Source organism: Biomphalaria glabrata, chromosome 15 (assembly GCF_947242115.1).
Source record: "Biomphalaria glabrata chromosome 15, xgBioGlab47.1, whole genome shotgun sequence".
In the NCBI taxonomy this organism is placed as follows: Eukaryota; Metazoa; Mollusca; class Gastropoda; family Planorbidae; genus Biomphalaria; species Biomphalaria glabrata.
In genome coordinates, this window is record NC_074725.1 from 6,607,600 (window position 1) to 6,679,688 (window position 72,089).

General features: G+C 37.2%; 1 protein-coding gene across 4 annotated transcripts; it reads left to right on the forward strand.

The window, feature by feature from the left end:
* Window positions 1–1,921: 1,921 nt before the first annotated feature.
* On the forward strand, window positions 1,922–36,992 carry LOC106058882 (organic anion transporter 3-like). 4 transcript variants are annotated; one of them, XM_056012442.1, is made up of 11 exons: window positions 1,922–2,760; window positions 10,871–11,524; window positions 12,613–12,818; window positions 17,398–17,613; window positions 18,737–18,869; window positions 22,815–22,927; window positions 25,247–25,381; window positions 27,287–27,363; window positions 27,557–27,683; window positions 32,441–32,513; window positions 33,122–36,992. In XM_056012442.1, exons 2-11 carry the CDS (start codon window positions 11,213–11,215, stop codon window positions 33,785–33,787), a joined length of 2,058 nt encoding a protein of 685 aa, XP_055868417.1. In that variant the 5' UTR covers window positions 1,922–2,760; window positions 10,871–11,212; the 3' UTR covers window positions 33,788–36,992. The 4 variants fall into 4 exon arrangements, with proteins under 4 accessions (XP_055868417.1, XP_055868419.1, XP_055868418.1 ...); XM_056012444.1 differs by lacking the exon at window positions 1,922–2,760 and adding an exon at window positions 8,526–8,644; XM_056012443.1 differs by lacking the exon at window positions 1,922–2,760 and adding an exon at window positions 8,608–8,694.
* The last annotated feature ends 35,097 nt before the right edge of the window (window positions 36,993–72,089 follow it).

Genomic DNA, 72,089 nt, shown 5'->3' on the forward strand with positions numbered 1-72,089 from the left:
AGGTAGGGCATAGCCAGGCGCCGTTGCTTTTTCAACCCTTCTTTCTGTCACTGTTGTGTATGACATCTGCAATTCGAGACCCTTCCTTTATGCTCTCTCTCCATGTGGATCTGTCCAGTGCCACTTTTTTTCCCAGCTGCTAGTGTCAATTTTGAAGAGCTTCATGTCGCGTTTGCATACATCCGTATACCGTAAAAGTGGGCGACCAGCGGCTCTCCTGCCTTCTGTTAGATCGCCAAACAAGATGTCTTGTGGAAGTCGACCTACTGGCATTCTATGAACGTGACCGAGCCAGCAAGTCGTCTGCTGCTGATAACAGAGCGGATGTCCTGGCAGTCTGCTCTTCGTAGCACTTCCTCATTGGTTATCTTATCTAGCCACCTTATTTTAAAGATCCGCCTTAGGCATCGGAGGTGGAAAACATTCAGCTTTTTTTCCTGCCATGAGTAGATTGACCATGCTTCACTTCCCTATAGCAAAGTGCTCATCACACAGGTCCGGTAGACTACAGCTTTAGTATTGTTAGTCAGCAATATGTTGTCCTGTATTCTTTTCTGCAACCGTGACACGGTGTCCATTACTTTGTCTATCCTGTTGTTAAATGTGAATAGTGTGTATCCAGTGGATGAAGTCGAGTATTGTTGAATATTGTTACAAATGAACAGTGATAGGTAGAGGTCAACGTATGACCCCGGCGAGATGACACAGCAGCTAGTGTTCCCTGGAATCTACATGTACAAACAAAGACAGGATGTGACATGTCCACACGTGTTGTTCCAGGGGACGAACAGATCTAAGTAGGGGGACAGTTACTAATGAACAGTGACAGATAAAGGTCACTACGTGTGACCCCGACTTGATGACACTGCAGCGAGTGTTTTCTGGAATCTACGTGTATAAATAAAGACAGGATGTGACGTTTCCTGACATGTTATTCCAGAGGATACTAGGAGTGTTTGTGCAACTTTGGAGAAGCGATTAGGGACTCTATATAAGCCTGAAAGTTAATGTGAAAGTCAGTCGTATGGAGTCGTGAGTGAGCCGTTACAGTCGATACAGACTATGTAAGACGTGTGCGGCTCTGTGGAAGAGAAATGTGTACGACTCGATGCAAGTTAACTAGGGTAGAGTTAACTGGAGTGGACTACTGTCGTTAAAGTCTATACAGCGAACTACAGTGGACTTGAGCCGTTACAGTCGATACAGTCGATGTAAGACGTGTGCGGCTCTGATTCGGTAGACTTGAGTACGACTTGGTTCAGCTTTGGGAGACCTGGAGCGACACTGGGAAGTGTGTCGTTGGTCTGTTCTGTGGAATACGGCTCGAGCAAAGTTGAGAAGAGATGAATTGCAACGAAGTGAAGAGATGAATTGCAACGAAGTATAGCTAACTGTAAACTGACAGATATTGTACAGTCTTCTACGCTACATGTTACAGTAACGAATTGTTAGAGTTAATAGTCATTAAAGTTATATGAAACTGAAAGTTTAGTCGTCAAGTTCTTTGCTGTGTTTTTATTTGTGTGCCAACTAATACATCTAGCTAGAAAATTCAGAAATACGTAACAATATGATGGAGCCAAGATAGCAAAATGGTCAACAATTTCTAATGGTTGGCCATTAATGGTTATAAACTGATATAAGCCTTTCTAAAGCTTTTTTTTTATACATTCATTTTTGAAAACATTTTTTTTTCTGCGTTTTGTTTTGCCAGCTAAAGATATATATCCCTTTTTTTCAGTTATGTAATCCAGAAAAAGTAAAATAAAATCATGTGATCAGTTCTCTCCCCATTTATGTAACAAGCTAAAAATATCTCACAAGTAAGCGCTAGCAAAAAGAAAAATGTTTCGGAAAGAGAAAGAAGAAAAACGAAAGAAAGGGGGGGGGGGAGTATGATCATGTGACTTTATTCATACGATAAGTTTATTAATGGTGCACATACTATTATATACGGGTCACGGATCAACAAATCGTTACATTGAAACAGCATTGCAAGAAACAGACTGTGGTGATGTGTATATAGAGTTGCTTTTGTCAGCGAGGAACTTTTTTATTCATATTGTTTCGTGAGTGAAATGCTGTGTAGCCTCCAGGCGTACATCTCGGGACGTAGGTGTGTCGCAGTCGGCCTATGTGTGTATGGGTAGTGGGGGGGCAACCATCGAACATCAGCACACGTGCACTGTGTTTGCGTAACTCTGCCACTGCACTCGCGTGTGGACGTCAACACACACCACTACACTCCTTCATTTACTACTCTACGATAAAGTAGTCGCGCTGTGTCATAGCCCACTGTGTCAGCGATATATCAAGAAGTTTCATACACTGATTATTTGTGACAGAGTCATTCTTATTGACATTGGCTTCGTGTCAATGAACTGTCTTTGATCCTAGCCTATATATATATGTATGTGTGTGTGTGTATACTACAGTGGCTAAGAGTCAGGGCAGATGACGTCAGCTTGTTTACATACGTCTTCAGCACGAGACTAACCCACATTGTCTGCGTGTACTTGTGCCATTCTCGTGAACTGTTTGGGTTCAACGCCTAACTGCTTACACGGTCATACTAACTTAAAAGACCTGCTCCCGTTAATCTTATCCGATAAAACTTACAAAAGAAAAAAAAAACAAAAAACAACTTAGCCTTCACTTTGTTTTATACCTAGATATTGACGCAGTTTGATTTATTGATTGGGCACAGTGTCAGTTCATTACATGTATGGATACAGCGGATGTTCAATATCATATCAAAAGGTAACTTTTATTTACTTTTATGTCTACAGAATGCTAAGATCTTGCACGCTCACCAGACAGTATCCGGGACATAGATCTGGAGACTTACTACTTTTGGTGTATAGGGGCCTACGTCTGGGGTGTGTGTGTGGGGGGGGGGGAGGGGGGAAAGCAGGGAATCACTCAATTACAAAAATGCAATTTTTGAAAATCTTTTCTTATTAAAAATAATTTTGTGCCTGACTACATAATGTTATTGATTGCATCTTTTCAAAGGCTTTTGTGTTATTCACATCTAATAGATGAGGACATTAGTTTTAAAGTACATCTAGATAATGAGGACAGTTTGGCATGCTCTGTAAACATCTTGACCCAAAACCCTAGTTATGATATGGACCCTACCTTATAAATAATAATGTAAATACAAATGAGACCTATCTATAGTTAAGATTATGTGTTCCTTATTTGTATATATAAGATCCACTAAGGTCAATTATATTTCAGTATTATATAGTGAGAGCTTTGTTATTGTTACACAATTAGTCTTAACTCACAGCCACTGTCTTAGAAACGTTAATCACTTTTTAACTTCACGGGGTGCATCCAATTTTGTATTAACCGAATCCAACATGGCATGGGATTTTTGTGTATGATTGAATAACTTCTTCCGAACATACAGGGCCTTATATCATTTTTCATAGATCCATGTCTGTTGTAGATCTGTTTCCAGACCCCTGTATGTCGTAGATCTGTCCCCAGAACCCTGTGTGTCGTAGATCTTTTCCCAGAACCCCGTGTGTCGTAGATCAGAGTTTCGTTCTACGTCTTGCACCAAATTGTCTTTCACCAATTCCTGATTGTGACTGTATCAGCCTGCCCATGTCTATCTACACTTTATGTCTTCATATGCTCCGTCCTTCTAATCAGGGCCGGCCTTAGATAGTTGGAGGTCCTTGGCGAAGTGAATTTGGTGAACCCCCAAATGAAATAGAAAAATAAAAAATAAACATCGAAAAAATAAAATTACGGAATTTATTGACATCCTAGTTTACATCCATCCATAACGTTGGACACAATAGGAGGCCCTAGACAGCTGCCTAGTTTGCCTATGGCTAAGACCGGCCATGTTCTAATCTTTCATCTAGAGATGTAAGCCATTTAGTTTTTTAGACTTTGTTGTTTCAAACAGCATTCAACCCTCCGACTTTCACCCATCTGTCCATGTATGTTTTGAGAATCTCGAGTAAAAGTATTTCTTGGACACAAGTTCAGTATCTTTCGATTAGAATCTCGTATTCTCTTTAATAATATTGGAATATTGAAACATGAAAATAACTTAAATAGAAATATATCGTAACTGTAGTCCAAGCATTTTGTTTAAAACATCACCATACAGTATACACTCTTAGTTTTCAAGCTTTGCTAATAAATAACTCACAATAAACAAATGAAATCTCTTATCATATTCACGATAAACAAATGAAATCTCTATTCATATTCACGATAAACAAATGAAATCTCTATTCATATTCACGATAAACAATGGATTCAGATTAATTTAACAATAAATAGATCTAAAAATTCATTCATAAAACTGCATTTTTCTGGCCTTCTACGTAGCAAAGTCAGAAACCAGCTCTGTGTCATAGAAATTCTTATGTTTTGATCAATTTCGAGAATTGCCGGATGAACTATCAAGTCTACTCTGCAGTTTGATATTTATTTTTCACACTAGTTAGTGGTAGGCTCACCAAATTGCCTTTTAACTTTCCGCAACCGTGTAGAGCAAAAAAACTGGATCACACTACGAGATCGAGCTACTTAAAAAGCCTCATTTTTACACTCTCGAAGTCATTCTTTCTAGATCTTCTCCAGTTGAATTTCTGCTTTTATTTCGATCTTGTTGCTCACTTTCCGAAATTTTATGAATTAACGTTGATTGCTTTTATAATTTTGTACTCGACAATACGCAGAACAACAGAAATGAATATTTCTAATTTTCCCATAAGTGCCTCAGCTTCCTGGCTTTGTTTTTTCTTTGAGGAACACAAAGTAGTTTGTCTTAGCATCTTTCTTTAGTACATCACAATATCTAAATCTCAATCCTTGATGCCACATTGTGGGTACAATTTAGTAAGTGTCGTATAAACTATGCTCTTCCAATTGGATGCAAAAGGCGCCCTGTGAGCTTAAAAGGCATACACATACCATGTCATAGAAATCTGCAATGTCTTGAACACAGCAGACGGGAACACAAGACGTCGTGGTTTGATAACCAGGGTCTGAAGCGTAATAGCAACTGTGTATCAAGGATTAACCTCTTTAGTCATTTAAGAAGTTGCAAAGAAAAAGATCGGCCCCCGAGACGTAAAATGCCAAAGTCCAGACCGTTAGATACTTTGATTACAGTTAAACACGTAGGTGCCACAGTCGAGTCTCTGTCCATCATAAGATGTTGTCATCTTAAATTCCGAACGCCAACTGAATAGTACTAACATAAACAAGCCAGCCCCCCCCCCCCCCCCAAACCGTGACGTTACTAAATATGCGTTCAAAGTCCGTCAACAGGCAACAGGGACAGAAAATCAACTGCGAATAATTTATTGAACTTCTGTACACACATTTAACTATTACACAAAAAATAACTTTATAAAATAGACACTAAGGAAAACATATGTAGTTCCAATGAATATGGCAAACATAAACAATATTGTTAAGTCTTGTAATAAATTTGAATAAAGACGGGTATTTATGCTAGTCTCTATTCAAAATTAAATATTTTAAAACATGGACATGCCTTAAAGTAACAATTTCTTTATTAGTAAATACTTGTGGCCCTATGCTCCCCTGGGATTGCACAGAATTAAATCAAGTATCTCAAGTCAAATACTTCAAAAATAACATTAAAAAAAAAAAAGAAAAGGGCCACGTAAATCTGTAGATCAATTGCCGCCAGACCTTCTTTTAGCGCGGGAGTACTCTTTGCCTGACTGACCTAAAAAAAAACAACCTCTGATTATTGGGACTAATTGCTGGAATGTAATTACTATGCTGTTTCGCGTTGACTGATCTACCCAGCGTCAGTACACACAGAGAAAGGAAGTACTGTTTATGAAAGCAGGTTCCAATATATGTTGGTTATAGTACATCGGAATTATTAACGCCATAAATATATAAGCTTGCAATAAGGTATATTAAACTTATGTCTGTCTGTCTGTCTGTAAATCCTATCCCTACATACCACCTATCCTCAAATGATCATTCATCTATTATATATGCATATAGTGATATATATAGATAGATATAAATAGATAGATAGATAGAAAGATTATAGATATATTGTAAAAAAATATAAACAAACAAATCAAATACTATTGAAGTATAAATTTGAAGAAAATGACCCCCGACCCCGTGTTAGGTCATAATAGAATCTTACTCTCTACATTGTCCCCCTAAATATTTCATCTATTTACAAATGTGCATACCTATGTAAAAGTCTGAAGCCAAGAAAAAGTGCGCTTCCCGAAGACCAAAAGCTTAAGCCGTCATTGTATCTGCTAGAGGCAGTAAGGATAAATAGCGATGATATTGGGTTGTTGAGACATGAATGTAACAGACTATAGACAGATAAATCAAACAGAATGAGGCTCTCTTCTTAGCAAAAAAACGGCTCCGTCAAAATAAAGTTGGCAACATTTGGACACACTCACACACGCGCGCGCTTTTAAACACACACACACACACGCACTCAAACACACAAGTCAATAGATGTTTCAATATACATGTCTATCAAATTGGCCGTTCAGTCATGTGACCAGTGGGCCATTGACTAATGCTATAGTACTACTTGAAGGTAGTAGCGCTCGGGCATTGATATCGTATCCCAGCTGCGGCCCACAGATGGCTTACTTTGAAAGTTCAACATATTTGCTCATGCTGTTAATGGTATCATCGTGTTGTAAAGACCTGTTGTTTCTTGAGTGAGTAGTTGACTCCCTTTTATAATGAGCACACCGAGACATCTATATTTGAAAGAAGGCGAGCACTGGAATGTTTTGACCGAGATGAGTTACCCAAAAAATTTGTTGGTTTCTTTTGTTATATATTTATTTTAGTACCTGTTTCAAAAATGGTTTATTTAATGTGCATAAATGTGCATACTTACAATAAAAAGCCGAAATGAGCCATTTCAGCACGAATAAGGGGCTTGAGTGAATCGGCTTTGATTTTGATAGTGCAACAGTCGGATAGAGGAATTGACGTGTTAATACAGTGAAACAGCATAAAGACAATAGTTCATTTTCTATACGGGGCTGCTAAAAAAAAAAGCAACAAACATTCAGACAAGCTCATGTTTCAACGTCTAAGTGGAGACTTGCGCTGATTCAAGTAATGTGTATGTATGGATAACTAATCAAAATAAAGTTCTCCTTTCAGACCATGGGGTTTATAGGGTAGCTAAAAGATATACATATATATTAGTTGAACTATGTTGGTACAATAGATACTTTGGCCATATCCTGCCCTCCTGCCTTATCCTGCTATACGGCGGTGCTATACGGACCTCGACGCGGTGCTATACGGACCTCGACGCGGTGCTATACGGACCTCGACGCGGTGCTATACGCCCGTCGAAACGTCGAAGGACATTGCAAAAAATGGAAAAAAAAAACGGATTTTTTTTATATTTCTTCAATGACACAATGACACAATGAAGTGGTAGTTAAATGACACTGGACACATCTCAAAGGCACATTGTGCTCACCAGACACCCAGTAAGCGACTGACACAGTTAAATGACATTGGACACACTCAAAGACACATTGTACTCGCCAGACATCCAATAAGCGAATGACACAGTTAAATGACATTGGACACACTCAAAGACACATTGTACTCGCCAGACATCCAATAAGCAAATGACACAGTTAAATGACATTGGACACACTCAAAGACACATTGTATTCGCCAGACACCCAATAAGCGATTGACACAGTTAAATGAAATTGGACACACTCAAAGACACATTGTACTCACCAGACACCCAATAAGCAAATGACACAGTTAAATGACATTGGACACACTCAAAAACACATTGTACTCGCCAGACACCCAATAAGCGAATGACACAGTTAAATGACATTGGTCATATCTCAAAGACACATTGTACTTGACAGACACCCAATAAGCGATTGACACAGTTAAATGACATTGGACACATCTCAAAGACACAGTGTACTCGCCAGACACCCAATAAGCGAATGACACAGTTAAATGACATTGGTCATATCTCAAAGACACATTGTACTTGACAGACACCCAATAAGCGATTGACACAGTTAAATGACTTTGGACACATCTCAAAGACACAGTGTACTCGCCAGACACCCAATAAGCGAATGACACACTACACTCAGGAACACATTATAAATTATAGACGCTAGATCCTATACGGGACAGACACACGATGCGCGGCATGGACATTTTATAATTTTGATTGATGCACTAATTCACCATATCCTCAATATACTCTATTTCTAAATGTACCAACAGCCTGTTCTCCTGATCAATAAAATAATAGCTTTTATTTGCCGCCATATTAGTCATCATAACAGTTGCTTTAATTATCAAAGGGAACATTAGCAATTCCTATTACTTTTCACGCGGCTTTACTCATACTTGCGCATGCGTGGAAAATCTCTTACCATTGAACACACACACACACACAAAAGTGTATTGTAATCAATATAGATATGAGAAAAGATTGAGATAGTCACAGGCTACAGTCAATCTTCGGTCTCTTTAAACGTGTTGACGTCCTTCGACTTCCGGGTCACGTGGGCTTAACTTCTGCTTCCAAGATAATGAAAAATTATAAACAAAAATTTCACGGAGTCAACAGACGGTAGGACTGACTACTGATTTCCTCAGATTCGTAGTTTAAACAATTGTTTGGTAAATAAAGGAGGTTCTGATTCCGTATGTAGTAAACGCTGTGTCTAATACTAGTCACATCTTGTGGCACTTACATAAATGTAATTTGTATTTTTAAAAATACTTGGACAGACCGAATAGACCGAAATTCTAGAGATCAAATTATAAACTCTCAATAGATGAAAAGATCTACATTTATGATGAAATATTATAGTAAGAAAACATGTCTTATTTCATATGCAAGGACGAATTCGTGCAAGTCCTCTTTCTTCCCTAGTGCCTGTAGAGCATGGAACGGGTTACCCGAATCATCCAGAACAATGACTTAGCAGAGTTTGTCTCACATGTATGACGTAGATTAACACATGGGTATGCGTATGACGTAGTTATCTTCTCTTTTGAAGGAACGTCTGCAATTTATAAGATAAGATAAGATGTTCACGCGCTTTGGACTGACGTAGTATAGCCATATTATTTAAGAAAAATAGTTTAGATTTTTTAGTTAGTATCAGAACTTGAAGTATTTTGTTGTGAGACTCAAGCCATGGTTTATTTTGTTTTGTTTTCAAAAGATTAGACTGTCTCTAGATAAGCGATAGTGTAGGGTCATACTTTAGAACTAAACAGTTGATTTACTACAGATTAGTCACAACAGATACATCTATGCATTTCATCGTTGTGTGTAATTGTGATTTTGCTTTGGTTCGTAGAGCACGCCTCAGACAAGAAATGCTAATGTTATGTTAATTTGAACACCAATCATTATGTTCATTACTGGGCCATTGCAACGGATGTATTTGGTTAGAAGCGGCGGGGTTACAAAGTAGTATCGGAATGAAATCAGTTGTTCATTGTTATAGTCATCAGAAAACAAAAATGTTTACTATTGTTGCTAAACAATGTGGAAGATTTCATATTTTTTAAACAAAGTGCTGATTTAGATTCTTCCTTCATGCCTTAATTTTCTCCATTCCTCCTGAAGGTTCTCCCTCAATCTTGTCATTTTCTAATTTAATCTTTTCAATTCTCATTTAATCTTTTGATTTCTCCTTTAATCTTCTCCTTTTGTCTTTAATCTTTTTCATTCTCCTTTAATCTTTTCATTTCTCCTTGAATCTTTTTCATTCTCATTTAATCTTTTCATTTCTCCTTTAATCTTCTCTTTTCTTCCTTAATCTTTTTTATTCTCCTTTAATCTTTTCATTTCTCCTTGAATCTTTTCATTTCTCCTTGAATCTTTTCTTTTCTTTCTTAATCTTTTTCATTCTCCGTTTTTTTTCATTCTCCCTTAATCATTTCCCTTCTCTCTTAATCTTTTTCGTTCAGCATTTAATATTCTCCCTTCGCCCTTAATCTTTACCCCCTCCCCTCTTCTCCACCAGAAGGTTTTAGAAAAGTTATAGAAAAGTTATAGAAAAGTTATTGAAAAGTTATAGAAAAGTTATAGAAAAGTTTTCTTCAGTTATGATCTAATATTATTATGCACACTCTAATATATTACAAATAAACGAGCAACCACAAGCGTTAAAAAAACTTTCCCAGGCACAACTTGATCATGATCGAGTACCAATGGACTGAAAAGAAGCCGCCACTCTCCTCCCCGCTCCCCAATCTCCCACATTGATCTGTCCTCATGTTAATCGCTGAGCTCCATGTAGTGATCTGCAGATTTGATATTTTACCTGCACTTTTTTGTCTAAAGAATAGAAGGACACTGTGCTGTTGTCAGTTAAAAAAAATCAAAGTCAATGAAATCATTATATTAAACTGAATAAAATGTTTGAAAATGCTAAATACATAGATCTGGATTTTTTTTCTACCTTTCTAACTGCGGAATTAGTTTCCAGAAAAACACGAGACTTGCTCACTTTTTTTTCTCGAACTCTCTATACTTATAACGAATGGCTGTTATCGCTTCTTTTTGCTAATAGCCATCTTGTATATTCTCATTGGATGCTTGTATCCCAAGCTTTTAATAAGATCTTAAACACCCCACTCCTAAATTTACACACCGATGACAAATTTTAAATTGAATTGTGAAATGTTTGTAACACGTTTTATATGTTTTGGATGTTCCTTCAGAGTTGAAGACTATTTGCTTCCTGCCTGTGGGCTGGATATGAACCCGGGACCATTGAGACAACTGAACGACATGGCACACCTAATTACTTTTATTTATTTCTTTTTTTTTTAACAGGTGTGAATTTGAAATGATCTGAAACTTGAGTGCAAAAGTTTTTTGTGAATATTTAAAGTTTCAATATTTCACCTGGGATTTAAATTACGCTGATTGTGCAACGTGTTCTGACAATGTAACAATTGTGCTCGTAGCCGCCTGATGGAACTCTTCTGAGAAAGATTGGGAGTAAACACCAAAAACAAATGACTTCAGATGTAGAGCTCCGTTCTCTGCTATGTTTTTCTGAGTGATATTTTCAACTATATTGCTGAAAAGTTCAATAAATTCACATCCATACCATCGAGTAGCCGGACCCTAGATCCTGTCCTGTTGCCCTAGATCCATGACCCAGCCAAGACCATGAATCTCTCAGACATCCTCAGAGAGGTGGGCAACGAGGGGCTGTTCCAGATCCTCACCCTCGTGGCGCTGACCATGCCCAAAATGCCCATTCAGTGGTCGATGACCATGATGTCTTTCGCCTCCTACGTCCCTCCGTGGTGTTGCGTGCCGGACGACGTGGTGGTGGACGGAAAATGCGTGACGTTTTCCCCGGACAACGCCTCCAGCATCGACTATTCCTCCTCTTACCAGCAATGCGACCTAAATGCTACAGTCTGCAGCCACAGGATCTACCTGGATCCCGACGGGGCGTCTACAGCAGTGACGGAGGTAAACGTTCTTCTAATATATAAATTTTGATGCAATCAATAAGAATCATTTATGTTTAAATAATACAAATTTACTAAAACAAAATAACAACTTTTTAATTTCGTGTTATGTAGTTTACAACATTAGTTGCAGTTGTATTAGTAGAAGAATCAAAATGTAAGCCCTAAAATCACGTATGAAAAGGGCGTTAACCGGTGTACTTGCTATAGAATTTCTGTCTCTGAATATCTTAGGTGCCTTTTAGAAATCAATCATCCGCCTAACTTAGTGATAGATGTTGAAAGAAAGGAATTATTTAATAGCCGCGGCAGGGCTTTTGCCAGAGAATGTTGGAGCCTCTTGGGCCTTCCCTCTAATTGAGTTTGATAATGTTGATTAACCTGAAAGACGCTGATTGTTTAATCTACCGGTCTCAAAAGACAATCCTATATTATTAATCAGCAGAAGATTATTGTGTACAAAGACTTTTTAATTTGAGACTAACTTTAAGACTGTCACAGCTGGCTAGAAGAAGTCTCATACTTGTTATCCAATGTAAAATCAAATATCTATTTATGCTTGCATTAAGTAACTTTTATTTATTTATTCGCCCACAGTGTTCTTTTAATTAAGATGTCCTTGACATTGTCTAGAATCTAAAATGTATTAAGAAATCCTCAATTAGACTCTACTCCGGTCATCTCGTCAATCATTCCAACTTACCTATATAAACTATTAAACATACACTTTCTCCCGTGACATAGCCATTTTTGATTTGCTTTTGTATAGCCTGCCTTACATGTGGCAAAATATGTAGGTCGCAGTTGGTGCTGCGTAGCCACGGGAAATACTGCATTCCTCATTAATCTTCGGACTCGAAGACAGCCCTTATTATTATTATTGTTGTAAGCGCAATTTGCATTTGCAAAATATGATTTGAGCCTCTTAAGTCTTCTCTTAAATGATTGTAATGATGATGCTTTTCATTGGGTCACTTTAATGCATATAGCATGCTCAGAGCGCAAAAGCAAATAAATGTTCTTTATCCTTCCATTTATATTTTAGAAATGTACAACTAATCTGAATACGTATTTACATATTTTTTTCAGTGGGATCTAGTCTGTGATAATAATTGGATCGTCTCGGGTCTGTCCTCGTTACAAATGGGCGGAGTCATGATTGGATCTTTGATCAGTGGGTATTTGTCAGAGCTCTTCGGACGGAAGAAGGTTCACTTCGCCTCCATCTTGGTTCATGCCTTGCTGAATGTGGGCGCTGGCTTCTCCAACTCGTGGATACTTTTCGCTGTCTTCAGGTTTGTATCTTTTAGAAAACATATCCGTGTTCGTGTTTGCTCGATGTGTTTGTGTGTACATGTGTATCTGATTGTGTGTGTGGGAAGCGAGGTCGAGAGGCTAAGTGCGTTTGAACTTGGATTGGCTACCTAGAAGGGGGCTCGAGGTTCGACACCCGACTCGAGCAGAGTTGTGTTTACTGAGCGCCTACAGGCAGCACGGAAAACCAACTCCTAGATACCCCCTCCCCTCCCCCCCCCCAACTGGTCTAGAAATGAGTTTTAAGCATGAAAGTAGCGCTATATAGAAGCTATAATAATAATAATGTGTGTGTGTGTTTAGTTGTATGTATAATAATGATTCTGTCTCTCAGGGTGTAATTATTTATTTAGTGTAATTATTCATAAAGATGTGCAGGGAAAATAGTTTGTTAATTAAACGAATGAATTTCACCAGATTTTAATTTCCAAAGTTTTCTATTGAATTACTTATAAACCACGTGGCCTTCAGTTTGAATTCCGCTTAAGACGCCGCTGAGTCCACATAACTTTAATGGGTACCTAACATATGTTGGGGGGATTTACGTTGGTGGTTCTGCTGGCCACGTGACATCCTCGTTAACCGTCTGTAATAGAAACAGGTGAGTTGAACATCATCCTTCCCCATAGATCGCTAGGTCTGAAAGGACACTAAATAAACTAACAAGCTTAACCCTAGTTCATCTCTCTATGTTTATTAAATGGCTTAATTGAAAAACTTGAAAAAAGAAAGGTCTGAACTATTTTGTTTTAATAATTTTAGTTTCATTCACATTGTCCTTTTATCATTGCATAAAAAGATTGGACTACTTGTAGACTTGATAAGCATTAATATTAATTGAGCTTGAATCAACATGACTGGGTGTGCTGTGTACGCTTGGAGCCGGCTTTAAGTTTGCTATTTTGTGGCATCGACCTGCACAGTCATAATACTCATGGTAACAGTACGAGATACATTACATATTCCTAATGATAATTTGATGTTTATATGCGACTTAATATGTGACAGCTGGAGGTCACTCACGAAGGTCGTGGGATACACATTTGAGACCAAAAGAAAATCGCTGCGAAAAGAAATTTAAATCGACCACCTGCGGACAATGGTTATGCTTGTCCTGGAGGTGGCTAAATATGTAGGTCACAGCTGGGGCTGCGCAGTCACGGGAAATACTGCACTCCTCACTAATCTTCGGACTCGACGACAAGCCTTATTAATATGTGCCAGTTCTGGAAAGGCAGAGGTTCTCAATTTTTTTTTTATCCCTGAACCCTTTAAATAGTTAAAACTTGCCCACGGACCCCTAAGTGTAAAAGCTACATAGATGTATACCAAAATAAATGACAAATGTGAAAAAAAAGAACAACAACAACAACATAAACAAAAGCGTATTCTTTGTGTAGCGTTTATTTAAATTTAAAATTTAATTTGGAATAAAAAAATTTGAATGCGGTAGATGAGATTTTATGAGTGTTTTTTTTTGTGAAGCTCAATGTTTGTGAGTAGAAACCGTACATTTCCACGAGCACACGTGTCTAGTCGGTTTCTTTTGTTTTTAATAACTCATAACGAGACTGTTGATTATTCAATTGAACTGATGCAAATATCTGGCTTTGAGCAAAGAAAATTATTTTAATTATATACATTTTTTTTTTGTCTCTGTGGACCCCATACGGTCGTCTCGTGGACCCCATAGGTCGTCTCGTGAACCCCATACGGTCGTCTCGTGGACCCCTCAAAGTCCGCGGACCACAGTTTGAGAACCACTGTGGTAAGCCAAATGCTCTTGACCTGTATGGGGACAAATGTGTGACTATGCACAATAGCTTGGTTTCTGTTAAGGTTGAGCCTCTCTCAAATGGATTTAAATGATGCTGCTGATGGCTACATCTCTAAATATCAACGTGACTTGCTTAAGTTGGCCTAAAAATAAAAGTAATGGCAATATTTTTTTTAAAATGTTGTACATGTTTTGGATGCTCCATCAGAGTTGAAGATAATCTACTTCCTTGTCCAAGCCTCCCGCAGGACGACGAGGGATGGCAGCAGGCAGGGTATGAAAAATTCCTGGATAATCGGATAAGATACCCGATCAGGCAGCCATCCTATGTATGACAAATTATTTAACATTTAAATGCCAATAAACAAACAAAAAAAAAAAAAAAAAAAAAAACATGCAGACTATAAGTAGAAGACTGATAGCATCTTTAATGAGTCACCAATCATTTGTTTTCTGACACCAGTCTTGTCATCTCTTGAAATAGATTTAAGTTCTTACATTAGATTGGATGAGATAAATGAAAAGTACATCGCAGCTGCTAGTCCTTGTTGACCTATAAATGACCTCCCTCCCTGCACTGCTCAAGGTAACACCTCGACACGTTGAGTCATGAGATGTTTAGATCTTAATTACATAGAACTTTTGATACGCTCTAAGGCGGGTGGGCAAATTACATCCACCTGCGGCCCGTCGGAGTGTTTTATGCGGCCCGCGGACACCTAAAGAAATCAGGTGTGCCCACAGTATATACGTATAAAAATGCGAATATATTAAAAATAATATCTATATAAATTATTGAAACTGTCTCATTATAAAAAGTTTCAAGTAAACGAAGATTATGCTTATGGGCTATACACTCATTTCATTGCTATGAAGAACTATGTTGAATGTTGGGTAGGCTTGGAACAAGATGGCAAGTGTAACAACTGGTGGAGCTCGATCTTTGACTGTGAAAAAAAGTTGTTGTTCTTTAAATAAAGAATATCCCAACCATACACAGGAAGGTTTGCTCAAGGCTGCGTAAAACATCTACACATTATTGATCAGCATATCGTAGTGATCAAACTTATCAAAGCCAGAGGTCTTAACCACAGGCAGTATCGTAGTGATCAAACTTATCAACGCCAGAGGTCTTAACAACAGGCAGTATCGAAAAGTACTTAAGATTAAGAAACAAAATATTCCGATACATCTGCTGGCTTTCATGGGCAAGGTAATGAGAAATCTCAAGGAAGAAACTTTTATGTTCCTTGAAGGACTTTGAACTGTGACTTTGTTACTAATATTCATCATAAGGAGTGGAAGACAGATTTCATGTTTTCATGAATACTATTGCAATAGGTTGCTTCCATATGAAATGCAAGTGCATGTTAAATCTTGGCAAATAAAGCTTTCCCATTTCTCCAAGCAAGCAAGTAAAAAACAGTATTTGTCGTTTTCCTTTGTTGAAAGGTGAAACTATTTCTAGTGATTTAGTTAAAAGTACAAGACTTATTTGAATTCTTTGATTGTGGAATTTATAAAAGCAAATTTTAAGACGTCACAAACCAGTTTTCAATACCATCAGCTCAACATTTAGCGCAGAAGCTAACTATAATCTGAAAGAGAAGTTCCAGTCAGTACTTCCTCGGGTGTTTTATGGGTCCCAGAAGCTGTATTTACACAACTTAAAAAAAAAAAAGCTGCTAAAGCTTCCATATTATTTGGGTCCACATACATCTGTGAACAATAATTATTTTTTTTTGGAAACTCAACAAGTGTAATCACAGGTCGATGCTAAATGTAATTTGACAGCAATCACAATGATAACAATTAGTAAGCTAGTTCCATAGTTCCGGAACATTAAGCTCGAATGCAAACAGTTAAATACTTCATATTAAGTAAAACTGTACATTCGTGGTGAAATGCTGTGATGTAAAAGGACTATAACAATTTTTATTTTAAATCGTAAAATTGGTTTCAGAAATGGCTGACTCTTGTTGTAATTCCTCAATTGGGAGTGTGAAATAAAAAAAAAGAAAGACAACGGAATGCATTATACAGTAATAACAGTATACATATAAATTAAACGACATTATACACAGTTCGAGTATAGTTAAAAGGCAGCAGGAGTTTGGATTCAGAATTTTCCCTCTCCTAAGTAACAATGTTATGACATACTCGGTTTGTACATCTTCTTAAAAGTAATTAATAGCCCATTATTAATCATGGGCGCTATGAGTTCTTTAGCCCCCTGGTTGATACGCCACTGGACAGATCTTACTTCTAGGTCTACATGCTTATAACACATAAATTATTAAAAAATAACTACTATGGACGCTCACAAATCTTGATTATCATCAACTCTATTAAAAACAAAAGTAAAGTTTCCTATTCAGACCTTGAGATCTATGGGGCAGATAATGGAAAAGTCATCTCTTTCTGTGGTCCATGGTTAACGAATGTGTCAAGTGGCCAGCACAACAACCAACCGCCTTTACGTTTACCCGACTAATGTCAGGTACCCATTTGAGTTGAGTGGACTCAGAGGCGCCCAAAGATCCCGAAAATTAAAAATTCCAATATTCACAGGGATTTGAACCCGGGACTCACGGTTCAGAGGCCGAGTGCTTTACCGCTCAGCCACAGCGCCTCCAAAAACTCTATTAGTCCAGCCATTTACAATGAGAGCGCTGGTCCACCCCTACAGGTCACTTTTATCGATTCGTGTCTTGTCTGTCTGTCACCCATATTGTCACATCGTCTGTTAAAATATTGACTCTTTCTTTTTTTTAACTCCTCAGATTTCTGATTGGATGCTGCATTGGAGGATACCTTGTGGTGCACGTGCCGTACGCCTTGGAATTTATCTCCCCTAGATGGCGCGTCATACCGGCGTCACTTCCTTTTGCCGCCATTGGAGCTTCTCTCCTCCCATTGGCTGCTTGGTCTTTGCCAGACTGGCGATGGATGCACTTCGTCTGTGCCATCTTCTGCGCGCCATTTCTGCTAGCATATTTGTAAGATGTTATAACCCATTACTTTTTATTATATATATATATATATATATATATATATATATATATATATATATATATATATATATATATATATATATATATATATATATATTAGTGTTCAAACATTTGACAGCCCAAAGAATTTGTCAAAGTTTACTTCTGATATGTCGATGGTAGATGTAAGACCAAGATGGTGAATTTTTATTATTTAAAATTTGAATATGCATATTTATCTGACATTTGTTTGATAGAGTACATCGATTGGTCAGTGTGATTCAACGTGAAACACACTCTATGAACTTGAACCATGTTTCACCTGCTCTATAGACTTTTTGCTTCATCCAGGCTGGGAAAGGGAACAATAATGCTAGAGATTCTATTAGGCCTAAATGATCTTTATAGTGACACATACAACAATTTTATGGTTATTCACTTGCTGGTTGCTTAGCATTAAGGTAAAAAAAAAAACAACAACAAGCAATAGAAAATAATACTTTTTAGAATAGAAAATTACTGACTCCTGGTTTATGAATAGAATTTACAGGCCTTCTTAAGGTAAAAAAACAAGCAATAGGAAAAAAAAAACAACTTAAAAAAAACAAAGTTTATCTAAGGGAAAAAACCGTTTATTTCTGCCATTTATCTGAAAATGAGGTTTAGCTCCCTTTCTGCTATATAAAACTAAATGATTAAATAATTGGTTAATTTTTGGATTGATTCGTCTATTGTTTTCGACTACGAATACTTATGCAAAATTTAAACTTGATCTGAGAATGGGAAGTGGAGAACAAAAGAGAGTCGAAACGTAATAAGGGGATTAAAATCCATATATACATCTACATCTCTCAATAAGTAGTATTTACTCCCCTTACTTCGATGTTAAATAGTTAATCACCAACAATTAATTAACAATTTTTTTTTGATTCATTCTTGATTTGTCAGGTTCCATGAATAATTATACACAATTTCTACTTGATCCGAGATTTGGAAATGGGAGAAAAAAACATGTTCAAATTTTTTACCAGACAGACAGACATAGCTTTGCAAAAAAAAAAATACAGTATCCCTTTCAGACCTATATTGTCATCGATCGTCTGCTAATTTGTGCTTCTTCTTTGCCCAGTTTCCTGCCAGAAAGTATGAGGTGGCTGACTGTGAAAGGAAAAGTGGATGAAGCTGCCAAGGTTGTTGAGACGATTGCCAGGATGAACGGAAAGACTAATTATGAACACGAGAAATGTCTGCAGAAGATCCAGGTCAGTAGGCTATTTATAATTCTACACATTTGCTGCCATCTCAGGTGTCCTATAGAAACAGGAATGTCAGGTGTCATTTGCAGTTTTATAAAGTGACCTATAGAAAGAGCAATGTCAGGTGACATTTGCAGCCTTGTAATGTCCTATAGAAACAAAATTTGTCGCAATGCCAGATGTCCTTTAAAAACAATGTCAGGTGTCTTTTACACATATAGGTGTCCTTTTAAAACAATAGCTACCTGTTGAGCACAGTAGGCCCCCACAGTCGGATCCTATAGGGTTTTAAAGACATAACACAATTTTCCGGTTTACATTAAGATTGACTATTTTTTTTGTAAACAAAGTTATGCAAATTTATACAGATTTAATTGGTCAAACTTAAAATATGCATGACTAAATGCATGACGAGTAGGACGTAATCATTTTCTTTTTTGAAGTAACGTCTGTATCGTAAAAGATAAGAATAAGATAAGATCTTAAGGAACAAAATTAACAGTTAATTGGCCACACAGGGAAAACTCTGGTTCGACCGTTTTAATTTTGTTAAAAATATAATCATTGTGACAGGTGGGGAAATGTGATGTGTGTTTGGCGCGTTTTAAGTCTAGGGGATGATTATTTTTAAAGCTATCACACACCAACCTATCAGCATATGAATCGGGAGCAGACACGCAACGAGACAAAGCAATGAAAGATAGATACAAAAGTTAAAAATGAAGAATATTTATTTACATAAATATACATATAAGAATAAAAAGGGGGAGGGTTTGCATCTAGCTCTAAGTATTACTAGATTTAATCATCACTCTTGCACCTAATAAGAATATGTCACTTTGTCCTCTGACTTAGCTGGTATTCCTGTTGATGTCGCAGCTGGCTGTGTCCTGGCGTGAGGTTCTGCAGCTGGAGGTGGCGCTCTAGCGGATAGAGGGACGTCGGTGATATAGTTCTTGTGGAGTCTCAATCCCCAAAATCTAATATCTGTAGTGGGCACAGTAGGGCGGGTGGCCGGCTACCGTGGGCACAAGGTTACTGCGGGCAGAGCTGATCTGCCGTGGGCAGCGTAGTTGACAGGATATGTCCAGTGAGTTGCAGAAGTTGGCGTAGCTATGACGTCTCACACAGATCTGAATCTATAGGGACGTCGCACCTAATAGCTTGACAGGTGGGCTGTCGAATAGGCGGGCAATGCCGATAGCGCCGAGTAGTAGAGTTGAGTAGATCTCAGTAGGCAAGTGCAGTGCTGAATAGCACAAAGCACATAAATAGGCAGGTCAGTGAGCTAGTGCAGTGCTGAATAGCACTAAGCACAAAGATAGTAGGTGATTCTTGATATTAAACAAATAGGCAGACACCTGAGGGAGGCTGCGGATAAATAAAGACAAGTTAGGACATGTCTCTCATGCATCTTATCGATGCCCTCGACTGAGGTGCATTCGTCAGATTGGTGAAATTGCTTTTGAGCACAAAAGGGGAGATGACGACAAATGGGATTTGGAATACTAGATGGCTGATAGTAGCAATATAAAAATGTACATAAGAGGGAAAGTAATAATATAAAAATGTACATAGAAGGGGAAATAATAATCTCAAATAAACAACACAGGTGGATAGAGAAAGAAAAAAAGGGGGGGGGGGTGAATTAGGCGGTGGTCAGCGATCCTGACGGTATGTTTACAAATGACCGTCGATCGAGAACAATAGAGCGCGCTTGAATGGAGAGTGTGTCCGTTCAAGCGGGGTAACTCTCATAAGAGTAAAATTAGTAAAGGGGAGATAATTCATAACTCTTTTCTAGACGCAGTATTAGTGCGCTAGTAAAATCATCAAGGCTGTCAACCGAGATAAAGGAAATAGACTAAGATGTACAAATATATACATGGTTGCATCAACGATCAATTGAGCAACGTGGCATTAATAGATTAATGCAATACATAAATAAATACATAGGACATGTTTATGTTTTCTACTTACGCCAGTGAGAAATACACAATGCACTAATTAAATATAAATGAACTAGGCAAAATACACATGATAAAATCCAATGGAAATATACACAGAGTAATTAAGATGGAACTTGTGATTAAGTTCGGCTTACCACCAGGTATTCCTCTAGGAGTGAGAAAAAATGAAGCAGTCCAGACTCGATAGCTCAGCTCGAATGAGAATGAAAGAGAGTCTGATTTGAGTTGGTTTACTTTATATAAGCCTGGAATGTGCGGGCGGACACAGGAAATGCCCTAGGCTAAGATTTATCTTACACGTGGGTGGATTTGACTCGAGGTGGGAGCCGCACCTGGGAATATCACGCGGTGTGTTGACCAGGGTAATCTCTTAGATCAAAGAGAGACGTGAGAGAAAGGGGGGGGGGGGAGAAGGATTAGCTTGCATTCAAACCAAGGTGGTGTCAACCGCGACCGTCCTTCAGACATCCGGCGGGCAAGACAAAAGAGATTGTGTGTTTACCTTTCCCCGATCAAGGGCAGATAAATGAAAGGACGCGCTTTAGCTATCTCCAATGTGGTCAACTAAGTCTAGCCTGGAGCGGAAAAGGTGGCGTGGGTGAAGAATTTGGGGGTAGGATGGGGACATAATTAAAATAAAATAAATAAATAAGGAAAAATAATAATTAATGCTGTGATAATTTAGAGTGACTCTGACAGCGAGTTTTTGACTTGTCACAATCATCTTAAAATTAAATTGTTCTGGAGATCTATATTTTGAGCGCACGTCAGTGGGAATTCCGCAAAGAGTTCAATAAACTAATAAATGTCATGTAGATATCATAACCTGAACGGCTAGAGTTAATTAGTAACAATACATTTGTGCATATAATACTTATAAAAATTGTTCAATACACATCAATACTCTATCCCCAAACTAGAATTTTCTATAATCTATCGCATATCTCTAGCTATATCCAGCATCCTAGGCTAGAACACTGTCTTTTAACGTTTTTCAAGTCTGGATCTTTATCAACCTACTAAAATCTTTTTTTCTTAATTAATTATAAATTAGTTATAGTGAGCAGAGTAATTGCTCTTACTAACATTTATTAGCTTCATAATGGAGGATAATTGTTTTATATTTTAAATATATTTTTTGTATTTACTTGTTAATGCCTTCTATTGTTACTTGTTAATGCCTTCTATTGTTACTTGTTAATGCCTTCTATTGTTACTTGTTAATGCCTTCTATTGTTACTTGTTAATGCCTTCTATTGTTACTTGTTAATGTCTTCTATTGTTACTTGTTAATGCCTTCTATTGTTACTTGTTAATGCCTTCTATTGTTACTTGTTAATGCCTTCTATTGTTACTTGTTAATGTCTTCTATTGTTACTTGTTAATGCCTTCTATTGTTACTTGTTAATACCTTCTATGTTACTTGTTAATGTCTTCTATTGTTACTTGTTAATACCTTCTATTGTTACTTGTTAATGTCTTCTATTGTTACTTGTTAATGCCTTCTATTGTTACTTGTTAATGCCTTCTATTGTTACTTGTTAATGCCTTCTATTGTTACTTGTTAATGCCTTCTATTGTTACTTGTTAATGCCTTCTATTGTTACTTGTTAATACCTTCTATTGTTACTTGTTAATACCTTCTATTGTTACTTGTTAATGTCTTCTATTGTTACTTGTTAATGCCTTTTATTGTTACTTGTTAATACCTTCTATTGTTACTTGTTAATGCCTTCTATTGTTACTTGTTAATACCTTCTATTGTTACTTGTTAAAGTCTTCAATTGTTAATGCCTTCTTTTGTTACTTGTTTATACCTTCTATTGTTACTTGTTAATGCCTTCTATTGTTACTTGTTAATACCTTCTATTGTTACTTGTTAATGCCTTCTATTGTTACTAGTTAATGCCTTCTATTGTTACATGTTAAAGTCTTCTAGTGTTACTTGTTAATGCCTTCTATTGTTACTTCTGGCATTAAGAAAATAGCTCAGAAAGAAAAGGAATTGAAAGAAAAAGGAAAGAAATATACTTACTTAGACGTCTACAGGGGCTGGTCTATGGCTAGACTAACATTAACTCAGCAGTTTGTCTGGTAAGTATGTGACCTTTGACCTAAATAAATGACCTAGCATGTAATAGGGACAAAAATAGCTACTGTCAAAAAAAAAAAAACGCTAACTAAAACTCTACGGCCATATCACTAGGTCGTCGGGGCTCCCAAAGATCTTCCTTCAAGGAACGGTAACAGAAAAAAAGAAGAGGAGGAAGACAGAGAAAGCGATGGGAAACAACATAAAAGAATGGACGAGCCTGTCTCTATCCAAGCCAAAAGACAGAAGAATGGAGAACAACAGTTAACAGATCTTGTGTGATGCCCCAACGGTCCAACAGACTAAGGGATATGTGGATGTGAAGGTGAAAGATTAGCCTATAAGAAAAGGCCCGCACACCCACGTGATATGTATCTCTTGGTTTGGCGTGAGTGCGAAACTGAACATGTCTACAATATATGGGAGATTTTCGCATAAACAATTCATCAGAGTGATCTTCTCTTTCTAAACACTTTGATTTTCAAAGCTCTTAAAGCAATAAAAGACAGTGAGATAAATAGAGATGACAATACGATATAAAGAAATATGAATGCGATATAATGGAGCCTAAAGGACAACGTAAGAATATGTAAATAGTGAGTTTGAAATATAATATAATGATGACATATTGAAATATTACTGTTGCCAAATGCCAAATAAATAATAAAAATTACCTTACAGGTGAAAGAATAAAAGTTAATTTGTGGTTTAGTGCAAAAAAAAAAGTGTGCCAAACATTGTTTGATAGTGGCATATAAGAAACGAAGTCAGTATAGATGAGACCTCCTTAGGATAGACACAGGGCCTGCTTTAGATAATTGGATGCCCTAGGCGAAATGATTTTTGTGACGCATAATAAACAAGGTTACAAAGACAGTTTGTGTGGAAACACAAACTCAAAATCGGCCCCCGAAGTGGTCCACCCAGGCAGGTAAAAAGTCAGATTTCAATATTTTCAGAAAGAACATCAGAATTAAATTATATCAAAGACAAATGACAGAGAAGAATGAAGAAAGAAGGTTGACAGGTCTTGTGTGGTGCCCCAGCGGTCCAGCAGACCAAAGGATAGGTGAAAGTCAATTTGAAGTCAAATGCGAACCTGGCCTGATGTCTTATAATGAATATCTAATTGATCTAATTGTTTTGTAAAGGGTCAATCTCTTATTCATATCTTCAAAAAAAGGAAGAAAAAAAAACATTTCGTAAAAAAAAAAAGTTCCTTTAGTTAAGTGTACTGTGGTCTTCGTGTATCACTGCAGTTCACGCGATAATATGAAAACCTACTTATTAATTGTTGTTTTAAATTATGTCCAACTTATATGCATACAAAATAGATTTTTTTTTTCTCTTAAAAAAAGTAAACATTTTTTTTTTTGGTAAATGTAGTATTTAGTAGGACATAACTTACATGTCGGATTTTCACTATTTTTTCTAGTTTATGAGATCTAAACAGGACGGACGGACGGACATTTCACACAAAAAACTAATAAGCGTCTTTTCCCTTTCGCGGGACGCTAAAAAAATTAAAAAGGTAAAAAAATTTTTTTTAATTACGTAATTTATTTATATCCCCCCCCCTTCTTTCGTCCACCGTAAGTCTTCGCGCATTCACTTTGTTCAGAGCTTATATCTTTTTAGATAGTGTGTGACTGTATCTGTGTGTTGGAAGATATCTTGTGGTAATGCGTGGTCTTAATGGGGCCTGACTCGAACCTTGGCCGAAGCCATACTTCGCCGTCCTGTGGCCGGCTTTGGCTAGCCTGTAGGCCAAATTATCTTCTACCCTGAAGGAACAACATGTAAAACTAGTGTAGGCCTACTTTCCTCAAAAATCTTTGACCTCAATCCAAAAAGTATTTTTCCATTAAGTTTTCTTTCGTTTCTTGATTAGATGAAAGTGTAAAACAAAACAAATAAAAAATATTAAAAAAAAAACACGAAATGAAGCTTAAATAAGGTGAAGAACTGCATATTTACAGGCATATATCTCAATGCTGTAATTTTTTTCCCTTTTTTTCATATTAAACATAATTTATTAATTACCACTACTAAATTAATGAATTTTAATTGTTTTTATTGATTGATATATTGCTAGGGACAATGCATAATTGTGCAAAGTTTCAACTTGATCCGAGAATGGGAAGTAGGACAAATAAATTGTAAAAAAATTGTACCAGGCAGACTGACAGACAGACCGACAGAATGAGTTGAGATAAGCTTTGTAGTAAAAAAAAACAACCCAAAATTATGGTAGCTCTATACAATATGTCAACACTTAAGATTGATTTTTTTTGTGATATCTAAACGTGTGCTCCTCCCAGGTTCACGACCTCTCTAGTAGGTTACGGCATCATCCTTGGCATCACCAACCTGGCGGGCAACATCTACGTCAACATGCTGCTGGTCGAGGTGGTCGAGATCCCGTTCATACTGGTCACGTGCTATTTCAATAACTGGTAGGTGCCAGGTCTTTATTGTAAAGATTATAAATGCTAATTTGACTAATATAAACACATAAATCAACCAAAATATTAGCATGATATTTCATAAATATGTATTCGCCCAGCATTATTCGTCATCCTGTATGTTACTTTCAATAATATATAGTTTACAAAAATGAGTGTGTGTTTGTGTGTGTGTGTGTGTGTGTGTTGGAGCAGTGCCGGATTTAAGTATGTGAAGGCCCAGGGCAGGGTTTTTGTTGAGGCTCCTCCACTTTTTTGGAAAGCTTTAACTCTTTCTCTCCTAACTGACGATATCAACATTGATTCCACTAGATGTGACTAGAATGTGGTAAATAATTACGGAGAGAAAGAGTTTAAAAAGTTCCACTTATGAATAATCGAGTACTTTTAAATGTAATTTAACTTTCAATTTTCATAAAACATAATTAAATATGCCTATTTTAGCTTGAGATTTAAAAGTGTTGGCGGTTAAAAATTAAAATTTAGAAACAAACCAAAACGTACAAGTTTCTGGCCTAAAACAAATATATAGGTACTGCTGCAGAGGTGAACGACTGTATAGAATATACAATAAACAAGAATATATTTCTTTTCTGCTTAGATAGAGAACAACATCGGACAGATAAGTTCACTTAAGCCTATTTGTGTTAATTGTTTGTCTTCTTTTGTTTGTTTTGTAGCTGATGAAGGCCTCGTATCCCATATGCTCTTTGTTCTACTGGGTCCCGCAGGGTCACATATATGCATGTTTATTGTATTTTCTATTCAAGTTTCCGACCAGGGAAATTCGGATATATTTTTAGACTTTTTGTGGAGGTGCCATTCTTTTGGATATCCCGGGGCAGTAGCCCCACCTGCCCTCCCCTAAATCCGGACCTGGGGTGAAGAATTATATTCAAAGTGATATCTATAAGGAAATTGTTTTTGTAATAACTATTAAAAAAAACAACAATTCATCAGTTCTTGTACAGATACAAGAATAAGAAGAAGCTTTAGTCTAGCACATAGCGTAATGCACCGTTTTGTAATAAACGCACAGTACGAATATCAGGTTCAAATATTTATAAGCTTTCAAGTTTCAGGGTAGAAATACCCAGCTCGAATGACATGATGTTAACAATTTTTAACATCTTTCAACTTACTTAAACCTGCTCGTTATCGACATCAACAATTTATGAATATGTCCGTCTCATGTCATCAGCGATGTCCCTCTTATATACCCCGTACATTTAACAGTGGGAGGCGCGGTGGCTGAGCGGTGAAGCGCTCGGGGTTCGAATTCTGGTGAAGACTGGGATTTTTTATTTAGGGATCTTCGGGCGCCTTTGAGTCCACCCAGCTCTAATGGGTACATGACATTAGTTGGGGAAACGTAAAGGCGGTTGGTCGTTGTGCTGGCCACATGGCACCCTCGTTAACCGTAGGCCATGTAAACATATGACCACAAGGTCTGAAAGGGAAAAAAAACAACATTTAACAGTATCTTAGTTAACATTCTCAGTACGAGTATTCTTTAGCCTATATATATAATTATATATATATATATATATTGGCTATTTTGTTAAGGAACACAAATGATATGCATGAAAGAACTTTAAGAAATAATGAATAAATCTTTTTAGTGGCCTCCCGAAATGCCGCCATTTGATCTGTTCATTTTTGTTTCAAAGGTTTTTGTTCATTTAAGTTAAGCATTTAGACTTCAGAGAGAGAGAGAGAGAGAGAGAGAGAGGTTTAGTTGTACTAGTTGTCTGGAGCTACAACCCAACGACCTTATACAACACCCCTCCCTCACACGTCTGCCATCCTCCACCGATTTGAAACTATGCAAATGCACAAAAAACATTTTAAAAAAATATAATGACTTGAATTTCTTGTATATTTTATTTGGAACAGTATAGGGCGAAGATTGACCGCGCTCATCTATTTCAGTTTTGCAACTGTGGCAGGATTACTTGCCCTTATTTTTCATCGTAAGTTTGTATATTCTTATAACAATAATATTTTGATTGAGTTCTTGCATTATAATGACAATTATTCGTGAAATTTGTGGCATAGTTATAAAAAAACAACTTTTAAATAGTACTTTTGCTGTAAATGAATGAAATAATATGGGACACAACTTTGGCCATTCTCATTCATTCTTCTGCTTTTGATTATCCACAGTTGTTCCCCATTTACCAAACAAGGAAACGGGTATTACAATAATGTGTATCTGCTGCAGGTCTTTCATTGCTGGTGCAGCTGCTGTATTTATCGTAGTTTCTACCGAGGTTTATCCTACTGTTATAAGGTAAACGCATTTGCGCTATTCAATTTTAGCTTTGTCATCACAGGAATCCTTGGGCCTTTGGCCTCTTTTCTTGGACTTATACAAATCTCTTGGAGCTCTATTTTGTGTTTTTAAGGCACGTCGGTATTACAGGTTTTAATTTTACTCATTATATATTTTTGCTAATATATATCTTCAAATAGGTTTTAAAATCTTTGCATAAATATGCACTATCATCTTTTTAAAGCTTCTCTTGAATAAAATATCACATTATGTTTTTAAGATACATCTTTCAACTTTTTACTTGCAATAAAATGTATTGTTACAAATGAACAGTGATAGGTAGAGGTCAACGTATGACCCCGGCGAGATGACACAGCAGCGAGTGTCCTCTGGAATCTACATGTACAAACAAAGACAGGATGTGACGTGCCCTCACGTGTTGTTCCAGGGGACGAACAGATCTAAGTAGGGGGACAGTTACTAATGAACAGTGACAGATAGAGGTCACTACGTGTGACCCCAACTTGATGACACTGCAGCCGATGTTTTCTGGAATCTACATGTATAAACAAAGACAGGATGTGACGTTTCCTCACGTGTTATTTCAGAGGATACTAGCCGTGTTTGTGCAACTTTGGACAAGCGATTAGGGACTATATATAAGCCAGAGAGTTAATGTTAAAGTCAGTCGTATGGAGTCATGAGTGAGCCGTTACAGTCGATACAGACGATGTAAGACGTGTGCGGCTCTGTGGAAGAGAAATGTGTACGACTCGATGCAAGTTAACTAGGGTAGAGTTAACTGGAGTGGACTACTGTCGTTAAAGTCTATACAGTGAACTACAGTGGACTTGAGCCGTTACAGTCGATACAGTCGATGTAAGACGTGTGCGGCTCTGATTCGGTAGACTTGAGTACGACTTGGTTCAGCTTTGGGAGACCTGGAGCGACACTGGGAAGTGTGTCGTTGGTCTGTTCTGTGGAATACGGCTCGATGCAAGTTGAGAAGAGAGGAATTGCAACGAAGTGAAGAGATGCAGTGCAACGAAGTATAGCTAACTGTAAACTGACAGATATTGTACAGTCTTCTACGCTACATGTTACAGTAACGAATTGTTAGAGTTAATAGTCATTAAAGTTATATGAAACTGAAAGTTTAGTCGTCAAGTTCTTTGCTGTGTTTTTATTTGTGTGCCAACTAATACTTCTAGCCAGAAGATTCAGAAATACGTAACAATTGGTGTCAGAAGTGGGATCTTTCTGGCTAGAATGTATTCCTACAAACTTCTTAATTTGCTTGACATGAAAGAACTTAGACAAGAGCTTCGAGAAAGAGGTCTACAGCTTAACGGAAATAAGGAATCGCTAACAGCACGTCTCAGACAAGCCCTGTTGGAGGAAGATGAGAATCCAGACACTTGCCAATTTGAAATCAAACCTAATACGATAGAGCTCCTGAGAACTTTGCAATACAAAATGAACTCGGTGAAAGAGAGCATTAAGGAGATAGAATCAGAAATCAACACCAGATTTTCTTCATTTGACCAGTTGACCAAAGCCATGAATGAAAATGAACAAATAGCTACCACGCCCAACAAGACAGAAGAACAAATAAAAGATCAAACGAGAATCATGATTAATGAGCTGCTGAACACCCAGCAGTATCAGATTGAGTCGACTGATGAAAGAGCTACACCATTGATGAACAGCGAACAATTGTCCAACCAAGGATGTGGCGATACAGACAATTACGATAGGCATGTTGGTGATGGTTGTGCTGTCTTTGACTGTGATAGCAAACCAAATGAATGTGGCCCACAAGAGATGAAAAGAGAGGGTAGCTGTTACTATTTCAACGAGAAGCAGAATGAGACCGCTGAAGAAACAATAGAAGAGACCTATAGTTTGACCGAAGCTTTAGCTATAGATATACCTGATATGAGTACCGCAACTAGCCAAACAGATCAAGACAACGTTGGGTCTGCGTCCAAGCCTGTTGCTGTGGGCCTTAAAGACTTCTGTCTATCTGCCAGTGTCTACGAGAGGAACTCGAAGCTTGATTATTGCACTCATGCGTTTGACAAGAACTGTACGTACGTAGCTATGCAAGAAGACTGTGAATGCCAAGAAATACACCAACAAGCTCTAGACCTAACAGAAGCTTGTACAGCTATCAAGGTAGGCGCGAGAAGCCCTGGTGATAGTCAAGGAATTACAATAGAAACTGATGCTGAAGTTGATGGACCTTTGCACGTTGAATGTTATCAACCTGCCCCACAGTCGAGTCCTCCAGACTCGGATGAAGGTGATGACGTGTTTGACAACTTGCCTTCAAGTGGACTTGCAGCTCATTCGCAAAGCACCCATCAAAGAATAATGCTGAAGCAACTTGTTAGATCAACAGTCTTGATGACTACAGCTATGAAATACAATGCCTTCCTATGTGCTAAGTCGCTGCCATCAGCATTGATCGACAGGAAAGCAAGACAACGACAACGACATCAACGCAACCAAAGAAATATCAAATTGAGGAGGCGGAGAAAGCGACATATGCAGAGTGCAACGTGGATGGCTCCAACAAGATCAAGATACAAACCCACCCCTTCTCCCACTGATAGACCCCCACCTGCATTTCTGAAACTCCATAGCCCATGTTGTTAGAAAACAAGCCCACCACTTCTCCCACTGATAGACCCCCACCTGCACTGATGAAACTCCACAGCCCATGTTTTTAGAAAGATTCTGTCCGGAACCATCAGACCAAAGAAGAAAGCCTTACTATCAGTTGAAAGTGTGAAGCCACTAAAGAATAATTTAAGAACATTCCTCATGAGAATAGCTTGATGAAGTATAACAAAGGTTTTAGAAGAACGCTAATTAAGTCAGAAGCAAGAAGGACAGAAAAGAAGTAGTTTAAAGATGTCAGAACTGTAGTGAGTAACCATCTGTGACAGAACTGTACAAGAAGATCAACCCAACAGACATCGTACAAACCCAAAGTCAGTTGCTGTTGTAAGAAGAACATGTGAATATTGCTGTACTGTGATGAACCTGTGTATCTCTGAAGAAGCTCTGTAAAAAGATGCTGGAGAATGTAAAACTCAGCCAGTGAAGCACGAACTCGTTAGAATGCTGATGAATTTTCTCGACAAGAGTGCCCAATGTCGTCATCTGAAGATCGATGTTTCCATACCAAGATTGATGAAAACATTTGTGAGGACCTGCTGAAAAATGAGGATTTGGCTCCCATTCTTCTATGGAAAGAAGATGGACAACGGCCAGATTGAAAGAACATCTCTGAGAAGGGGGCAACCACCAAAGCTTCCTTCTTGATCGTCGATCGATTTCATCAGTATCGTGGTGAAGTAGAATCTGTTCGGGACGAACAGATCTAAGAAGGGGGCAGTGTTACAAATGAACAGTGATAGGTAGAGGTCAACGTATGACCCCGGCGAGATGACACAGCAGCGAGTGTCCTCTGGAATCTACATGTACAAACAAAGACAGGATGTGACGTGCCCTCACGTGTTGTTCCAGGGGACGAACAGATCTAAGTAGGGGGACAGTTACTAATGAACAGTGACAGATAGAGGTCACTACGTGTGACCCCAACTTGATGACACTGCAGCCGATGTTTTCTGGAATCTACATGTATAAACAAAGACAGGATGTGATGTTTCCTCACGTGTTATTTCAGAGGATACTAGCCGTGGTTGTGCAACTTTGGACAAGCGATTAGGGACTCTATATAAGCCAGAGAGTTAATGTTAAAGTCAGTCGTATGGAGTCATGAGTGAGCCGTTACAGTCGATACAGACGATGTAAGACGTGTGCGGCTCTGTGGAAGAGAAATGTGTACGACTCGATGCAAGTTAACTAGGGTAGAGTTAACTGGAGTGGACTACTGTCGTTAAAGTCTATACAGTGAACTACAGTGGACTTGAGCCGTTACAGTCGATACAGTCGATGTAAGACGTGTGCGGCTCTGATTCGGTAGACTTGAGTACGACTTGGTTCAGCTTTGGGAGACCTGGAGCGACACTGGGAAGTGTGTCGTTGGTCTGTTCTGTGGAATACGGCTCGATGCAAGTTGAGAAGAGAGGAATTGCAACGAAGTGAAGAGATGCAGTGCAACGAAGTATAGCTAACTGTAAACTGACAGATACTGTACAGTCTTCTACGCTACATGTTACAGTAACGAATTGTTAGAGTTAATAGTCATTAAAGTTATATGAAACTGAAAGTTTAGTCGTCAAGTTCTTTGCTGTGTTTTTATTTGTGTGCCAACTAATACTTCTAGCCAGAAGATTCAGAAATACGTAACAGTATTATAGAAATTTTTATATTATTAGGCCTACTATCTATTAACATTTACACATTAATTTTATGGTTTGAAATGTGATGGACCAGGGTCGTCAACCTTTTTGACTTGCTTGTCAAAAAAACAACAACAAAAATTTTTGTGTTTCTTATTTTGTGTTTCTTATTTTGCTACAATGATGATCCTTTTCTCTATACTTTAGTTTATTCTGTATATAAACAGGTCAGTATGTCTTTAAATTTTTCAAGAATTGTTTGTGACATGTACTCCCACGATTTCTCTATTGTGTAATTCAAAACGTTGTCTGCAAATTCTCCCAAAAGTAAAAAACATCTCATCCTTTATGGGGATTGGAACCCAATAATTCTAAGTCTACCACTCAATTGCTGCACAACATACATAATCACAAGGTCAGTAACTAATTATACAATATTTCTTATGTTGTTGACTATAGGACACTTGGATACGGTGCGGCCAACACTGCAGCTAAAGTCGGAGGGGTTCTGGCACCTTTTCTTATAAACATTGTAAGTATAAATTAAAGCAATTATGCCCAAACTATGACCAATGGACAATATCTGGTCTGTGTCTTGATACAAACCAGCCTCGTTTTTTTTTAGCTGTTAAGCAGCTCGTGGAAGTGCATGATGGAAATTTATCTCACTCCTGGCTGGTAAAGGTTGGGCATCAATTGCAGTCAGTTATTAACTATCTAATTGTTTTGTTCATTTATTTTTTGTTCACATTCAGCTCAATACAGTGATAATTAGTTTTTGAAAGTCATCAGTGCTCTTTCTTTGATAGTATTTATATTTTGATTGAATAAGAAAAATAAAATTTAAAAAAAATTGATACAAATACATGAATTAATAAAAATTAATCAATTCGTAGTTATTAATTAATTTTGTTTTATGTATATAAAAAGGAGCTTATTCTTCCAACTAGGTACTGAGGTATATGTCAGTTGAATTTGCAATTCCTACCCTTAAAAAAGCTTTTTTTTTTTTAAAGATTTCAAAAAAAATACTTATTTCACAAGAGTTTTTGTTACTCAAGTGTTATTTTGTGATTATGATATTGTAGTATTATTTTGGTCATGAAGACAATAAGTTTTATTTTTGTATTTCTATATCAGGAAACGATTCCTACTGTAGCCTACAGTGTGATCACTGTGACCTGTTTCTTCTGTATTGTTGCGGTGTGGTCACTGCAAGAAACCAAAAACCTGATAATGGAGGACACCCTTCACAAGTCTGCTTCCAGACAAAGTTCTCTCATAACCAGCAGCCAAACTACTAATAAGTCTGACACTTCTGGTCGGAGAATATCACGGGCCAAATCCATCATCGACCTTGACACTGACCTCATTCAACACAAAAACTACTCTGAGTACGAGGATGACAGTGATGAAGAAAAGTCTGAAGAGAGTGTTGACAGGCAGCTTGCTCAAGAAAAAGTTGTGTCTGTCAACGAGAAGCTGCCATTGCTCCGCGAAAGATTTCCCATGTACAAACCTAATAGAGAAGAAGAGAACGTGAATGCTGGAATAGACAATTTGGGCTTGGAATCCTCAGCAAATGAAAACAAATCAGAGAGCATCATTGTTTCCAGTAATGTAACAAACTCTGCCAGGTCTTATGATCAAGATTCAGAAGGGTCATCCTCCAGAACTGGACATCATTCAGTACTAGTTCAAACATCTTTCAGTACAGAGCAATCTGAGGCCAGCAAGGAATCCAACGGCATTGTCAGAACTCCTAATACTTCAGAAGATCACAAGAAATTTGTTCGGGAATATTAAGTGATACAAGGTCTTTCTAAGGAAGTTTTATTTCTTGAAGGGTTATATGACTAAACAATATTAATACTATGTAACTGAAACATTAGCTTAATACAGTTAGCATATGTGGCTGGCTGTTGAAATAACCCAATTTTTTAAGCTATTTAACTTATATTTTAATTGTGCTTAAAACCAGCAAATGTAAAACCGAAATGGATTTTTAAAACTTATTTAGTATTTTTTGTATTTACTATCTACATTTACCAAAATGAGTAATCAAGGGGAGCTAAACATTTTTTTTTTCAAAATGTCATCGATGTAAATAAAATTTTAGGATTAAGATCTAGTCTAGAGAAACACAACTTTTTTTTTTTTGGTTCCAACATTTTGGTATTGAAATTGAAAATCTTTGATCCCATGACCAAATGAAAAATTAAGATTAATTTGAAATACTTTTGATACTGTTTCTAATTTTCTGCCCTTGAATATTTTCTCAGTATCTAGAGCATAGATCTAATAAATACTCTTGTATCATTAAACATGTTTAGTCTTGTCTGAGACAATGTCTTGGTGCATTGTAAGTCCTAATTTGGTATTATCTAAATAAAAATGTTTTATATGTTTAAACATTAAAGTGATTGAAACATAAATGTTATTAAAAAACCTACCTCGCTAAGAATTGTGGGATTATAGACCAGTATCTACTGAATTCAGTAGAGGATTCCTTTTTTCCATTATTAATTTTTTCAGTTTCATACAATTACATGTACACATCCATACATCTATTATATTATGTTATTATTTTTATTATCCTTATTATATTTTAGAAATTAACTATTTTTCATTCTCTGGCACTTCCAGGGCCAAGCTTTGTCAAATGGAAACAAAAAATCCTTGTAGTCCTCTTAAGAGTCCAATAAGGAATTTTATTATTATTATTTTTATTAATATTATGTTAGAGATGAACGAGTATTCATTCTCTGGCGCTGCCAGGGTCGAGTTTTGCTAAAGGGAAACAAATTCATCATAGTCCCTTTATCAGTTTCCACTGAGGAATTTTCTGGTATTGTGGCAGGTCTACAGCAGTACCACACTCTGCCAGGCAATGAGAATGTTTCTAAGAATGTTAAGCGCCTTGAAGGTGTCTGTGAGATCAGTTGTAATTAGTTATAATCAGTTGATATAACAATGGGGTACATTGTTATTTTAGATAACTTCCAGAAACGCTTAATCTCCAAGCCTAGGTTCCCATATTTTTGTTGTTTTTCCAACTCTATTTTTTCTTAAATTATGAGATGATTATTATTATTAATATTATTATACACACCATTACATAAAATACATACAGATATGAAAATACATTTATCAAACCTCTTTGTATTTGATAAGTGTCGGTGCCACATCATACAACTGTCGCTTGCTTTTTTTTTTTCGGTCACCTGCCTGTTTTATTTTTTGAACCTGTTGATTATTTCCAAATGTTACATTTCCAATGTATTTAACAAACATGAAGTATTCCAATCTGTTCATAAGTATGTAGATTGTATATCTCAATGATCTTCTGTACAAAGTTAAACCAATAAGGAGCTTATTATTACATTCACCTCTTTGTAAGAGATTGAAACAACAAATAATTGAGTATGTCATAAGTTTACATGTAAATATTTGTAAGGATGGATCTGTTAAGAGAAATAAATATATGTGCAATCTAAATACAACATACAACTTTGATTATTAGAAACAGATAGACTTTTATAGCTATGTATGAAAGTTTTGTTCTTAATTATTGTTTTTTTTATTTATGGTTCGAAACAGAACTGTTCCTGATAAATTTTCTGGTGCCCATTTAATCTCTATTTCAATAAAAAAGCCCAATGCTTGCTTTTAATTTCAAAGTTTAAATGACGTTTCTTACCAATTACTATAACCCTTCACAAAAAACACTACTGTACATAAGAAAACCTGGAATTCTAAACTAAACTGCTGTTCAACTATGGTAACTTAGATGTTAATCTTTCAAACTTCAACATTCTGTATGCATTGAATGCTTTTTTTTTTATCTGTCTGTTCATTTTTGTTGTATAAACTTTACTTCTTTTCTCTTGTTTGAAAGTTTTATTTCTAAAGATAAATTTGTTAATCACAGACTGCTGAATGTCTGCTTCTACCATGATAAGGAGTTAAGGTTGAGTATTATATCTGTAAATAATTACCCCCCTCCATCCAAAAAATACAATAAAAATATAGGTATTGCTGGCAGCTGCATAGTGTACTTTGAAATTGAACTTAACTTTTCTCTGACTACTATAAGTTGTTATCGTTCTTTTTTGACAATCTTGGATCATTATTTTTTAGATAAAATTTTTTGGGCTTTGAAAAAAATTTTAATGTATGGACATTTTTATTTTTACAAAGTTAATTTCATTGTTGCTGACATATTCAATAAATATTTTCAGACATTAAAACTTGCTGGTTTTCTATTAAATTTTGCAGCAATACTTAATCTGGTATTTTTGTGTAATGTCTGCAAATTAGATTTTTTTCTTACACTTGGCTTGAAGCTTACAATGATGTTAAGTAGAAATTCATTATTGAAAGCCATATGACATACTTTAAATTGCTATCTAGTAGATTCTAATAATTTCACACTACACAGTCCTGTTTGTTTGTTTTATCTTAATCTAGCACAGCTTTCAATATCTAAAAATTCAAATTAATTTCAAGGTATACTTATTCTAATTTCTTAAGTGGCTTAAAAAATATTTATTTTTAGAGTTTAAAGCAACTTGTTGATCATAATTAAAATATTATACTTATTATTTTTTTTTTGTTAGCATATAATTTTACATGTATCTTTTTGATCTGACTACACTAGCTTAGCTAAGTATTTGACTATTTGGTAGACTATAAGTTTTTGATCTGACTACACTAGCTTAGCTAAGTATTTGACTATTTGGTAGACTATAAGTTTTTGACACATGTACTATTGTAAATCTTGTTATACTGGACAATGAAGATGTTACAATGTTATTGGGACCAGTAATTTGTACTACATTTTGAATATAATTTATATAGACATATTTAAGTAATGACATGTTTCGGTACTGACATTGAAATGTACATAATTTTAAATTATCTAATGTTGGCAGTAATCTGTTACCACATAGCAAGTACAATGTCTAATAAATAAAAATGGTTTGGAAATAAAAATGTCTGTTCAACACAATTCCTTTTTGTTCTTATAACATTACTATGAACACGTTTTAGAATCTGGATGTTTGTATGTAATACTTATTGGTTATGAATTTAACTTTATTTGTTTTTTTGCCTTGTTACATTAACATTCAAATTACATTTTCAAATGTTTATCTTTAAATCTTCGCATTGAAAAGTTTATGGAATGAAAAATGAATATATTTCAGGGCAGAGAAATTGTTTATAGTATGCCTGTTTATCAACAAGCAACTGTCTTTGCATTTGCATACACTAGAAATACCTACAGGATTACACTATGAATTCATACTTATATACACTACAATTTTCTCTTTCTCTCTCTCTCTGTATATAAATGACATCATCGCTGGGAGAAATGTATAGATTAAGAAAAAAACTACACATTTCATTGTTAGGTCTCAAAACTATTCAGACAAGCCTTATATACCTATAATGTATTTCAAAAATGCATGTTTTTATTTGATCTGCTAATGGGGCACATCATAAAGTTTTTAAATCTTTGACCTGCACCTTGAAATCAAGATGTCCAGTCTTTCGTTAGACTTCCCGATGGCTGCTCCATCTTTACGGCCGAATTGCATGCAATATCGCTTGCACTTATGGCCGTTAAAGCATCAGAAAGGAGGAAATTTATAATCTGCTCCGACTCCAAATCTGCATTGCAAGCTTTGGGGCGGATGAAGACTGACATCCCATTGGTACATAAGAGCCTGAAGCTTTTGGACCAAATAACAGCCGACCATAGGGATGTCACCTTCATCTGGGTCCCCTCCCATGTTGGCATTGAGGGAAACGAAGCCGCAGACAGAGAAGCAAAGAGAGCCCTAAATCATGCTGTGTCAGGAACCCAAATTCCCTGCTCGGACCTGAGACAAAGTATTGCCTCTGCCACCTACCGAGAGTGGCAGAACCGATGGGAGGCTGAGACTCACAATAAACTCAGGCAGATTGTGGCGGATGTCAGGTGGCGGCCCACATCTAGGGGTCTGACAAGGCGTGGTAGCGCGACCATGTCCAGACTTGGGATTGGCCACACCTACATCACGCACTCTTTTGTGCTGAAGAGAGATGAGCCCTCACTTTGTGAGTACTGTGACTCTCGCCTCACCGTGGAACCAGATACCAGGATGTCAGGGAGAAATATTTTAGAGCCACTAACTTAAAAACACGATTTGATAATGTCGACCCTGGGAAGGTACTGGGCTTTATCCGGGAAGTGGGGTTGTCTACGAAGATCTGATTTATGAATTTGTGAACATGTACTATTTACATTAGATTTTTACCAAATAATTAAATTTTTACTACCTTTACTAGTTTAACTGTGAATAGACCTTGATTTTAATGATTTGACTGTATAGAATTTGGCCCTTTTGTGTAGAGAGAAAGAGTAGTCCTTAAGGGACTGCAGGCACGACATGGCCTAAATTGTGCCGATGTGCCTAAAATAAAAAACAAAACAAAACAGTCTTTCGTTATATCAAATCAGGTTATGACTCAAAAGTTAACAAAGTTTTTCCCCCACAATCAGCTTTTCCTTTCCTCAGTGACTAAGATTTGACATTCGGGGGGGGGGGGGGATCGCTCTTCCGCCCTCGCAAATGGATCCGCCAGTGCCTCCTATTTTCTAATTGATGTCCCAGTTATATTAAATACTGTATTGCCCTCCTACTCTCATATTAATTTCCCAGTAGATGAGAATGAAAAGGAGTATCGCACTGAAAAAGATAGCGAAATATGTTTAAACAATGGACTAGTATACATTATTTGTCTATTGTCGACGGATTTAAACGATTGAAGGAAGACTTTGTTTTTGTTTAATACCCAACAGTGGCATATACATCCCAAATTTAGGTCAAATTATTATTGACTTCTTGTGTTTGTTTTTGTTGAGGTTTGGACCAGACGTAAAAAAGACATTAAAATGTCTCTCAGGCCACATCGTTGTGCCATAAAATTTCACGGCCACCGGAAGTTGTTAACAAGAGTATCGACAAGTCAGAGCGGAAGCGATACTTCTCAGGCTATGGATTCTCGATTCGCGGTGTAATTTTCACCATCTCGCTGTTCTGTCTTTGGTGTGCAGGCTATAGTCTACATACATTCATCTAGATTATTGGACTTAAAAGGCGGGATAAGTCGATAATAAAATTCTATTTTGGAACACGTGTCGTAAAGTACAGAAAGAATAAAAATAGTAAATACCATAATCATTTTAAACTTGACAGACATTTGGACTTGAAATCTAGGACATTCTGGTGACCGTTGCCATGAAAGTTTCTGGCACCACTCTGACCAACATGTTGGTCAGAAGGCCATCTCTTTAATCATTTAACATAAATAAATGATAATATAGAATGCCACCGTGACACTTGTTCAGATAGTTTTAACAAATCATATATCCCCTAGCTCCTTCGGTCTTGCAAATCATTGCCCTACAGTCCAGAGATGAATAATTAATGTGGGCGCACGCTATAGAGGCGTGTGGGTGGATGGGACAAGTTATATAAATGTTACTGTTGAGTGAAACAAAGATAATTTAGTAGCCAAACAATTGTGTATGCGTGTTGTTGTGTTTTGTTTTTTTTGTGTGTTTGGCGGGGGTACAATACCGATTTTCTTGGATTAACCGAACATAGTCAAATACGTTGTGAGAGGCTGTGGACTTTAAATTATATTTTTTAAATATCATTTTTAAGACATGCTCAGTGACTTTGATGCAAAACCTTTTTAATCTCTCTCTTTCTCTCTCTCTTTATTCTTTTTTACCTTATGTTATCTTATCTTATAAAGATTACGTCCTACGCGTCATGCACCTAGTCAGGCATGTTAACCAATGACTTAAATTCTGCCAAGTCACTGGTTTTCCTGGCTAGCTCAGGCAACCCATTCCATGCTCTAATAGTACTAAGGAAAAAGGAGCATTTGTGCAAATTTTCCTAGCATATGGAACGAGGAATGTGCCTTTAATCACTCTTTCTCTCTGTTTCTCTTTCTCCAACTTTCACTCTATCTTTTGTTTTTTTTTTCTCTCTTTATTACTGTCTTCATATATGTTTTTATATGCTTGTGAGTCTTGAGACGCTGACTGCAGAGCTAGAGAGGCGGATCCTAGCAATGGAATTGAGATGCTACAGAAGAATCCTAGGCATCACTTTCAAAGACCGCATTACAAACAAAAAGATTAGAGACAGGGTTACTGCAGCGATCGGACCCCATGATGACCTGCTAACTATTGTAAAGAAACGCAAGCTTAAAATATATGGCGATATTTCAAGATCCCCGGGGGCTCGCAAAGACCTTCCTTCAGGGAACAGTACCAGGAAAAAGAAGAAGAGGTAGACTGAGAAAGCGATGGGATGACAACATAAAAGAATGGACGGGCCTACCATTGATAGAGGTTTTAAACAAGGCAAAAGACAGGGAGGAATGGAGAAAGACGGTAGGCACCCCAACTGTCCAACAGATTAAGGGATAGGTAAAGGTAAAGGTAAATTACTGTCTTTCTTTTCTCTCTCTCTCTTTCTCCCCAGCTTCATTATCTCAATCTCTCTCTTTTTGTCTCTGTGTCTTTATATTCATTTCTCTATTTCTAATTCTCCCTCTCTCTGTCTTTCTCCCTCTCTCTGGGATTTTATCTCTCTTTCTCTGTCTTTCTCTCTCTATATTTTCTTCTGTGCCATTGTTTTTTTCCCTCTCTATCTAATTCTCTATTTCTCTATTTTTCTCTCCCCCTGTCCATGTGTCTTTCTCTCGGTCTCTCTCTCTCTCTCTTTATTTCTCATTTTCCTCTCAATGTCATCTTTCAGCCTCTCTTACAGCCTCTCTCTCTCACATATACATATAGTCCAACTGTTCTTGCTTCCTTCTGCCCACTCTTTGATAAAAATAAAGATTTTAAAAAAGTCAATTAATTTCTTTTTTCTAGGGCTTTGCACACAAATTTGAATACAGCCGTGTTCTTCCGTAGTGCTATTAGAGCATGGAATGGTTTGCCTGAGCTAGCCGTGTTCTTCCGTAGTGCTATTAGAGCATGGAATGGGTTGCCTGAGCTAGCCGTGTTCTTCCGTAGTGCTAAAGAACATGGAATGGGTTGCCTGAGCTAGCTATGTTCTTCCGCAGTGCTATTAGAGCATGGAATGGGTTGCCTGAGCTAGCCGTGTTTTTCCGTAGTGCTATTAGAGCATGAAATGGGTTGCCTGAGCTAGCCGTGTTCTTCCGTAGTGCTAAAGAACATGGAATGGGTTGCCTGAGCTAGCCGTGTTCTTCCGTAGTGCTATTAGAGCATGGAATGCGTTGCCTGAGCTAGCTATGTTCTTCCGCAGTGCTATTAGAGCATGGAATGGGTTGCCTGAGCTAGCCGTGTTTTTCCATAGTGCTATTAGAGCATGGAATGGGTTGCCTGAACTAGCCGTGTTCTTCCATAGTGCTATTAGAGCATGGAATGGTTTGCCTGAGCTAGCCGTGTTCTTCCATAGTGCTATTAGAGCATGGAATGGTTTGCCTGAGCTAGCCGTGTTCTTCCGTAGTGCTAAATAGCATGGAATGGGTTGCCTGAGCTAGCCGTGTTCTTCCATAGTGCTATTAGAACATGGAATGGGTTGCCTGAGCTAGCCGTGTGCTTCCGTAGTGCTATTAGAACATGGAATGGGTTGCCTGAGCTAGCCGTGTTCTTCCATAGTGCTATTAGAGCATGGAATGGTTTGCCTGAGCTAGCCGTGTTCTTCCATAGTGCTATTAGAGCATGGAATGGGTTGCCTGAACTAGCCGTGTTCTTCCATAGTGCTATTAGAGCATGGAATGGTTTGCCTGAACTAGCCGTGTTCTTCCATAGTGCTATTAGAGCATGGAATGGTTTGCCTGAGCTAGCCGTGTTCTTCCATAGTGCTATTAGAGCATGGAATGGTTTGCCTGAGCTAGCCGTGTTCTTCCATAGTGCTATTAGAACATGGAATGGGTAGCCTGAGCCAGCCGTGTTCTTCCGTAGTGCTATTAGAGCATGGAATGGGTAGCCTGAGCTAGCCGTGTTCTTCCGTAGTGCTATTAGAGCATGGAATGGGTAGCCTGAGCCAGCCGTGTTCTTCCATAGTGCTATTAGAGCATGGAATGGGTAGCCTGAGCTAGCCGTGTTCTTCCATAGTGCTATTAGAGCATGGAATGGGTTGCCTGAGCTAGCCGTGTTCTTCCGTAGTGCTATTAGAGCATGGAATGGGTTGCCTGAGCTAGCCGTGTTCTTCCGTAGTGCTATTAGAGCATGGAATGGGTTGCCTGAGCTAGCCGTGTTCTTCCGTAGTGCTATTAGAGCATGGAATGGGTTGCCTGAGCTAGCTATGTTCTTCCGCAGTGCTATTAGAGCATGGAATGGGTTGCCTGAGCCAGCAGAATTTAGGTCATTCGTTAATATGCATGACTAAATGCATGACGCGTAGGACGTAAGCATCTTCTATTTTGATGTCACGTCTGTATTATATAAGATAAGATAAGAAAAGAAGATTTTTGGCTGTACATTTTATTTAGTGGATTTCTATACGTAAAGTCAGGCCTTATATTACTATTTTAAACTGTTCGCCACATCAGTTGAATAATGACAGAAAATTATTAATTTTTTTTGATCTCATATTGAATGAAGCCTTATTTAGAGTTAGGTTCCTCCAAGGCATTTAGCGCATTCGGGCCATCTCTCTACCCAGAGATCGGTCACAGCATCTTTCCAGCTGACGCCCACGAATTTAAGGTCTTCTAAGACGATGCGACGCCTTATTTTCGCTTTTCGATTAAGCTAACTTGTTTTGTCTAAATATATGTCACGAGTGCCCAAGTGGAAAATGATTTCTCTCTTTGTGACATGACAGTAGGCTTGCCACCAAAACTTAGCGCCAACCATCTCAGACGTTTATAGACAAAGCATTTAAAATAAGAACAATTTATGATACTACTAAAAATAGAAATTAAAGAAAATATAGCCACGTGGCGACGTGGAAGCCTGTATGCTATTAATGGTGTACATGGTTCATAAGTTGAAAGTGGTTACTGACACTGATAATCAGTAGATAAAATCTCGGATCAAATTGTGAAGTCTAATTTTAGAAACCCAACCAGAACATGCACATTTTACTTTTTAATTTTTTTTAAAAATGAAATTTTAAAAAGTAGGCCTAGAATTAAAGAAAACAAGCGCACGAAACAAATCCTGATACCATGTGTAGTTTCCCATCCAAAAGCCTAATGCTTCCCATAATCCACCATTGAAAAAAAAAAAAAAAAAAAAAAAACAGGCTGCGATTGAACTATTAAAAAAAAAAAAAAACTTTCTCTCCTGGTAAAATAATTTGAATCATTTTCATCAAAACTCTTTTCAGAAAGCATACTTCCTCCCCCCCCCCCCCCCCCCCAAACCAAAAAAAAAAAAAAACACGCACACACAGACACACACAGACACACAAAGAACCTGGTTAAAGAGACAAAGTGCCAAGGGCAGTACGTGCTGGTACTAACAAAACTATCTTGATCAATGATACACAAAAACTAGTTTTGTAATGACTACCCATTTTTTGTGTGTGTGTGTATTGGTCGGGAGTGATCAATACACTGTCTGTAGAAAGAATAGAAAAAACGCGGGAAGCGGCTCGCGACAGCGCTCGTTAGGATCACGTGATCATCATGGAAATGCAACGGACCGAAGCCAAGCAACGCTTGGCAAATATTTGACATGAAAATTATTGCTTCTGACAGCTACAAATTTATCACTTATTTTTTTATACAAATAGTTTTTATTATTTATTCTTTGTTTTTGATTATTAAAAAACTTTATGAATGATGTATTACCAGTTATTTCCCTTTAATCATAGAGTTGTCTAGGGAAAGAAAGACTTTAAAAGAAAACTTGTAACTGTGATCAATGATGCATACTTCAAGTGAGATAAATTTTGTTTTATAATAATTTATTCATCAGTCATACAATCCTTGTCTGTTTGTCCTACATTTAATGTTTCTAAAAATGTCCCGTCATCCTTTGTCACAACTAGCTTTCCCCCAGCCTGTTTTTCGTTACTGATTTAGCAGACGTCAGTCGTCAGTGCGCATGTCTTGGAGAGCGTTGTGCTATGTAGAATAGAACCTAATTTTCACATCCTCTATGCTCTCACACACTGCTTGGTTGTGTGGTATATGCTGTGAAGGTACTTGCAACAAAATGTAATCCTTGACCTACTCTAAAGACTATTGCCTTGACTTGCTTTAAAGACTATTGCCTTTACCTGCTCTAAAGACTATTGCCTTGACCTGCTCTAAAGACTATTGCCTTGACCTACTCTAAAGACTATTGCCTTGACTTGCTTTAAAGACTATTGCCTTTACCTGCTCTAAAGACTATTGCCTTGACCTGCTCTAAAGACTATTGCCTTGACCTGCTCTAAAGACTATTGCCTTTACCTGCTCTAAAGACTATTGCCTTGACCTGCTCTAAAGACTATTGCCTTGACCTGCTCTAAAGACTATTGCCTTGACCTGCTCTAAAGACTATTGCCTTTACCTGCTCTAAAGACTATTGCCTTGACCTGCTCTAAAGACTATTGCCTTGACCTGCTCTAAAGACTATTGCCTTTACCTGCTCTAAAGACTATTGCCTTTACCTGCTCTAAAGACTATTGCCTTGACCTGCTCTAAAGACTATTGCCTTGACCTGCTCTAAAGACTATTGCCTTGACCTGCTCTAAAGACTATTGCCTTGACTTGCTTTAAAGACTATTGCCTTGACCTGCTCTAAAGACTATTGCCTTGACCTGCTCTAAAGACTATTGCCTTGACCTGCTCTAAAGACTATTGCCTTGACCTGCTCTAAAGACGATTGCCTTGACCTGCTCTAAAGACTATTGCCTTTACCTGCTCTAAAGACTATTGCCTTGACCTGCTCTAAAGACTATTGCCTTGACCTGCTCTAAAGACTATTGCCTTGACCTGCTCTAAAGACTATTGCCTTGACTTGCTTTAAAGACTATTGCCTTGACCTGCTCTAAAGACTATTGCCTTGACCTGCTCTAAAGACTATTGCCTTGACCTGCTCTAAAGACTATTGCCTTGACCTGCTCTAAAGACGATTGCCTTGACCTGCTCTAAAGACTGTTGCCTTGGCCTGCTCTAAAAATGATTGCCTTTTGGATTTCATTCATAAATGTAGATCTAGATGTAAATGTAACAAAATCTTTTGTTTCCCTCAACAATAAAACAAAAAAACTTACGGTGTCTATCCCAATTATTCACATCAGATCGGGACCCAGTCATTTTGGTCTCAATAACCGGCTGGTTCGATTACACGAACATCGTCTGTGTTACAAGAAGGCACCACTACGCTTTAGGATTTCGTCTAAAAAGCTGCAGCTCCGATTAACCATCAGTTTTGATTAAAATTAAAGGATGTAACTGCACTTGAGTTCATTAAAATATGATTCTCCCTCTCCCTCTCTCTTTCACTGTCTCTCTCTCTCTTTCTCATACACATATAAAGTCACTCTACATATATGTGTATGTGTGTATGTGTGTATATGTGTATGTGCGTATGTGTGTATATGTGTATGTGTGTATGTACTACATTTAGAAAGAACTTCTCTACGTCATTTGTGACAAAATATGCAAGTTAGTTTTTTGTTTAGTATATTTCTATTGTTCAATTACAATGGAAGATGATTACATCCTAGCCCAAACCTCCTGCAGGACGGCGGGGAAGGGCGGTGGGAAGACTTCAAACTCGACACAGAGTGCACATACCACACGACCAGGTCACGTGGTCACAAATCTTTACTTTCATCTTGCAATTCAAAGCTATTGCTTTATTGTGTCATTGTGCATATATGCAGTGGCGTAGTTATGGGGGTGGGTGGCCCAAATTTGAAGCTCCCCCCAGGCCCCCACTAGAGGGTGGCCCCCAAATGAGTGTCCGAAATTTATTTTTACATAAAATATTTCGCCATTATCTTATGTCATGATGCCGAATGTTAAAATGCAGGGGCCCCTAAAGTAGTCAAGCCCTCTGGGCCCCCAACTGCTGAGGTACGCCACTACATATATGTATGCAGGTATTGAGAAATAATGAACAAATCTTATAAACAAAACGATTTGAAATTGTTTATTACTAAGTGGCTAAATATCGCCATTGTATTCACAGCACTTGAAGGCTCTAACTTAGGAATCTAGACGGTGAATTTTGTTTTTTACCTTGCTACCAAGTAGACCTACTATAACACCACAGATAAAAACAAACTCTTTAGTTACAAATCACGATAACAAATACCTTAATCCCCGACACTTACAACAAAATCATAACTTGTGATTCAACAAAATCATGTACATGACATCACTCGACCGGCTGATACCTAATTCAAGATAACCAACCTTTCAGATAGAATTTTGTTTTGAGCGAACAATCAGGAAGAAAGATATCCACGTTTTGTTTTGTAACTTTCAAAAAATGAGGACAAAAAAAAAAAAGATGATACCCAAGGGACATCTGGGACATGTCGTCTGTCCCTGCTGTTGTTACACAACTCCCATAATCCCGTTCGGAAACTTGGAAACGTGTATGCGTGTCAAGCTGATAATTAAAAAAAAAAAGGAAGGATAATCCATCGTGTCAGTTGCGCACTATCAGGAAAACATTAGTGACCAAGTCATACTAAACGTGACGTTTTATCTTTTGTTTTGTTTAGTTTAAATCCAGATTTAAAACAAAACAGACAAACTAAAAATAAATTGTTGGAGGGGGGGGGGTGGGAGAGCAGGTCTCACATTTATTCTTTGAAACAAACTGTAGGTCGATTACACAACGCAGTGCTTGCTAACCTGCTTTGATACATTCATGTGTGACCAGGGTATAACAATTAACCCTCCCCAAACCCAGCTTCATGTAAGCATTTGAGTACAACACAAGATCTGTTGATCGCTATTCTCCCTTTCAACCTGTCTTTTGCCTTGGTTTGAATCTTTTTCAGCATCAGGCCTGTCCTTACCTTTATGATGTCTTTATCTGACCTTTCCTTTCTCTTTTTCCTGAAGCAACTATATATGGCCTCCTTCAGTCGCGGAGCGACTATGGGTCATCTCATGGATGATGAGATGAATGGCTGGGCAGTAGCTGTGGTCAGAACGATGTCTCCCACACATCAGTTCCCCCCTCTCCAAAAGGAACGGCAAGTGCCGATACAGTTTGGGGTCAGCGTCGTCGAGAGGCCAAGTGCGCTTGAACTTGGCTTGGCTTGGATACCTAGAAGGGGGCTCGAGGTTCGACACCCGACTCGGGTAGAGTTGTGTGTACTGAGCGCCTAAAGGCAGCACGGAAAACCAACTCCTAGAACCCCCCCCCCACTGGTCCTTAAATGAGATTGGACCAAAAGGCGCTCTGAGCATGCTATAAGCATGAAAGTAGCGCTATATAAAAGCTATAATAATAATAATAATAAAGGTTCTGCCAGGGCGTAGCACTGGGTGCTGCAAACTGCCTAAGGGTCGCCGGCTCCTTATTTTCCCCAAGGGTTGACACCTGAAGCCTTTCTCATGATTGGTGTCGTTGCAAGGCAGCAGAGGTTTGAATCCAGAGTTTTCTTTCTCCTAGGTGGGCAGCCAGTATTGGCTGACGAGCCCCTCCTGGCCAAAGTTTACTGGTTTAGGCGTCAGTTACTCGCCTTTGCCTTTAGTGAAAACAATTCCACCGCACTCAATATCTGGACTCCACTACTTACAAAATGCTTCCTACTAGCATGCGTCTCAAATAGCTTCTGACAAACAGTCCAACTTCTGGCCTTCACGTATGGGTAAAATAACAGAAACAAACTTTTTATTCATAAACTACAAGCCTTCATATAGATCCCAGATTTACATGTTAAAGACACATTACAAATTTAAATATGAACAGCGACATGTTCACTATGCACACCCTCTAGTAGGCCAGTCGGTCATCCTGTCATGAATGGTCCCAATACAATACAAAGTTCAGACAGTACTCACACACACACATGTATGTCTGTCATCCATACTATTAAACTTTGAACTTTGTACTGTCCATATAGTCTGTTTCTTGTTTTATTTCGACCTCTCCCGTATGGGAGGCGAGGACGGCTTATGTCTGCTTTTTTTTATTTGGCGAGCTTAAATACCCAAGTGAGGTTTCGCGCTTTAAAGACCAGCTCAGGCAGAGACAGAGACTCAAGAAACAGTTGGAGAACAAAACACAAACTACACTATTAATAATAATAATAATAATTTAATTTAATTTATAAAGCGCTGTTATTTGATAAAATGAAGGCTCAAGTCGTTACGATAACATTACAAAAACATAAACACGAGAGCTAAAATGACAAACTAATAAAAAAAAGTTTTGAACAGATAGGTCTTAATGTTCTTCTTGAAAGTAGTGAAGCATGTTGTCTGTCTGAGATCAATGTGGAGTGAGTTCCAAACCTTTGGTCCATGCACTAAAAACCCTGCAAACCGTAACTTTTGAGGAAGACATGTGTCACCACTAGAAGCCTTTATGGAACGCTGTGTTCTCTGAAAGACAAATGGAGTGACCAGTTCCCTTAAGTACAAGGGCATTTCTTTATTCTAGATGCACTGATAACAAAGTGTGGCCACCTTGTAGTCGATTCTCGCTTTCCCTGGAAGCCAATGGAGTGTACGCAAGAGAGTAGTAGCCGAATCTCGTCTTGTTTTCCGTAGGACTATTCTTAAGACCAAAAGGCCAATTTCAGCCAAAGACAAGCAAAGACGGCGCAAAGATAACCTAAATTGACTTTCCCCTCAGTCAGTACTAATTTACTTAAACATATTTTCCGAAATAGCCTACATCTGTAGAGAGTGCTACTAGTAGGCTTAATCCTTTTAGGGCCTATACACTTAGCGATGAGAAAGCAACATAAGGCTTATATTTCTTATAAAGATATAGAGCATGCGTACAGTTATCGATACTTTATTAAACTTGATATACAATTTATGGTCCGGAGTGTATAGACATGCCTGGGCCGATTTTGACACCCAGTCCGCCCCTGAGACTTAATATGGCCCTAGAATTTGTTTTTATTAGAATGAATAGTGCGTTCTGAAAGAAAACACGTTACTGTTGGCCTTTTTTATATTCTTTCTTCTTACTATGAGAAAAAGGCGTTGTAGACGCCAAGGAAAATAATTTATTTCTAAAGTTGAAAACGCCATTATACGCTTAGCGCAGTGGCGTAGGGCATGGGGATACGACAACGAGATCAAAAAGCGTATTTAGTACAGTGTCCAGCTCAATCTTAATGAATAGGGGGCGGCACTTTTCAATTTCGCATGCAGTCGGCCACAACCCTCGCGGCGGCCCTGATTAGAGCGAATTGTTTAAAGACCGAATGGAAATTTAATTCTATAGTTTAACAATATTCTTTGTAAAAAAAACAATTATTAAAAGCTTAAAGAATAACATTGCTGTACTATATTGTTTACAACAATTTAATTCTCCACCACACCTAATTATTTATCACTAAAACTCTTCCCCCCGCGCTATCTTAAGTCCATCAAATGCTATTCATGTATCACAACGAGGAAAGACCTCACGAGATTCCCTGACTATTGGTTGGCTAAATATTTTCAATGAAGGCTCCACGTTGGGGGACTCCTGTCTACGTCACTTCCGTATTTATTTCAGGTAACACTACCCCCCTGATAGATAACAGAAAACAATTGACAATTAAAGGGAAATAAATAAACATCGATTTTCATCCACTTTCCAATCAACGAAATCTGGTATAAGTGGTAAATTAACGGATATTAGAATTACTATATAAGAAAATCGTTTTGACAGAAACAGTAGATGAACCTTGCAGACACTAAGACATACAAAGAACGTTCAGACATACAAGATACTAATCTTTTTAAAATGGTAGGTGTGCACCTTTAAGGGGGAAAATGATGGTCTTCAAACATTCATTTTAATAATTACGAGAGAGTTTCACAGCTATATAAGAAATACATGGACTTACAATTGTAATTCTATAATTCTTTGTATTATGCAGGAACACCTAGCATTGGTTTGGCTAACACTTTGTTTTGGGGCCACTGTAACTGCTTCTGCTTTGTGTCGTGACCCAGAATACCTTGCCCACTTGAAAGATGAAGTCCGGCCTTTCTATAGGTTTTACGAAGATGAAAATGGTAGGGTAAAGATGTCTATCTTATGGCCGTAGTTTTGTATGTTATCTCTCATCGTGAATGCAGGCTCATTTCTTATTTGTCAGGATACAATGGACTTGCGATCAGTAATAATTAGTTTTAAATAGGTTTGCATAAGGAATAGGTTTACATAAAGAAGATGTTAACAGAAAGAATACATTTTCGTAAAGGATAGGTTTACATAAAGAATAGGTTTAAATAAAGAATAGGTTTTTCATAAAGAATACAGAGGTTTACAGAAATAATACATTTTCAGAAAGTATAGATTTACATAAAGAATAAATTTACAAAAAGAATAGGTTTACATAAAGAATAGGTTTACGTAAATAATATGTTTTCGTAAAGAATAGGTTTACATAAAGAATAGGTTTACATAAGAATAGGTTTCTCTAACTTTTGTACATTATATAGGTCATCAGATCGCTCGACCCTTATGGCTCGTCTCTATGGACTCCAATGTGACCAGTGTGAAGTCCACATGTCCATGGGCTACTTATATAGACACATCGAACAACAGGTCTGTACATAAGAACAGCTACTTACACACTTTGATATCAATGAACAGACAGGCTTAAAACATACATAGAAATGTTTAAAATAGAAAGTTTGTCATAGTTATAGTGGTGTCGGTTTTTTCATACAAAATTTCGCTTAGTTTGTGAGGCTTTCTTACTTATTATAAAGTCTATACAGTTCATATCAAGAGGCCTAACGTAGCTTGGTAAGTCCAACCAGCTTTAATGGGTACCTGATATTAGTTAAGGAAACGTAAAGGCGGTTGGTCGTTGTGCTGGCCACATGGCACCCTCGTTAACCGTGGGCCATAGAAACAGATGATCTTTACATTATTTGCCCCATAGATCACAAGGTCTGAATAAGAAAATTTATTTTATAGCATACATCGAATAAAAGTAATCAGCAATTAATGTGATTTCAAAACCCAGATAATAAGTGGTTACTGTTTGTGTATCATAACAGATTTCCAAGGAGAATGGTCACTGCTAAGATGGTAGAGTCTAATAACAGTCCTAACTTTATTGAGACAGGCGCTGTCACAACCTGCATGAAGTTGCAAAGGTAAGAGGTCATTTTATCATTAGTCTTTGTATCGAGAAAGAGCTACGTTCGACCTACGTCACGTCCAGTCACACACCAGTGTTCTGGCGTTTAAGTTGAATACTCTAGAGTTGGTGGGATATCTGCTGTAGAGCACCTACGCCTATTCAAAAAGTGTCATTGGAGACCTTAGTCCGTATTGTCACATTGGCTGTTGTAAACATTCTCTCTTCTTGTCAGCGTCCGTCTCAAGAAACTATTTGCTGCCTGGTGAAATGGTTGCTCAAGCCAGCCCGCCATTTCTTCCTCTATTTAAATTTCTAGCGTGGAGTGATATTTTCTATTTAAAAATAGCCTTCGTTTAGCTGTTCATCTTTAAAGATAAAATATCAGAGAAAACTGAATCACAAACTCACAAACAGAAGATCATTTATTTTAGTGATGGGCCCTGTGGTAAAAAGTAAACTAAAACCTCTCACTGTCTCTCTTTTCTCCTGTCTCTCTGACTCTCTCTCTCTCCTTTCCTATCTGTCTCTCTAACTCTCCCTCCCTCCCTCCCTGTCTCTCTCTGTCTCTTTGTCTGTCTGTCTCTATGCCTGTCTCTCTCTGTCTGTCTTTGTCTCTCTGTCTGTCTCTCTCTTGGTCTCTGTCTGTTTCTTTCGTTTAGATAGTGTAGGCCTACATTGCATGTAAACATTAATTCTGTATTTTTAGACATGACCCTTGAACCACCTAGACCTAAAACACATACACGAGGAAGAAAAATACACATTTGTACAAATGCTCCTTCTTCCCTTGTGCTATTAGAGCATGGAATCGGTTGCCCGAGTCTGTCAGGAAAACCAACGACTTAGCAGAATTTAAGTCATTGACTAACATGCAGATTGACCTAGGATCACGCGTAGGACGTAATCATCTTCTTTTTTGAAGTAACGTTTGTATTTTAAAAGATAAGATAAAAACACATATGCACACACAAAACGCAAGGAAGTCTTCACAAAATTTTGCTAGTAAAACTTTAAAATAAAGAGAAATATATTTCATACAATCTTGCAAGTGTATTAGTTTTATTAGAGGCTGATAAAAACCTCTCTCTGTTGCCTTAAACTCTCCTACACACTGAAGCCCACTTTGATGTTCATGACTTGTAACAGTTGTACTTCTGTTTCCGATTATAGCCAGAGATATCAGCGTCACGAGAACAGAGTCTGTGAGCCCATCCTTCACAACGTCCCAGTGGTGACACACAACGGATGTTCCCGCGGTGAAAATCACTACGTTGTCAGCATCGTCCCAATCAAAGTTGGCTTCACCTGCCTATTCGAAAGGCTGTAACTTAGAACATGGAGTAGTGAGTTGGCAACTGTAAATAAGATTGAACTTGAATGCCAACTTTGATAACTCGAAGAAAACGCTTAATGTAGTATAGCTTATCATACGTTTTTTTTTATTGTATAGAAATAATTAATGAATTCGCGATTCTCTTTTCTATTTGTAATAGATCTGTAGACTTCCAGGTATTGTGAACAATGCAAAAAATGTCTTTTTTATCTTTTTCTTCTTATGTAAATGTTAAATATGTTACATATTTCGGATGTTCCTTTGTCTTTTGCCTTGGATAGAATCTCTTTCAATGCCAGGCCCGTCCATTCTTTTATGTTGTCTTCCTATCGGTTTCTCTGTCTGTCTCTTCTTCTTTTTCCTGGTACTGTTCCCTGAAGGAAGGTCTTTGCGACGTTGTACAAAGTGCGAATTAATTCTCAAACATTTATTGCTCAGTATTATTTATTGTGTGTATATAAAGAACACGATCTTGTCTAACCAGTATATAATATTTGAGAGTGTGAAAATACAACAGTGGCGTAGCTAGGAAGTTTGGGGAGGGGCTTGATCTCTTTAGGGCCCCTGCATTTTGACATTCGATATCATGACATGAGATAATGGCGTAATATTTTATGTAAAAATAAATTTCGGACACTCATTTGGTGGCCCCCCTCAAGCTGGGGCCCGGGATATTTTCAAATTTGGACCCCCCCCCCTCCCACCACCCTAGCTACTCTACTGAAATACAAAGATGTATATGGTTCTTGCTATATGAATAATAGTTGTATTTGTTTTTAAGCAGCACAGTTCTCTGTGCCTTGTTATGCAAATCCCAAGTGTATATTAAAGTATTTAATATATATATCAGTACATACTATGTATGCCTTAGGAACATATCTCTTATTTAATGTGCAATTTAAACTAATTGTCTATTTATACGTTGCCGTCCACCAACGCTATGTATTTATTGTTTAATGTTGCTTCAGTGTCATGCAATTATTCAGTTGATGTATTGTTGCTATTCAACAGTGAGTAAGCGTAAAATCAAATAGTCTTTAACACTTAAAAAAAATGGTTTATTATCAAAATATCTTAGCCATGTCGCTAATCTGTTTACCAAACAATTGTAATGTCACTTCACTAAAGCTTTTCGCGTCATCAGTTTCTATCTTTTACACACATATCTGGTGTTCAGACTATCTTTTAAATTAATATACTACTGTCGCGTCATCCATTTTGTCATATACACAAATATTTGGTTTCTAGATTATCGCCCTGAATCTACCAATCTACTGGTACTAGCATAGTACCCATATAGAAAGCAATTAGCTAGTTATACAAGTGTGAAATAGTTACATATTAATGTTCATTGTTTTTCTATTATTCTTTTATTTTATAATAAATTCTTCTTTGGCCCCCCAAAAAGTGTTTGAATTACATTTATACTTATAATAAAACATGCTTTACATTTAATGTTTTATATTAAGTTGTATGTTGTATTCATGTTTAAAAAAACAACAAACTACAACAGTCCCATTACATTTTAAAACTTTCCAATTCATGTCTTCTTTTGTATTGTTCTTCTACAGTATTTGTATTTCTAGCGACACTATTAACTAGTCTCTTCAAACGCTTTACACCCCGCGATCCACTCCTACACGCCCGCCCCTGTTCCCTCTTGTCTTCGCCACAAATGGCTACCATCAGCTGTTTTAACAGGAATCAATGCTAAATTCACAGCGATAATAGGCAAATATTGCCCTCGACAGTGCTTCGGTTTCCCACGGGTCCAGCGCGAGACAGTCACAGGGCTATTAGGGCGATCAGGAACCACCAGCATCGATAGTGTTTTAAGAGGAGTGGGTTTAAAACTTTGAACGGGGAGGGGGGAGGTCCCCGTCTTTGAATTAATTAAAAGCTTTTTGAAAGGTTATCAAAGAAGAAAAACATGCGTGCGGTATCTAAACATTGTTAGAATGGACACAAGGACCTTGTGTATTTTTACTGAAAAATAAAAAAAAATTAAATGTAAAAAAAAAAAAAAAAAAAAAAAAGAAAATCAGAATAAATGAAAGAAGTTCATGTACGAATAAAGAATGGCTATTTGTTAATGCAGTGTTTCCCAAATTGTGTTTCGCGAGGCCTGAATAAGTATTCCACGAACTACTGGGATAATTAGCTAGTAGGTCCCACGTCAATTAATTTCAATATTTTAAAATAATCGCCAACATTACAAATACTCAAAATGTGTAAAGTGTTCCACTTAGAAAAAAAGTTTGGGAAACACTTTGCTAAGGATTAAGGAAGCACTTAACAAGTCTACATACGTTAAGATCATGATCATTTCATACGAAGCTAAATAAATAAGTAGCCATCTTATCATTTCAAATAAAGCAGGTGGATGTTTGGCTTTCAGTGGTGAGGAACAAGTCCCACCTTTTAGAACTTGCGATCTATGGGGCAAATAATCTAAAGGCCATCTGATTCCATCTAACGAGGGTGTCATGTGGCCAGCATAACGATCAACCGATCTTCCCCATGTCAGGTACCCGTTAGAGCTGGGTGCACTTAGAGGCGTCCTAAAGATTCCCTAATAAAAATCAAAGTTTTTACCGGGATTCGAACCCGGGCTCCCTCGGTTCAGAAGCCAAGCGACTCACCACTCAACCACCGCGCCCCAGCGTAAATAGTTAAAAAAAAAATATGTAAAAATGTGTATATGTTGTGTGGGCGAATGCATTTCAAGTTCATCTCCTCCTGCTTCGTTAGTTTGTTATCTCCCTTAGCACAGTTATAAGTAAAAGTAAAGTTTCCCTTTCAGACTTTTAAATCTATGGGGCAGATGATGTAAAGGTCATCTGTTTCTGTGGCCCACGGTCGACGAGGGTGTCATGTTTTAGCTATGATGTGAAAGGGGCAGAGAAGAAGGGGGGGTATCTTGGTGAATGTGTACATGATCGTTTTTTAAATGCATAAAAACGGTTCACCCGGGGCTCAAGAGTTTCAACTTATACACCACATCTGTCAAGTACGATTTCTTTCCCTTTTTTGGATATAAAAAATAATTAATTAAGTAATTAGTTAATTTTTTAATCGATTCTTGTTTTGTCAGGTAATTGTGCAAAATTTCAAATCGGTCCGAGATTGGTTGTGGGAGAAATAACGTTTACAAACTGTTTACCTGACAGACAGACTTTACATAGACAGAGGGAGTATATAAGCTTTGTAAATATAAATACATTTAATTGTTTTGTTTATTATTTGCATCTTGTGCAAGTATAAAAACAAAATGTTCATCCCAACACAGGCTTATGTCATTGACTGAAATGATTTTTTAATAAGTAGCTTCAAATTTCTTGATAATGTTTTTGCCTTTTGTTTTCAATAATTACAAATTTGTACTTTAGAAAGAAAAAAAAAAGGCGTATGTTTTAATTGTTTACATCAGGTTTGAAAATTACTGAAGCACTCGATATTCTTTTTAGAGCATCCAGAATATTCCTGGGCTAGAGAAACAATAACATCCACTTAGATTGGCCGGAGAGAAATGGTCGTGATTCCAATTACAAGAACAGCGATTCTTTCCTTCACGTCTGCACCGTTTTAACTAGCCAATAAAATCGAACTTTACATTCAACGTGCTAAGACGTCCAGTGGTAATTGGGCTTATAATTATCATCGGCCATTGTTTGGATTTGTTGACCACTCCTATTCATGTTTTTACACTGTGGTGAAGGCTATTCATGTTACTTAGTTATAGTTTATGTACATTTGCCAATTAACTTAATATTGTATTTCGATTCTGATTATTTTTGTCTACATTGCTATATTTGTCCATATTCTCTTTACAAAACTTGTTTTCAATTTTATCTTATGTTTAAATGCGTTTCTTTTTATGTACTTTTGCTATAAAAATTCTGTAAATTTAGTGAATTTAAAGCAGTGATGGCCGAACTACAGCCCGCGAGCCATGTCCAGCCCGTGAAGCTAGTATCCAGCCTTTCGACACTTCAGTCGAGACCAGTCGTCGTAGTAGACCTGAACATTGACCTGTGACGTGGCAACAAGCCATTGGTCTCCAATGACCACAGGTTGCAACGCCACAGCTCAGTGTTCAAGCTTTCTATGACAATTGGTCTCCACTGACCAAAGGTTGCCACGACTATTGAGAGAAGCCTAACGACTAGTAATTCTAACTAAGACAAAGATTACGAATGATTAAGATTAAGAGATTAGTAAGACTAACTAAGACAAAGATTAAGAATGATTAAGATTAAGATTTTTTTTTGGAGTGAATAAATTTGATAAATTGATTGTTATTAGATTAATATTAGTAAGTTCCTCATTCAGACCTTGCAGTTGATGTTAAAATCATCTGATTTTTTGGCCAACGGTTAATGAGGAGGGTGTCATGTGGCCAGCACAACGACCAACAGCCTTTACTTTACCCAACTAAAGTCTGGTACCCATTAGATTCGGGTAGACTCAAGGACGCCCTGAAAACCCCGAAATTCAAAATCCATGTCTTCACCGAGATTCGAACCCAGGAATCAAGGTTCGAAAGCTAAGCTTAACCGCTCAGCCCCCCCCCCCCCTCCCTCGATAAAAAACATAAAAAAATAAATAGTAAGCATTCAGTAAGTGATATTTTATTCTCGTTCTTCCGCGAGGCTAAAGTTGACAACTATAGCTAGGAGTTGTCATTATACACATGATATTAGTTTGACATGTCTTTAGATTCTAGATGTTATCAGGATATGTTACTAGTGACTAACGGTGGTCGGACTGGCTATATTGGCTTTCGGGCTAATGCCCGGTGGGCTGGTACCCAAACAGGCCGGTAGGGCCAACGAAAGGGCCCCATAGATATCACTATGGATATCACTATGACATGCATTACATTGTTAAAGGTTTCTTAATATTCTTTTATAAAAATGACCCCCTGAGAGGCTGAGAATCTACTCTACTAGCAGATTTTCGATATGATATAATAGCCTACATCCAGTGGCGTCGCTAGGAATTATTAGGGACCCAGGGGATCTTGATCTCTTTTGGGGCATCTGCATTTTGCGTAATATTTAATATTGAATGTAAAAAAAACCCACTCATTTGGGAGCGGCCCTAAATATATTATTATTTAATTTTTTGGGGGCGGAAAAAAAAAATCCTGGCTACGCCCATGACATAAGGCTTATATTAATTATAAAGATATAGAGTATACGTACAGTTATTTCGACACCCAGTCCGCCCCTGGTGACTTGCTGTTTACGTCCAAATATTCAATATATTCTTCAATATAAAAACACCGTTCTCCTTATGAGATCACAAAGTGAAAAGAATGCGCTGTAAAAATGTTTCAATCAGGATTTCAATAGAGTCAAACAAACAAACAAAAAAAAAGACAACAAAATAATGAAACAGCAAAACAACAAGCCCAAATCACCGGCCATATCAATCACAGTTAGCGTGCACGGGCAACATATCGGGCCACCATGATTGGCCAGTCTAATGCGTCCCAGTATCTTGTGAACTGATCACAGGTCAGCCAGAGACAAATAACCTCATTTCCTAGGCCAGTGCTGCCTTTGTTGCTATTAGATAATCTGGAGCCAACTCAAACAGTTTAGTCCAAGTCTACATTGAGGATGATATCTATCTATCTATCCATCTATCTATCTATCTATCTATCTATCTATCTATCTATCTATCTATCTATCTATCTATCTATTTATCTATCTATCTATCTATCTATCTATCTATCTATCTATCTATCTATCTATCTATCTTCTTGGAACCTGGAACCCCCGAGGGATAAACCTGGACATTATATGCCTAAATTCGAAAAATCAGGATCCTGTCGGCTTAAAAACGTTTCTTTTATATCTAACTTTCATTAGTGATTAAAAAAAGAATCATCGCTCTATTGTATTGCCATTTTTTAAAAGTATTTTTATTTTTTTTTGTTGTTGTTTGATTGATACTTACTTTCTTATTCAGAATATACCAGAATGCTGTTAACTTAAACTGTTATATGATCATTATATCCTTTGAGACTTATAAACTTATTGTGACTCAAGGATCCAACACACTTGGGGACATGTTAACATACATTTCTTCTTTACGAATTTTTTAAATATTCAATGTCTATATATTATTCATTTTTATTACAAACGGTGGTCACGTGTTTAAATTAAATTTCAAAGAAGATAAACCAATCTAGTCTGACCTCACAAAGTCGTGATACTCACAGAGTCGTGATACTCAGAGTCGTGATACTCACAAAGTCGTGATACTCACAGAGTCGTGACAGAAGGGGTCGATGTGGTTGAGTGGTAAAGCAATTGGCTATCAAACCGAAGGGTCCCGTGTTCGAATCTTGGTGAAAACTGGTATTTTGAATTTCGCTATTTTTGACGCCTCGAGTCCACCCATCTCTACATACTCTAATGGGTACTGGACTTAAGTAGGAGAAAGTAAAATGCGGTTAGTCTTTGAGTTGACCACATGACACCCTCGTTAAGCATCGGCCGTAAAATCAGATAACCTTTAAATCATCTGCCATATAAATCGCAAGGGATGAATGGTGTATTTTTTAAAACTAGAAGTAAACAGAAGAGAGCTAAAATTGGGCTGTTACAAAATATAAAATAGATTTGAACAATCGATATAAAGAAAAAGCAGTATGAAGATGTCGCGGTTCCTTCCCTTAGATAAGCATTTTCATTTTATTTTTTGTAAAATGTTTTGTTTTTTTTATTTGGCTTCTTTCCCCTGAAAGGTGACTTTGATTATAAGGAGAGTGTTAGCTAACAGTAACAGTTGAAAAAATACATTTAAATAGGATTTGGTCTTCTAAATCTAAAAATGTAACTTATTTCCCATTTTTTTCCCCCTTCACTTTATCCTATGGTACCCTCCGTATGTAAACACTACAGACCCGACTTCACTAATATTAGTGACGACATATTAGTTTGTTATCATTATGTGAATTTTCGGGAGAGCGTGGTGGCCGAGAGATAAGACTCTCGGCTTACAAACCCACGGATCTAATGTTCAAATACCCATGAAAACTTGAATTTTGAATTTCTGGACTTTGAGGATGCCCCCGAATCAACCCAACTGTAAAGGGTAGCTTACGTGAGTTGGGGAAATAAAAGCGGTTGGTCGTTGTGCTGGCCACATGACACCCTCGTCAAAATGTCAGCCAGAGACACAGGTGATCTTGACATTATGTGCCCCACAGATGGCAGGATCTTAAAATACTATCTTTAATTACAGACCCAAAATGAACTACACAAATTACTTGTTTATCTATATTCTATTTTAATTTCATTGAAATAAAATCTTATTGACATAAACATTAGACCCAAACGAACTATTTTCGCTGCGACATAATAGCTTGTTATCTATCATCTTGTTAATTAGGTGTACAGGCCTCAAACACATACTAGCTTTATTCAAATGTACAGTGTTTATGAACATCAAAAAGACTTGCGCACCAGTTGTTGCTATGTCTATACACTTCAAAAGAATGCTCTAAAGACTAATTGAAACCTAACAAAACTCTTGCGTCAAAGGAAACAAAAAACGAGCGACTAAATTCCTTCACTGGAATTAATAATTCATCCTTCACTAACCCGAGCCAAGTCGTCACTTGAATGTGTAATACCAGGCGCTACTTGAAAGAAATTTGATGTGTTCAATAATTCGTTTCAAATAGTGTGTCCATTCAGTTTCTTCTGTACTTTTAGTAACGGGAAGATAATGAATTTCCTATGGACTCGAAGTTGGCTGTTAAGTCCAATCCTCGCTTTAAAAAGCCTGCAATATATGTGGCATGGGTGGGCTATGTCAGTTGCAGATAGGCCTGCTTCTTCTCTCAGTCTCTCTCTCTACATATATATTAATATATATAGACAGAGAGGGAGAGAGATCTGTATATTTTTGAAAATTGTATAATAGCGTTGGGTTATTTCGATATCTGTTTCGCTATTATATTTCTACTCATGTAATAATTGACATCTGTGGTAGGCCTAATTAATGGCCATGATCGATTCAATCGGGTCTCCCTTCTCCCTGACCCAGAAAGTTTCTTTCATTAAGGTTTGTTAAAAGGCTAATTGGAACATGAATTAAGGAGTAGTTATTCTAATTTATTTATTTTTACAAACCTTATATCAACTCACTCTGTGTGTCTGTCTGTCTGGCCAAAAGTTTGTACACGTTATTTCTCCAACACCCAATCTTGGATCAAGCTAAAATTTCGCACAATTATTTCTTTTAACTGACAAAAACAAGAATCAAGAAAAAAAAAACTAATTAAAAAAATTAAAGAACTATTTGTAATAAATTACATTGTTTGGAATCTCAATCAATGGAAACAAATAGTGCTTGACTGAAGTGGTGGTATAAGCTGAATTAGTCCCATTTATTTGAACTTGTCGTCTGAAATAGAAATAGAAACATTAGATAAAAACAATATACAACTACACAATCTTCCATGTTCATAGACTCTTATGTAGCAGAATTGTTGTCGCGTTAGCGTGAGAACCCCGAGAAGGCTTTAGCTAACAAGTTCGAATTCAGGTCGTTCCATTTCTTTAAAAAGAATCATTAAAAAGCCATCACCCATACACCCTGTTCTTTCTCCTTCTACACCTCTCCAAGTGGTCTAGACTCGTGATAGTTTGCTTAAAAAAAAACAAAAACAACAAAGCTTATATTAAGCGTATTTGTTTTAATTAGTTTGGATCAGACTTGTTAGTAAATTTGTAATAGATCTAGACTAACAATAATACATCTGTGAGATTAGAAATAGTTTTACCAATTGTTTTTGTTTAGCGCAATGTCATGCTTCTCGCTTTCTCAATGCGCTATGATCCTAACACTTGTCTGGATCAGTTGGGGTACATAAGAGAACGGGCTATTTGTATGAATGCTACCGCGATCGCTTTTCTTATAAAATGCCTTCTTAAACATTTGTTTATATTAGTTTATATAGACCAGAGAAAGTGTAATGGCACCATTATTTGCGAGAAGTGCAATGAAATTAGAGCTATCCCTTGCAAAAACTAGTCAGTGAATTGACATGCTTCTAATTTTTCAAAAAATAAATATACTGATACATACAGGCCCGGACCCCTCGATACCTTGCTACGCCACTGTAGTGTTTAGATCTATACTTTGTTGACCTTATAGTGTTAATAAGAGACAGAAAAATACATTAAAAAAAAAACATTTAATTTAGGTAACACAAGAGTCAAACAATTTGCTTCATCAAAGAATAAAGTTTTTATCGTGAAACAATAACAATTGAAAATTGAATCGTTTAAGGAAACATTGATGACACAAATATTGTATTTTTTTTTGTTTGCTTTTTTTTTTTTTTTAAGCGATGATGTTTACTCCGAGACTAAAGTTTTGTCCATATTTCTATTGAAGTGCACGATTATCATGACTTGTCTCCCTTTGCATCGCTTTAACTGGCTCGTACACCCAATAGAAACATAACACGATGAATGAAATCGGCCTGGTAAAGGAGGGGGGGGGGAGAGAAAAAAAAGGTAGCCACGCCTATTAGTAAAGCTTAGCACTCCCCTATCTTTTCACTTTTTTGGGGGGAATTGATTTGCAAAGCAAGGGTAAAAAAAAAAGTTTATGCCTAATAGTGAACAAGGATTTAAAGGGACATCGGTTTTGGAGGCGAAAAGCTGGCGAGCCTAGGAGCTATCGTTTCAGATGTTGGAGCTAAACCTGAACTACCGGCTAGTCCACAGCTGCACTTACACAACTCAAAACAATCTGGAAAGACAAAAGGTCGTGGCCACATTCTTAAAAAGTTCCCCCTTTCAGACCTTGTGGTCTATATGGCATGTGAAAGGTCATCCGTTTGTGTGGCTTACGGTTAACAAGGGTGTCATGGGGCCAGCACAACGACCAACCGCCTTTACTTTTCCCAAACTAATGTCAGGTACCCATTAGAGCTGGGTGGACTCAGAGGCGCCCGAAGATCCCGAAATTAAAAATCCCAGTCTTCACTAGGATTCGAACCCCGGTCCTCGGTTCGGAAGCCAAGCGCTTTACCGCCACAGTCTTACATGCTTGCAAATCTTGGGTCCTCACTTCAAAACTAGAGTAGTGGATCTTGGAATTGAAAGGCTAGAGAAAGTTTGACATAGAAAAGATAAATTAGAAACAGGATTACAATAGAGAATGGACCCCACGATAACCAGCTAACCACTATCAAAAAACGCAAACTTAACTATATGGCCATATCACAATGTCCTCGGGGCTAATTTAGGGAACAGTACCAGGAAAAAGAAGAAGAGGCTGACAGAAAAAGCAATGGAAGTATTGAAATGCCCTTGTGAAATGTCATCAGAGAATGCTGACCATTTCCTTCAAAAATGCATTTTTTTTATCAAGAGGTCCTGTTGTAAACTCCTGGCATTGCTTTGACATAGACATATAAACGTAGGCCTATGTTTTTTTTAACAATTCCAAGAAACACCAGGGATGTATTGAGAGCAGAATATACATTTAACTCTTTATCTCCCAAGCGACGATAATAACGTCGGTCGTTTTTGTAAAAGCCGATTGAGCGACGATATGGTCGTCGGTGCAGTTAAACATCTTTGTTTCGTTCCTATTCTTGGTTAATAATTTTAAATGCTTATATTCTAAATCTACGTGATTTCCCCTTGCAGAAGAGTTCAATGTTTACTTCCTTCAACATGGTTTTAATATTACAGAGCGTTTTGAAAGTCGTCTTTTTTTATTGTTTGTTTATGTTTGGTAATGGAGCCCGGCCCCATCTGGAGGTCGATCTACTAAAACTTGTAGATTTAAATTATATTCGGATCAACATGTAAAAGAACGTATTGATTCAGATAACAGTGATTTTGTTCTATCTTTTCATAGTGATAGTTTTAGTGTCAGTGTTAGATCTAGATGTTAGATCTGAATCTGATAGTTCTTCAGCTGATGAACCTGCCACGCCATCTCCTAAAAACTAGACGTATTAGCACAAAGAATACATCTAGATCTAGGCCTGTTTCAACAAATTTGGAAAATGCAGAGATGGGTACTAAAACTAAAACAGAAAGCAGATAGATTTATTCCTTCCAATAAATCAAGATCTACTTCAGCCAATGTCAATGTGAATGTGGTATATAGTTGTGTCAACATGAGCTTACTCAACTGAGATTTACTCTACTAGATTCCGCAATTGTTGATAATCTTGTTGATGCTATAAAGAGTTATGCAGACTACATAATAAAAATAAACACTCCAGCATGCAGGGCATCCATTTTTACAAAATGGAAACCAGTTTCTAACTATGAAATTGATAAATTTCAGGCCACGACTACAATGATGGGATTAGACTCGTCGTTACGTCCCGCACATCCATATGGATTAATTTTAATACCACAGTTAAAACATGGAAGTTGTTTTTTGTTCAGGCAAACATTATTTAAATAGAAATGCATCACTTTTACTTGAAATATATCATGTACAGTGTAATTATTTTCTTACTGGAACTTAATGTTGCAAGTTGTTTGTTTTTTTCTCATAAATTTTCTATGGTGGTGACCTTGGATAATGTGCTCCAGTTTTGTACTCCATGAGTTTTTTATTGTTTGAGTGCCAGTTCTAGTTCATGAAAATGTGAATAAGGATTTTAAAACAATAGCATTTTATTCAGTTTGGAATAGAAATTATCTTCTTATGTGACTTGGATTAAATTGTTTGTCGTCCATTGGTGAGTTTTCAGATTTTCATTTTTACTTCTCATAAAGCAAAAAAAAAACAAACAAACAAAAAAACTTCAATTTATACACTTGATTTTGTAATATCTAATAAGAACATTCATTTTCCTTTAATTCAATATCAAAAACATTATTCTATGATTGTAAATAAAAAAAAGTTATGCCATTATAATTAGAACATGTTAGTGCACTACAATCGGATTAAATTAATAATTCCGTCAGAACGTGGAAAATAATTACGGAGATAAAGAGTTGACAAAAATAATCAAAATAAACTATAACTGTAAATAACGCCATCAAACTATGAAACTGACTTATACTGTCCTTCTACTATTAGTCTCAAAACCCAGGCCTCTGACAGCAATAACAATCTCTCAAGGGATGTCACTCTACCCCGACAAATAGACAATGAAACAACAAATAAACCTAGGAAGCGTGAACTCTTACACACAAGATTCTATCAAGTACCATTCACAATACAACATACAAACACAATCACCACAGGCTCGAACAAGACACTGGCGTCCATAACACTCCTATCTTTATATATAATTCTCTTCTTCCCTAATCAGGTCAGACGAGAAGTAAATGGGAAGATCACTCTCTTATTTCTGCGGATAGTCACCCCACGAAAAAAAAAACAAGAAAAAGGGGGGGGGGGGGGGGAGAACACGTTTTCACAGCTCGCTACGGACTGTCAAACCCTGCCCGCTCCCATCCCATGCGGGAGGTTTGGACTAGGAAGTAAACTATCGTCAACTCTGAAGGAACATCCGAAACATGTAAAACATTTTACAAACACTAAATAGCAGGGCCGGACTTAAACATTATGAGGCCCTATTCGAAACGGATTTCGCGGGCCCAAGTTTGGGTAGGGAAGCGGAAAATAAGACAAATTTAAGAGTTTGTATTAGAAAATAAATTCGTCTATGTATTTTATTCATTCTTTACCACGTACAGAATTACTTTACGAGCCTTGCGTGTAGCAAAGTCATACAGTATATCATAATAATTATGTTTCCCACATAGATCCCGCTCAATAGCAAGAACTACCAAATGTTTCAATCTATCTTTGAGAATTGTTGACATCAAGTGATTCTTCATTAGTTTGAGGCTCGAGAAGCTTCTTTCCCCTGATTACACAATTACGTCTAATGCATAATGCCGTTTTTATCAATAGCGCGTAGGATTGACTTTTTCCATATTGAATGACACCCCAAAATGACAATTTTTTTCTATGTATTTCCGTATATTTTAAGGACTTTTTCGTATATTTTGCAATTTCGGGAGATTTCCAGGAGCTCCTGGTAAATCGACAGGAGTGCGCGGGAAATCTGTTTTAAGTTATATAATGGTTTAATTTAATAATTTATACACCTTGAATTAGCGCGGGTTCCATGAGAGTGCGGATCCTTCGGTCACATAGGTTGCAGTGGCCTAAGACCGGCCCTGCAAAATAGCGGCGTTTGCTATGCCACCTGTCGACTAGTACAAGAAAAACTACTTATCTGGAAACCATTGAGCAGCGGCGACCTATATATACTACCATTTTTGAAGCAGAAGCCGTTGAGGATGGAATAGAAATTATTTAAAATTTAACCTTATTATTTTTTTAAAGTAAGAGTTTAAAAAATTGTCTTTACAAAGAAATGATTAGGCCCAATTTATTAAAATCATTTAGTACATTTTAGTTTAATGTAGCAGACAAAAAAACAAAACAAAACAATTCAATAAAACTCATTTAAAAATATTCAAATTAACTGATTAGCCAGGGAGATCAATGACAGAAATATCTCATGCTTATTCATGAACCACTTCACCGAAAATTCGATATCTTTGTGAAACAATAACAGCTCGAACGTGTGTCCGGCGGAATGGGACGATTATGTACTTCATACATGATTTTTTTCGTACTTTTATTAACAACAACAAAACACTTGAAACTTAATAGAAAGAAAACTTGCCTTATGGGATTGATAATTTTAATGAAAACAAACCAAAAAATGTAAACATTGATGTAAGTTTGGCTGTACTTGAATTCCTTTTTTTATCGCCGCAAATTGATTTCATTGTATAAACAAGATGGGAATCCAATATAATGCTAATGGGATATGCATTCCGGAACTTCTGTTTGTTTTAGATTATTTCTGACCAATAAGATTAGGCATTATGTGACATTTAGTTTTTTTGAATAGCAGCCTTCACATCTTATATGTTTGTAAATAAAGGGATATTTGAGTAGAAATCCAATTATAATATCTTATTTCATATGCTAGAACAAATGAATACAAGTGCTCCTTCCTCTTTTTTTGTAGGTAGAGCATGGAACGGGTTGCCTGAATCAGCCGGGAAAGCGGCTGACTTGGAAGAGTTTAAGTCTCTTGTTTACATGCACGACTATGTTGACATATAGATACATGACGGAATGTCTGAAATTTATAAGATATATGTCAGTGTTTGATAGTCATGTAGTTTACGCTGTGTGGTTGAATCTTATCTTATAAGATACAGACGTTACTTCAAAAAAGAAAATGATTACGTCCTACACGTCATGCATCTAGTCATACATGATCAATGACTTAAATTCTTTCAAAGCCACTGGTTTTCCTGGCTAGCTCAGGCAACCCATTCCATGTTCTAATAGCACTAGGGAAGAAGGAGTATCTGTACAAATTTGTCCTAGCATATGGGACGAGGGATGTGCCTTTATCTTTGTGTCTTTCAGAGTATTTTATTAAATTTTGTTTTTATATTTGAAGATTATGGTTCAGTGTTTTATGTATAATTGCTACTTTACTTTTAAGTCTTCTATCATTTCTAAATTTAGTGATTTTACTAAAGGCGTTACTCTATTGAAATGTGATTATTCGTTTGTTATGAATCTCAGTGCTCTATTTTGTGTCTGTTCCAATTTCTTAATGTTTTCTTGAGTTGAAGGGTCCCAAACAGAGGATACAAATTCTATTATTGGCCTAACCAAGGTTTATATAAATTTCTTTTAATAAACCCTAATGCTTTGATTGATTTTTTAATAGTTTCATCAATATGGGGATTCCATAACAATCTCGTTTAATTCATCTCGTACATTCTTTTTTAAAAAGAGTTTGAAGAAGAACAGTGCTGATAACTTACACGATTTGTAGGCATCAAAAGGATTCATTTGGCAGCAACTTCTGTCTCAAAGCGCTATAGAACTGCTTTGTTATAAACTCAAACGGACAATAAAACATTAATGTCGAAAAAATAAGAATAAACGGTGAATACAAACTTGAGGTTTTTTTTTTATGTCTGTAAGCAATTTATCGAGGGGGGGGGGAGGCTGAGCGATAAGGCGCTTGGCTTTCGCACCGGGGTCCCGGGTTGGAATCCTGGTGAAGGCTGGGATTTTTAATCTCAGGATCCTTGGCGCCTCTGAGTCTACCCATCTCTAATGAAATAGGGGGAAAGTAAAGGCGATTGGTCGTTGTGCTAGCCACATGAAAACCTTGTTAACCGTAGGCCACAGATACAAATGACCTTTATATCATCTGCTCTATAGACCACAAGATCTGAAAGGAGAACTTTGTGTGACCAGGTGTGCGTAGCCTCTAAATATGTCTGCAAGTGAAGCTCACTAGATATGGGAATAGATTCAGAACCGGTGAAACGTTTTTACGAGGCCTTAGGTAAAGTGAGTTGTGGGCCTTGCTTTCTAGCAAATAACACATACATACATATTTGTTATTGGTACCCTCATTATTTACGAGTGGCACGTCTCTTCCTGGACGTCCTTGTGCAGGCTGTGATATATTAAATGGTTGCTTGTCGTGTGATTTCCGTGATGGTCCGGGTTCAAGCCTGCCCGCTCTCATCCCCCGTCGCCTTGCAGAAGGTTTGGACTAGGAAGTAAATTATCTTCAACTCTGAGGGAACATCCGAAACATGTAAAACATTTTGCAAACATATATTGTATCATGCTATGTAGTATTTGTTTGTATTAATATAAAAAAAAGTGTAATTTTTCAAAACCAAAAAAAAAACTATAAATAACATTGATAATAAAAAAAAATAAAAAAATAAGCCCGCTAGGGATGTATGAAATATGAATAACCCCACACCTCCCACAATTTGGAGGTCCTCTACTTACCAATGTTGTAGCACTCATTTTCTCTTTAGTCAACCATCCTCCTAGAATGATACTAGAATCAATATGAAGAGTATCATGATAACAAAACATAATGAAACATCTAAACATCAAACACATTTGGCTAGTGACTTTTATTTAACTCTTTTCCTCTTCATCATTCTCTCTTCCAAATAATCTTTAAAAAAAAATATATTCCGCCCGTATAACTTTGTCGCTCTACACTTCAGTCCTGTGTGGCATGATGGGACAAAGTAATCCGATCGACCTTGACCTGATCCATTTTTTTTTTCTATGAAAACAAATTTAAAACGCTAAAATAAAATGTACACACACACAAAAAGTGTTCTAAATATAAAGGATTAATGCATCACCCCCTAAGAGACTTCTGATTAAGAGTCAGCGTTAGACCTGCAGTGTATTGTTGTGATGGTTTTAGGTTAATCCACATTTCGCAAAGGTTCTCATTTTATTTCGGGTCAGATTTTGTTATCACCTCATACGTCTGCTCCTTCAGTGAGCAGAATACTGACAAACAAAATTATGAGGTTGTCATTTTTTAAAAGTGGGTATGCATTTTAGTCCAAAACGTACCTTTGAATGTCTCTTTAAAATGAAGATGTGAACTCGATATTTTCAAGGGGAAAGAAAACGTTTTAATTAGGTCAGCTCTCCGGAAGTTGATGTCAGGTCATGTGACCCTCAGAACGCTTTCAGAAAGCTTCTACTTGAATATGTACTAGTAAAATATAACACATACATATTATATCTCAGTAGACTCAACTCAAAATAGAATCCAAAGCGAAAATCTTTTTTTTTTTTATTACCAGCAAGCTTTGAGCTCGATCATTTCAACTAGGCAACTAGAATGTTACGCCTGCGCCAACAAATTCCCCTGGTTACATAAATCAAAAATAATTGTCAGCGTAGTAAGCAATTGCAATTGTACGCTGAATTAAAGACGTTGAAACTAAATGTCTGTCATATATTTCGATACATGTATTGTAGTGATCTATCTCAAAGACTGGGTCTTGGTGAGTATTAAATTGAGATCACTGGGACTCCCATGTCACTCGCTTTCTATTTCAAACGAATGCAAACACCGCAAATGAAACGATGGTCGTTTGTTTGTCAAAAAAGCAGCGCCCCCTCCACCCTCCCACTTCACCTAATGTCGATAGTATTCGATTTTATTATGAACACTGCCAAACAAATATCAGGCCCTGCGCGCGGCTTCTAATTAATCTTCCGTTTCAGAAGTTTACAGAAATCTCAATGGCGGAAAGGAAATGACGTAATCGGAGCGACGTCCTCCACTGGAGAAGTTGATTAATTGATGTTAGTCAAGGATTATCAAGTTTATTTGATGGACTTAAACATCAAGAAGATCTCAATATCCACCATATCCATGGATTACGGTCTTTTAATAAGGGTATTAATCCGAATAAAAGTACCGTTTTCATTTCTATACCTTTTTCTTCTTTTGTTGGTGTTTTTGATTACCAAACAAAATGAAATAGTGACCTGGATAAGGGATTTCATTATGACCCACATGATTGAGTATCACAGCGTCTACGGTTCGAATCCATTTTTAGATGTATATTTACAAAGCTTATATTAACTCATTCTGTCTGTCTATCTGTCTGACTAGTAAAAAGTTTGTACACATTATTTCTCTCACACCAATTCTCGGATCAAGTTGAAAGTTTATACCATTGTACTTTGCCATAGATAAGACACGAATCAATGAAAAATTAACCGATTAGTCAATTTATTACTAGTAATTAATTATTTTGTTTGATACCAACATGGGAAATTAGTCATTCAGTATTCATAGATACGGCTAAGTATATAGGGTTTTGTTCCTACAAAAAAAAAATTGAAGATGTTATTTCTCCCACACCCACTATCGGATGAAGTTAAAACTATAAACATTTTTTTTATTACACCTAACAAAACATTAATCAATTTAAAAATGAAAACTTAGTCAAGTAATTATCGGTAATTTTTTTTTATATCCACTGAAGGAAATAATTTCTACATAATGAGAGATATAGTTGTAAGTGCGGATTTCTTTCGCTTAGATATGCTTTGTTTTGTTGTTTTTTTTTTTGTTTTGTTTTTAAATATTTGTTATACTTTGCTTGTTTTTGTTATAGAAAGTTCATTGAGCCCACTAGGTATCATAATGTGTAGACTGGAATTTACAGGAATATATTCCTATGGAAGGTTTTGCTCGGATCATGAAACAAGGTGGCAATAACTGATTGCTTCTACACAAACGAGGTGTCTAAGGTTCAAATCTCGGTGAAAAATGTTATTTTAATTTTCGGGATTTTCAGGACGCCCCTAAGTCCACCCACACTCTAATTACTGACATAAGTTGTGGACATTAAAGACGGTAGGTCGATGTGCTGTCTACACGATATTCTCGTTAACCGATAGTCTTATAAACAGATGGCCTTTACATCATCCGCCCCATAGATCTCAAGGTCTGAAAGGGGAACTTTACTTTTGTTCACAAAGAGTACTGCCAGTGGCGTAGCTAGGAATAAGCCATCATTTTGGGGCCCGGAGGTTTAACCTCTTTGGAGGCCCATGCATTTTGCGTAATATTTATATTTAATGTATAAAACAAACACTCATTTGGCCCCCCCCCCTCAAGTTGGGGCCCGGGGGGATTTTAAAATTCTCCCCCCCCCACACCGTAGTTACGCCTCTGAATACTGTCTAAAAAGAGAACATCTTGTTGTATTGAACTATTAAGAATTACAAAGATTTTTAAAACTTTACTTACTTTTCTTTGTTTTACTCAGCCGCTTGAAATAGAAGATGTCGCGGAGATTTTGTAGCTGGTGATTTGTTGAAAGGTGTGAGAGCAGTTGAGGAGTAAAAAAGATCCTTCTGTAGTGCCGCTTTCACTAGATATTCAATTCAGATGAATCCATGAACTAAGCTAGTAAGTCACATGAACAAAACACACACATACACAGTGCACAAAAGGCAGAGAGGAATTGAGGAAGACGGTCGACAGAATGTCTGGACTACTCCTGGAGTAATTAACTAGTAGGCCACCACATGCATTAATCTCTAAAAAAATAAGCAGAGTGTTCCGCTAAATTCTCAGAATGTGCGTATTGTTCCGTTTAGGAAACAGTTTGGGAAACACTGAACTAATAGCTAGGTGAACAAAGACTTTGTATATGTAATTACTTCGAGAACTTTTTTTTTTCCTCTTTGACCTTTCTCACAACTGCTCATTGAATCCCTTGTAAGCTGCTAAATCTGACCACAATTCTTAATCTCATATGACCTTAAAATTTTACACGAAAAAAACAACAACAAAAGGAGAAGCCATTCGTCCTTAATATTAATTGTATGGAGGGTTATGTTGTATTACGAAACATCTGTTCAATTAAGCATTTTTTAGTATAATTAATCTATTGTGAAATGTTTAGGCCCTACGGATTTGATGAATAATTTTTTTGTGTGTGTTTCTTGGATCAAGTGTGAGATGTAATAACGCCATCGTTTGTTTTATCTTGTAGGAGTGACCACCGGGAAAGCAAATAATTGTTTATGATAGGTTTGGATAGTGCGAGAGGTCTTTAGAACATTAGAATTGGCG

Bases quoted from the DNA above. Each gene is read 5' to 3' on its own strand.
- LOC106058882 (XM_056012442.1), top strand. From the start codon at position 11,213: ATGAATCTCTCAGACATCCTCAGAGAGGTGGGCAACGAGGGGCTGTTC. The intron at 18,870-22,814 runs GTCAGTAGGCTA...TCTGGCATTAAG, and splicing joins AATGTCTGCAGAAGATCCAG to AAAATAGCTCAGAAAGAAAA. The intron at 27,684-32,440 runs GTAAACGCATTT...TGTTGACTATAG, and splicing joins GTTTATCCTACTGTTATAAG to GACACTTGGATACGGTGCGG.